We start from the raw sequence: 72,089 nt of genomic DNA on the forward strand, positions 1-72,089 counted from the left end.
CGTCAAATCTAGGAGAGACTCAGATTTTTTTCTTTTTTATTCAAATGAAGATAGAGTCCTAGTGGAGTACGCTTGGGAAAGGAGAGCCTCACGTTTATTATTCAAGGGAAAGAGAGAGAGAGTCCTTGTTTTTTTTGCGCTAAAGAGGTATATACGTGGGAGATTGGCCTTGGTTCTTTTTTCTCTAAAAAGAGGTAAACGTGGGATAGCAGCCCTGTTTTTTCTCTCTATATAAAAAGGAGGTATACACGTGGGATAGAAGCCAAGGACTCCTAAGGTACCTCATCCGACGGTTATAGATGATTAATTTGGAGATCGTACGGACATTTTATTTAGTTTTGAGGATTAACGTAGAGCCTCGTATGGTGCCTCCAATTAGTAAATATAAGATTCTTCATAGCATACATGTCATCACAATAATCATCATAGATAGCAACTTTGTTCACATAATCAATTGGAATCTCTTTCGAAATAGTGGATTCGTCACTAAATAAAGTCATGACCTCTCCAAATTCACTTTCATAATTACCACAATAAGATTAAACACCCTCCAAAATAGTGGGATCATTACTTCCTAAAGTTGACACTCTTCCAAACCCACCTTCATCAATATAATCATCATAAATAGGAGGCATGCTATCATCGTAATAAATTTGCTCATCAAAACTTGGGGGACAAAAAATATCATCTTCATCAAACATAGCATCCCTAAGATTGTGGCTTTGCATATCATTAGCGCCATGGATATTCAAATAATCCATACTAACAACATTGCAATCATGCTCATCATCCAAAGATTTAGTGCCAAATATTTTGATACATTCGTCTTCTAACACTTTGGCACAGTTATCAGAATCCTTATTTTCATGAAAGACATTAAAAAGATGAAGCGTAGGAGGTATCATTAATTCCATTTTTTGTAGTTTTCTTTTATAGACTAAACTAGTGATAAAACAAGAAACCAAAAGATTTGATTGCAAGATCTAAAGATATTCCTTCAAGCACTAACCTCCCCAGCATCGGCGCCAGAAAAGAGCTTGATGTCTACTACACAACCTTCTTCTTGTAGACGTTGTTGGGCCTCCAAGTGCAGAGGTTTGTAGGACGGTAGCAAATTTCCCTCAAGTGGATGACCTAAGGTTTATCAATCCGGGGGAGGCATGGGATGAAGATGGTCTCTCTCAAGCAACCCTGCAACCAAATAACAAAGAGTCTCTTGTGTCCCCAACACACCCAATACAATGGTAAATTGTATAGGTGCACTAGTTCGGTGAAGAGATGGTGATACAAGTGCAATATGGATGGTAGATATAGGTTTTTGTAATCTGAAAATATAAAAACAGAAAGGTAACTAATGATAAAAGTGAGCGAAAACGGTATTGCAATCCTAAGAAACAAGGCATAGGGTTCATACTTTCACTACTGTAAGTTCTCTCAACAATAATAACATAATTGGATCATATAACTATCCCTCAACATGCAACAAAGAGTCATTCCAAAGTCACTAATAGCAGAGAACAAACGAAGAGATTATTGTAGGGTACGAAACCACTTCAAAGTTATTCTTTCTGATCGATCTATTCAAGAGTCCGTAGTAAAATAACACGAAGCTATTCTTTCCGTTCAATCTATTCGTACTAGAATAGCACCTTAAGATACAAATCAACTAAAACCATAATGTCACCTAGATACTCCAATGTCACCTCAAGTATCCATGGGTATGATTATACGATATGCATCACACAATCTTAGATTCATCTATTCAACCAACACAAAGAACTTCAAAGAGTGCCCCAAAGTTTCTGCCGGAGAGTTAAGACGAAAACGTGTGCCAACCCCTATGCATAAGTTCACGAGGTCACGGAACTCGCAAGTTGATCACCAAAACATACATCAAGTGGATCACGTGATATCCCATTGTCACCATAGATAAGCACATGCAAGACATACATCAAGTGTTCTCAAATCCTTAAAGACTCAATCTGATAAGATATCTTCAAAGGGAAAACTCAATCCATTACAAGAGAGTAGAGGGGGAGAAACATCATAAGATCCAACTATAATAGCAAAGCTCGCGATACATCAAGATTGTGCCGAATCAAGAACACAAGAGAGAGAGAGAGAGAGATCAAACACATAACTACTGGTACATACTGAGGGAGTCCTAGATTAGGGGGTCCTCGGATTGCTGGACTATATAATTTGGCCGGACCGTTGGACTATGAAGATACAAGATTGAAGACTTCGTCCCGTGTCCAGGTGGGACTCTCCTTGGCATGGAAGGCAAGCTTGGCAATTCTGATATGTAGATCTCCTCCCTTGTAACCGACTCTATGTAACCCTAGCCCCCTCCGGTGTCTATATAAACCAGAGGGTTTAGTCCATTGGACAACAACAATCATAATCATAGGCTAGCTTCTAGGGTTTAGCCTCTATGATATCGTGCTAGATTAACTCGTGTAATACTTATATCATCAAGATCAAGCAAGAAGGAAGTAGGGTATTACCTCCATCGAGAGGGCCCGAACCTGGGTAAACATTGTGTCCCCTGCCTCCTGTTACCATCCGCCTTAGACGCACAGTTCGGGACCCCCTACCCGAGATCCGCCGGTTTTGACACCGACATTGGTGCTTTCATTGAGTGTTCCACTGTGTCGTCACCATAAGGTTTGATGGCTCCTTCGATCATCGGCAACGATGCGATCCAGGGTGAGGTTTTTCTCCCTGAATAGATCTTTGTATTCGGCGGCTTCGTACTGCGGGCCAACTCGCTTGGTCATGTGGAGCAGATCGAGAGCTACGCCCCTGGCCATCAGGTCAGGTTTGGAAGTTTGAACTATACTGCCGACATCCGCAGAGACTTGATATTCGACAGATTCGAGCCCATGTCAGGTGCGCCGCACAGTCACGACGAGCATGACTTAGCTCTGCCGCCGGACGGTGTTCGGGAGATCACACCTGTGGCTACTCCGGCCCTCAATCCAGAGCAGATCGTGCCGTCCAAGGACGGGTGGATGGACCCCGCCACGGAGGCCGCACCCTTCGCGGCGATAGAGCCAAATACTGGCTTCACCCCCTGTGAGACCTGTGTTGCAGGACCCTTGGATTCGTCCCCGGCCGCAGGCTCCGAACTGCCTGCGCCCGTGCCTATATAATCTGATTGGGCACCGATCATGGAGTTTACCTCCGCGGATATCTTTCAACACTCGCCCTTGGGCGACGTGCTAAATTCATTGAGGTGTCTCGCCTTGTCAAGAGACCCTTGGCCGAACTGTGTCCGGCTTGACTAGGAAGCGGCTGACGAAGAAATTTGTCCCCACCCACCACCCACTTAATAGCCACTGTCGATGACTTAACCGACATGCTTGATTTCGGCTCCGAAGACATCGATGGTATGGACGACGATGTAGGAGAAGAACAGGAACCACCGCCCACAGGGCGCTGGACTGCCACCTCATCATATGATATATACATGGTGGACACCCCCAAAGAAAGCCATGGCAATAAGGCAATAGAGGATAATGCCCCCGAGAAGCAATCTAAGCACCAGTGTCAACGACGCCACTCTAAGCCCCTCCATAGCAAAAATGGCGATATCGGCACAAGAGACAATAACGCTGCAGATAGCGCCGAAGACGAAGACAATCCCCTCCAGCCAGGCCTCGAGCAGGAGGATGGACAAGCTAGCCCTAAGGAACAGGCAGTAGACAGAGAATCAAAGGATGACAATAACATGCCTCTCTCCAAAGGCGAGATGAGCCTCGACGATGAAGAATTTATCGTGCCTGAGGATCCCGCCGAACAGAAGCGCTTCAAGCACCGACTTATAGCCACAGCAAAAAGCCTGAAGAAAAAGAAACAACAACTTCAAGCTGACCAAGATCTGCTAACGGATAGATGGACTGAGCTCCTGGCGGCCGAGGAATACAAACTCGAGCGCCCAACCAAAATTTACCCAAAACGCAGGTTGCTACCCCAACACGAGGAGGAAGCATTAAAGCCTACGCTCCCAGCGTATGATGCGGCTGACCGACCACCTCGTGGCCGAGACAAAGCGGCATATCAGGCCGAAGTCCAGCCCACACCCCATCGCCAGTCAAACAAAAATACCAAGGCCCAGGGCAACACGCAGGACCTGCGAGACGTATTGGAAAACAAAGCAGGACATACAAGATCGATCTACGGATCGCGGGGGCGTGCCCCAATGCGTGACGACGACCGTCGCGCCGGATATACTAAAAGCAAATCTGGCCGGGCCGAATACACCAGACAAGACTCGTATGAACTGCGTCATGACATAGCCCGACACAGAGGCGCCGCACACCCCCTATGCTTCACCGATGAAGTAATGGATCACGAATTCCCAGAAGGGTTTAAACCTGTGAACACCGAATCATATGATGGTACGACAGACCCCGCGGTATGGATTGAAGAGCCTCCTCCACATCCACATGACCCGCGGTGACGATCTACATGCCATCAAGTACCTCCCACTAAAACTCAAAGGGCCGGCTCGGCATTGGCTAAATAGCCTGCCGGAAAACTCCATTGGCAGTTGGGAGAACTTGGAAGACGCATTCCTTGATAACTTCTAGGGCACTTATGTGTGACCACCGGATGCTGATGACTTGAGTCACATAATCCAACATCCAGGGGAATCAGCCAGGAAATTTTGGACTCGGTTCCTAACTAAAAAGAACCAAATTGTCAACTGTCCGGATGCTGAGGCCTTAGCGGCATTTAAGCATAACATCCGCGACGAGTGGTTCGCCCGACACCTCGCCCAAGAAAAGCCGAAGTCCATGGTAGCCTTGATGACACTCATGACCCGCTTTTGTGCGGGCGAGGACAGCTGGCTAGCTCGCAGCAACAACACATCAAGAAATCCTGGCAATTCAGATGTCAAAGATAGCAACGGCAAGCCACGTCGTAACAGCCACAAGCGCCGCAACAACGGCGACAATACTGAAGACACGACAGTTAATGTCGGATTCAGTGGCTCTAAATCCGGTCAGCGGAAAAAGCCGTTCAAGAGAAGCAATCCGGGCCCGTCCAGCTTGGACTGCATACTTGATCGTTCGTGTCAAATTCATGGCACCCCCGATAAACTAGCCAACCACACCAACAGAGAATGCTGGGTGTTCAAACAGGCCGGCAAGTTGAATGCCGAAAACAAGGAAAAGGGGCTGCATAGCGACGACGAGGAGGAGCCCCGGCCGCCAAACACAGGAGGACAGAAGAAATTTCCTCCCCAAGTGAAAATGGTAAACATGATATACGCAACCCATATCCCCAAGCGGGAACGGAAGTGTGCACTGAGGGACGTCTACGTGATGGAGCCAGTCACCACAAAGTTCAATCCATGGTCTTCTTGTTCGATCACCTTCGTTTGCAGGGACCACCCCATCAGTATCCGTCATGGCAGTTCTGCCGCATTGGTCCTTGACCCATCATTGACGGATTTCACCTCACTCGAGTCCTTATGGACGGTGGCAGCAACCTGAACCTACTCTATCAAGATACAGTGCGCAAAATGGGGTATAGACCCCTCAAGGGTCAAACCCACCAAAACCACCTTTAAAGGTGTCATCCCAGGTGTAGAGGCCTGTTGTATGGGATCAATCACACTGGAAGTGGTTTTAGGATCTCCGGAAAACTTCCGAAGTGAGGAGCTAATCTTCGATATCGTCCCCTTCTGCAGTGGCTATCACGCACTGCTCGGACGAACCGCATTTGCCAGATTCAATGTGGTACCAAATTATGCATACCTCAAGCTCAAAATGCCAGGACCTCGCGGGGTCATAACAGTTAATGGAAACACAAAGCGCTCGCTCCGCACGGAGGAGCACACTGCGGCCCTCGCAGCAGAGGCGCAAAGCAGCCTTATGAGGCAAACCCCCAATTCGGCGAAAAAGACCCCGGACACCTTCAAGCGAATCCGGAGTACCCTGCAAGAGGATTGCCAGGCACATTTAGAGCTCGCCTAGAAATTCAGCCTCCGTCCTAGTCCCAGTCAAGCGGCGAAATTTGTGCCGCGCATACATAATTACGCACTCAAGATACCATGGGCATAGGCGGAGGCATGGCCATGGCACGGCCCACAATGCGGCTCAACCGCTTCAGGACCTGTATACCTTTAACATTTTCTTCCTTTCAGGACCTATTCTCTGAAGGCCCTCTCCAATCGTCTGATTATCGGACCTGTCATGGGAAGGAAACACCAAGGAAGCAAGAAGCTTTGACATACAAGGGAATCCCCAGGTGGTCTTTGATAACGATCGCTGAGGGAGTCCTGGATTAGGGGGTGTTCGGATGGCCGAACTATACCTTCAGCCGAACTCCTGGACTATGAAGATACAAGATTGAAGACTCCGTCTCGTGTCCGGAAGGGACTTTCCTTGGCGTGGAAGGCAAGCTTGAAGATACGGATGATCAGATCTCCTACCATTGTAACCGAGTCTATGTAACCCTAACCCTCTCCGGTGTCTATATAAACCGGAGGGTTTTAGTCCGTAGGACAACATACACATCAACAATCATATCATAGGCTAGCTTCTAGGGTTTAGCCTCTCTGATCTCGTGGTAGAGCAACTCTTGTAATACCCATACCATCAATAGTAATCAAGCAGGACGTAGGGTTTTACCTCCATCGAGAGGGCCCAAACCTGGGTAAAACTTCATGTCCCCTGCCTCCTGTTACCATCCGGCCTAGACGCACAGTTCAGGACCCCCTACCCGAGATCCACCGGTTTTGACACCGACATTGGTGCTTTCATTGAGAGTTCCTCTGTGTCGTCGCCATCAGGAAGGATGCCTCGCCCCATCTTTAAAGATGGCGCCGTTGCTAAAGGAGCTTTGGCTGTCGGCCAAACCCTCCGGCTAGGTGGTTTTCTTATGACCAACTATTCGGCTTCTACACCGACGATGACCTCTCGAGACATCGAAAACAATCTTCATGTCAACTCGGAACTTGCTGAGCAGTTAGATCCAATAGAGCTTTCCTCTATAAACGAGCTCTTGGATCGCTTCACCGCCTTGGGAGTCGCTACGGATTACGACCAGATTGGGCCTAAAACCGATCTGAGAGAGATTAACTCTCCCCAAGCCACCCACCACGTTGCCGTGGTAGAGGGACAGTGCGGCGACCCTTCATCTATCCTAAGGACTCGCTACGTCCGGATTCCCGATCCCTCCAAGCCGGATGTCCGTTGAGGGGAGGATATCACTCAAGACCTGAACCTAGAATCAGGCGACGGACTAGATTCATTGGACGACATCCAGGAATCCAAAATTTCGAGTTCGGAAATTCCTCGGCCTCTGAGCCTCAGAAGGGGTAAGGCTTCGGATTCAATTCCACCCACCCACCCAAACATTAGCGATCTATCCCAAATCAGGCAAGAGCCCAAAGAAACAGTACATCATTACTGGGCCAGATTCCTCCTGGTTATGCACAGGATAAAGGGCTGCCGCGAGGAAGACGCAATTCTATCCTTCTGCAATAATTGCACGGACAAGGGAATACTCAACGCCATAAGTCGCCATGATATTACACGCTTCGTTGACTTAGCATCCATAGTACATAAGTACTGTGCGATGGAAAGTGCCCGGAAAACTGAAACAAAATTTTGGGACAGTTCGGCCCTTAATGCAAGCCTAGTCCGAAATAAAAGGGTGCATCATCGCCAGACACCCGGGTCAAACACCAAAAGGCAAAAACCCTCTACAGGGCATGGAACCGTACTGGAAGGATGGCTTAACGGACCCTGTAAAATGCATAGTACAGAGGACGCCACACCAACTCACAGCCTTAGAGCATGTTGGATACTCCGGCAGGTGGCTAAAATTGGCGAAAACCTCCTAATCCCGGAAGCCACAGAAAGCCACCCCCAGAGACACCAATAAGGTATTAACAGTCTTCAAGACCTTCGCATCAAATAACATGCGAAAAAGGACACTCCGCAGCCTTGCCGAAGTATACCAAGTAGCAACAATAAACCCATGGAGTGACACGGCCATTACCTTCAACGCCAGTGATGAACCTAAATTCTGAACAGCCCGAGCACCAGCCGGATTGGTCCTCAGTCCAATAGTGGACGGCTTTCGTCTCACCAAGGTACTCATGGACGGCGGCAGCGGATTGAACCTCATTTATGAGGAAACCCTCCAAAAAATGGATATAGACTGGAACCGCATCACGCGAAGTAGCACAACCTTTAGAGGAATAATCCCTAGACGGGAAGCGCACTGTACAGGAAAAATCACACTAGATGTGGCGTTCGGCACGCCGGACAATTACAGGTCTGAAGAACTCATGTTCCACGTGGCCCCGTTCAGCAGTGGTTATCACGCTTTGCTAGGGTGGGAAGCATTCACTATCTTCCAAGCAATACCCCATTACGGGTACATGAAGCTCAAGATGCCCGGGCCTAACGGGATCATCACTCTCGCTAGTGATCCAGATATAGCACTCCGTGCCGAAAACAAGACACCCGCACTGGCCCTCGAGGCACTATCCGAAGCCCTAGCGGCCGAGGAACTGACTGCGCTGCGCTCTACCGTGAATAGGGACGACGTGGTACTCGACAAAAGATCCAAATCCACCTCCTTTAAACCAGCGGACGAAATAGACAAATTCCAAGTCCATCCAACGGACCCCAATAAAACAGCTTCCATCAGGGCACAGTTAAACCCTGATATCGACGCCGCATTGTGAGAGTTCCTACGAGAGAACTGGGACATTTTTGCCTGGCACCCTTCAGACATGCCAGGAATCCCACGCAGGCTGGCGGAGCACAGCTTAAATATCCAAACAGGATTCAAACCTGTCAAACAGGCTCTCCGGCGTTTTTCCGAACCTAAGAGATAGGCTATGGGAGAGGAGCTAGCAAAGCTATTAGAGGCCGGATTCATCAGAGATATAAAACATCCGGACTGGCTAGCAAACCTGGTGACGGTACCAAAGAAGGACAAATCCTGGCGCCTGTGTGTTGATTTTAAAGACCTTAACAAGGCTTGCCCAAAGGATCCCTTCCCCCTCCCCCGCATCGATCAAATTATTGATGCAACCGCAGGACACGATTCGTTGTGTTTCCTCGACGCATATTCTGGCTACCATCAAATCAAGATGGCAGAACCAGACCAAGCCGCAACGGCATTTATCACACCATACGGGCCATTCTGCTTCAACACGATGCCCTTCGGGCTCAAAAACACCGGCGCAACATATCAGCGCATGATTCAGACATGTTTGGCAAGCCAGATCGGTAAAACAGTGGAGGCATACGTAGATGATGTGGTCGTCAAAACAAGACATGTTGAATCTCTAGTAGAAGACTTGAGGCTCACATTTGATAATCTCCGAACATACGACATCAAGCTCAATCCGGAAAAATGCATTTTCGGCATTCCAGCCGGAAAGCTCTTGGGCTTCATTGTATCCAGCAGAGGAATTGAAGCAAATCCAGCCAAGATCCGAGCTCTGTGGCAACTAGATATCCCAAAGGACCTCAAACAAATACAAAATTTAACCGGATGCGTGGCGGCTCTAAGCCGCTTTATCTCCCGCTTGGGAGAAAAGGCCCCCCCTTTACCGTCTCCTTTGGCGCACCAAACACTTCAAATGGACGGACGCAGCCACGGCCGGACTCGACGAAATAAAAGCCATACTGGCAACAAACCCAGTCCTGGCCGCGCCAAACACCGGCGAACCACTGCTATTGTACATCGCAGCAACACATCAGGTTATAAGCGCAGTGCTCGTCATCAAACGAGAAGCGGACGGACACAAATTCCCCCTTCAAAGGCCGGTCTTTTACGTGTCCACTGTCCTCACTCCCTGCAAATCACGGTACCCGCATTATCAAAAGATTGCGTACGCGGTATTCATGGCATCCCGGAAGCTACGACACTACTTTCAAGAGTGTTCAATAACAGTAGCCTCGGAAGTACCACTTAACGACATTATAAACAACCTTGACACAACGGGCCGGATTGCGAAATGGGCCATCGAGCTCCTCCCGTTCGACATAACTTATAAGCCACGACGAGCCATCAAGTCACAAGTTTTGGCCGACTTCGTCGCAGAATGGATGGAGGCCGAACTCCCTAGAGAGTACAGCACATATTCAAATTGGATCATGCATTTCGACGGCTCCAAAATGTTGGCTGGACTGGGGGCTGGCGTCGTTTTGACGTCCCCCACAGGAGACACAGTTCAATACGCACTACAGATTCTGTACACGGACTCCAATAATGCAGCCGAATATGAGGCCCTTCTACATGGTCTCCGGATGGCAGTATCCATGGGCATCCAACGCCTAGAGGTGCGCGGGGACTCGAACCTCGCAATCTCCCAAATAAATGGAGACTTCTATGGCAAGGATCCAAAAATGGCAGCTTACCGAAACGTTGTCCTAAAAATGTCAGCTCGGTTCGAGGGACTTGAATTTCACCATATAGCCCGGGAAAATAATTAGGCGGCGGACGTCCTGGCACGCATCGGCGCAAAATGCGATATAGTCCCCCCCCCAACATCTTCTTGGAAAGGCTTTTCAAGCCATCCGTGGCATGGGAAGGGGAGCCAAACAATAACAGCCCGGACCCAACTGCACTGCCCGACACCGAACATTCTGACACAATCGGAGGCTCTGCCACTGAAATAACACCCTCAGCCCACGTAATAATGGCCATCATCGCCCCGTGGACAGAACCATTCCTTGCCTACCTTACTAGGCAGGAACTCCCCGAGGACCAAAATGAGGCACACTGCATAGTGCGGCGATCCAAAGCCTACAAAGTCCATGAAGGCGAGCTTTACAAGAAAAGCACTACCGGAGTCCTTCAAAGGTGCATCTTCGAAGAGGAAGGGCGGAACCTCCTGGCTGAAATTCATGCCGGACTCGGTGGTCATCACGCTGCAGCTCGGTCCCTAGTAAGAAAGGCCTTCCGTACAGGCTTTTATTGGCCGACGGCCCGGGCAGACGCCCAGGACTTAGTCCAAAAATGCACCGGTTGCCCTCTTTGCAAACCAAAGCCATATGCCACCTACTGCCCTCCAAACCATCCCCATCACTTGGCCTTTCGCGGGCTGGGGGCTTGACATGGTTGGACCCCTTAAAGGCGGAACCCACAAGCACAAATACTTACTGGTCATGGTGGATAAGTTCACCAAATGGATAGAAGCCAAGCCTGTTAAGATGGCCGAATCCGAACCTGTGATAGACTTTATATCCGGGGTTGTACACCGTTACGGCATCCCCCCACAGCATCATCACTGATAATGGCACGAACTTCACGGCCGACGAGGTAAAACTCTGGTGCAAAAACATGGGCATCAAGCTCGATTATGCTTCCGTCTATCATCCACAAACTAACGGCCAGGTCAAACGTGCAAATGGTCTTATCATGAGCGGCATTAAACCCAGATTAGTGCGGTCCCTCACGGAATCCAACACACACTGCGTAGAGGAGCTCGACTCGGGGCTGCAGACCACGCCGAACCGCACCACCGGATACACACCATTTTTTAAGGTGTACGGCGCAGAGGCAGTTTTGCCTTGCGACATAATTCATGACTCACCTCGGGTGCGCATGTACGAAGAAAGACAAGCCGAGCTCGATCGGCAGGACAGTTTGGACGCATTGGAGGAATAGTGTGACGTGGCAAAAGCCCGTTCCGCATTCTATCAACAGCAGGCTCGATGATACCAAAGCAGAGAAGTACGGGCCAAAAATTACAACGTTGGCGAATAGTTCTACGCCTGCCGGACAAGAAAAAGGACAAAACTCAAGCCCAAGTGGGAAGGTCCCTTCATAATTGACCAAGTTCTGACTGGTGGAGCGTACCGCCTGCGAAATGCATCGGATAACCGACTCGAGCCGAACCCATGGAACGCAGCCCGTCTCCAAAGATTTTATGCCTAGCGCCGGACTCAGTGTTCGTCTCCTTCCTCTGTCCATTTTTTATATATTTTCTGTCTTACATTCCTCTTCTTCTTTCTCAATCTCTTATAGCGTTGTAAAACGACGGCCAGTGAATTGTAATACGACTCACTATAGGGCGAATTCGAGCTCGGTACCCGGGGATCCTCTAGAGTCGACCTGCAGGCATGCAAGCTTATTTAAACGGGCTTCATGCCCCACACATGTGTCACACTTCAGCATGTACCTTTTATTCACCATTATATGCATCGATATGACTTAAGTTTTGGCCAAGATGGGTTGCCTGGCTCCTGTGCTTACCCCTACATTCCCGATTGTTCGGCTAGGTGGTAATGGGAGCACCTCTGCGATTGTTACTGCCAGGTCAGCCGGACATGTACCTCAGACTGGGTGAAGCCGAAAGCTAGCGTTCTTAAGGGAATATTCAGTCGGTGAACTAAAGATGATCTTTTTTATTTTTATGCCCCCAGATGTTTTTCCTATGTTTCTTTTCGCAGCATGGACATGCACTTTAGGGCATGCCTCCCAGGGAAAGGAACCCCTAACGGCACTATTCTCCCTGGAAGATGTTTCTTACAAACCATGTAATATAACATAACTAGTCGGGCACTTGTCTGTTAACGCCATAATGACCCCTACGCCTGGTCTCCACGGATTCCCCGGTTCCTATATAACCGCATGGGAATTCGGACACACTCTGGACCGTCAGGCCCCGAGGTTGAAGCGAAAAGGTCGGCCATGACAAATGATATACAATCCGGCTAGAAGGCATTATGAATGTCAATTCGATTACATAGTCATTTTGACTGACTGAACTCCTCTTCAATACCATCTAACAAGCTGTCCAATTTACAGTCCTGCTATGAATACTTTGCGGCCAACTCTACTTGGCCGTATACTAAGCTCACAGGGATCTCCTTCCCATCGGGCCCTACAGGTCCAACCTCGGCCATATGGTTGGGGTCGGCCTGTGAATACCGCGTCTTCACCATGGCCCAGGCCTCCCTAGCGCCTTGACGACAGGCTGATATCTTCCACAACTGGAAGCGCCATCGTGCTCCTCTCAGCTTCTCCGCAAGCTCTCCCAGACCTTCGGGCGTGGAGACGGATGGCCACAGGACCTGGGTGACGCCTCGCATCGTCTGCCGAACTCGATCGAGCAATTGCAAGAGCTCGGGAAGAAGGTCACCCGTAGAACTAGGCATCTCTTCTGCAGGACGACCTGTTAACATACCTACGGATATCGCTCTGTTAATCAATGGCACCGCCGAAGTTTGTTTTAAAAAAGTTCGTTCAAGCACTTACTAAATATGCCACGCCGAAGCCGCTGATTCTCCTTCACGGAGTCTGACAGCTGGGCACGAACATCTTTTAGCTCGACGCCCAGCCAGGTGTTGGCATCTTGGAGAACGTTCTTCTCCCCCATCACCTTTAACAGCACCCTCTCACCAGCCTTTAGTTGGCGCTCGAGTTGTTGCCTTTCCGGATTCAATCCGGCGCCATCTGCAATTTTATTTGTCAGATTCACACACAAACTGTGCTTCACCACATACTTATCTTTCGAAATATATATTACCGGAGGGGGTCTCCTTAGGCTCCCCTACCGCGGCTAGTGCGGCCTCCTGTTGGGCTTTGCACTCTTCCAGCTCCTGGGACAGTAGGGAATTCTTTTCTGTAAGTACCTGCATTTCAAATGATCCTTAAACCAGTTATTCTAACTGTTTTCAGTCTCGGGGGCTACTGCTACATATATACCAAAGTTTTCTTACCTGTATGTCTTTTACATATTCCTCCGTGGCTCTGGCTAGACCATTTTGAGCGGCACGGAGGTACGCATCTCCCGAATTGAAGGCATCTAACACCCCTTGGGAGAAACAAGCGTCGCGAAGAATTGTCCGACGGCGCCTGTGGTTCATGGCACTCTCCACCTCAGAGTTGGTGGCAGACAACCCGTCCGCTTCCTCCGTCGGAGGAGCGTCTGGCACGCGCCTTGCGTTCGCCTCTACCTCTGGACTAGGCTTTGGAGCCTGGCTGGTGGAGGCACGATTGACAGCATCTCCGGATATAGTCCGGCGAGGTCTCTTTGTCCTAAAGAAAGCAAGTGTCAGATGTGCCTTGCAGGTATAACACCTAGGATGGGGAGGCGCACCATACCTTTGCACTGATGCCTCGGTCCGGACCGCACTTCTTTTCTGCCCACGGGGCCCTGCATCCCCTCGTTGGCTTGTCACCGCAGGTTCGGCCTCCCGCCTCAAGAACCTCCCCTGCAAAGTTCGGTTGTAATCAGGAAACTGAAAACACGAGAGGGCGGACACCTATTCGGGGTACTGGGACTTTGATCTCAGTTACCTGGGAGGCTGGAATTAGCCCTGGGTAATCAGCCGTAATGGCCACCAAGGCGTTGTCCATACTCAATTGATGGAACACTCCATCAATTAGCTCCATAGATATGTTCGGATCCTCTTGAGAGGCCGGGTCGAGGGACCGTTCTGGGTCCTCGGGTTGTGGAGAAGGGCTGCTTATTTCCTTAACAGCTCGGTGCAGTTCCTGCGTTGAAGTAGTCAGACTGAATATTTAACAATGGGAATATGAAACGGGTGAGCAAGTAAAGGCAACCACTTACCCAGCTTGGGGGGCTGTGCATAGAGAATCCACCCTGTGGGTTGACGCGGAGAAATTCCTCCTCTTCTCCCTTGTACAAAGTGGACAAGATCTTTAGTAGAGCGGCAGCCGAATTCGGCCCCTTACGGCCGCAGCGCGTGGCGTCGTCCTCCCCGTTGATGTCCCACATGGGGTGGCTTCTATACTGAAGCGGTTGCACCCCCCGCATGATGCATTTGGCCATAACCCCGATCATGGTTAGTCCGGAATGGGCCAATAGTCTTATTCCGCCCATCAGGTAAATGATGTCCCTGCCACTTTCCCTCTGAGGGCTCCGCGGACGCCAGCTTAGGCGCTTCTTTAAGGGAGCACCGTTGAATTCAGGGAGGCCGACCCGGACAGGATCCGGCAGTGGGACATATTCTATATAGAACCATTCTGAGGGCCAGTCTTCGGACGCCTTCTTTGGGGTTCCGGACAGATATCCGGTCCTGGCGATGCGCCATACTTCGGCTCCGCCCACTTGATACATTGACCCCTCCTTAGAGCGGGGCACAAGGCAGAATAACCTTTTCCATAGCCCGAAATGAGCCTCCACACCCAAATACAGCTCGCAGAGGGCTACGAAGCCTGCGATATGCAATACGGAGGCCGGCATGAGATTGTGTAGTTGGAGACCATAGAACTCCAGCAGCCCCCGGAGAAATGGGTGGATTGGAAACCCGAGCCCCCTTATTAAATAAGGGGCAAGGCATACAAGCTCTTCTTTTGAGGGATTGGGGGCATCCTCCGCTTGCTTTCCGCCCTTATAGATGGCAAGACCGGCTCGAACAAGGACCATGTAGGCCGGGGGGAGATATCCCTTGGTCTGGAGCTTCACCAGCTCGCTATGCGGGATGGAGCATCTCTCCCAGTACCCGGGCTGAGGGCTGGAAGGGCGAGGGGAAGAGTTGTGATGACTGGCCATGGTGGAATGGACCTTCATCGGATGCGCTCTGATGAACACTTGCGAAGGAAGGAAGATGTGGTTTGGATCTAAATCCTCGTCCCCCTAAATAGGGTAGCTCATTTACATGGCTAGGGGTGTGAATGTAAAAGCGCTCAGACTTTTCATATTCATTTGGCACGTGGGAAGCGGCCATTATTGGGCGTAGAAGCCAAGGAGCGCAACATCTACAAGAAACGGGACTTTATTCAACAGGTACACGAAATTTGGGGGAGAACCCGCCTTGCAATGCCGAAGACACTCTGCGCGCCGGACTTATTGGAATTGAAGCCTGGTTCGGGGGCTACTGAGGGAGTCCTGGATTAGGGGTTGTTCGGATAGCCGAACTATACCTTCAGCCGAACTCCTGGACTATGAAGATACAAGATTGAAGACTCCGTCCTGTGTCCGGAAGGGACTTTCCTTGGCGTGGAAGGTAAGCTTGAAGATACGGATGATCAGATCTCCTACCATTGTAACCGACTCTATGTAACCCTAACCCTCTCCGATGTCTATATAAACCGGAGGGTTTTAGTCCGTAGGACAACATACACATCAACAATCATACCATAGGCTAGCTTCTAGGGTTTAGCCTATCTGATCTCGTGGTAGATCAACTCTTGTAATACCCATACCATCAATATTAATCAAGCAGGACGTAGGGTTTTACTCCATCGAGAGGGCCCGAACCTGGGTAAAACTTCGTTTCCCCTGCCTCCTGTTACCATTCGGCCTAGACGCACAGTTCGGGACCCCCTACCCGAGATCCGCCGGTTTTGACACCGACAATCGCTATACTTGTTTTACATACCCACACGCAGCTTGCCCTTTGATAGGACATGTCAAATAGTCCTATTTTTGCTTATTGCACTACTTGTATACATACGCTTTTGACGTATCACTTAAATAACAATGTACATCGTTAGCTTATTGTTGCATTTCTTCATCTTTTTCCCCTGTCTGCTTATTTACGACAAATTGCACCCATACATTCTGGTACGTCTAGTGCGCCAGGGGCTTCAGTGTACCCCATAACACGACATGAAAAGTCTGAACACTTTCGACAGTGCGGCACCCCGAACTTATAGCATTATATGCATCAGCTCTGAATCATGTCTTGGGTCAATAGTTGGGTTTTCCCGGCTCCCATGTTTTGGTACCTTACATTCCGTTATATCGGCTAAGGTAGCACTAGGAGAACTACTGCGATTGTGTCCCGGTTCTTCCGGACGAGCAACTCAGTAGAGAAAGCCGAAAATTGACTGTCATGATGCGGCGAGACTTGGTCGCTGTTCGAGAGGTCTCAAATCCTTAAAGTTTTTTTCTGCTTCGGGCGAGGAGTCGGCCTTGTCCGATTTAGGCGTACATAGCGCCCCAAGTTCGGCCTTCCGAATACTAGGGGCTTCGCCAAAATTTAAAATTGTAGACTTCTATGGCTAAGTGATAGTGATAAAGCTTTATAGTCTGATTGCCTGGTTCGTTGTGCTGAACACCTCCTTTGAAGGACCCAAAACTGGGATAAAGAGTGATCAGGTTTATCCCGAACACCTCAGTACTAGTTACATGGGAGCAGAAGCCAAAGACTGGCCAACTCTCAAATTTTATAAACGGCTGCACAGAAGGTAATATTTTAAATTAACAAACGTTACATAGAGCACATGAACTCGTTTCACATTACAGGATCACATGAGTACATTCATCCAAATATTAAATCCTTAGCACATTCCTCTGCCACAAGGCAAGTACCCTTCAGGACACTGTCATGATACTTTTCGGGGTGGCGATGCTCCTTGCCCTCCGGCGGCCCCTCCTTCACCAGCTTTTCGGCGTCCATCTTCGCCCAGTGCACTTTCACCCGGGCAAAAGCCCTGCGCGCACCCTCAATGCAGACGGACCGCTTTATGACTTCAAACCGGGGGCAGGCATTCAGAAACCGCCTTACCAGGATGAAATAGCTGCCAGGCAGGGGCTCGCCAGGCCACATCCGGACTATGAGGCTCTTCATGGCCAGTTCGGTCGTCTTGTGAAGCTCGACCAGTTGCTTCAACTGGTCGCTCAAGGGCATCGGATGTTCGGTCCCAGTATACTGATACTAGAACAACTCTTTCGTAGAGCTCCCTTCCTCGGCCCGGTAGAACTCCGCGGCATCCGACACACTGCTGGGTAGATCTGCGAACGCTCCTGGAGAACTCCGAATTCGGGTAAGTAAAAGGAAAGTTTCCTTCACATGCTTGCTTTGCATAAAGAATTCCTTACCCGCCGCTATCTTCTTGACCGCCTCAATTTCCTGGAGGGCCTTTTGGGCTTCGGCCTTGGCCTTTTGTGCATTCTCGAGGGCCTTCGCAAGCTCGGACCCTTGCATCTTAGAGTCACGCTCCAAGAACTCATAATTCTTGACAAACTCCTGGAGCTCTTGCTGAACCTCGCCGACTCAGGCCTCTTGCTTCTCACGCTCGGCGTTCTCCTTGGCCGCTTTGCCTTCGGCCTCGGACAGCGCCTTCTTCAGGGCCACCACTTCGGTCGTGGCCCCTAGCAAAATTCATGACGATCCTGTGATCTAACAACTAGTTTCCTTTTTCTTGATCAATAAACAGACAAGGTATTGCTTACCTTTGTTCTCTTTGAGCTGCCTCTTCTTCGGACCGCTCAAAGTCCCGCTTCAGTGCGGAGACCTCCGCCGTGTGAGCGGCAGCGGCTAGCAGTGAAGCATGCTTATTCACATAGACATATTTTGATTAGACTCATATGATTATTATTTGATCCTCTGTTCGGCCTTTCTTTGCGAACACCAAACAGAGCATCAGGGGCTACTGTCTATGTTGTAACATTTTCTCATAATTTGATTACTTACCTCAAAGCCTGTTAGGAGGCTGGCACAGGCTTCAGTCAGTCCGCTTTTGGCGAACCAAACCTTCTTGACCACCGCACTCATGATAGTGCGGTGCTCTTCGTCAATGGAAGCGCCTCAAAGCGCTTCCAGCAAATTGTCTGATGCCTCTGGATGGACAAAGGCCATCGGCACAGACGGCCTTCCCCCCTTGGCAAGGGATCGCTTGACAGAATCCAGAACCACTGGAGGTTCCGGCGCAGTATTCGGCTGGGGGCTAGACTTGCTGCCCCCGACATTAGAGCCCATGGGGGTCTTGCCCCTCGTGCGCCCAGCGTCCGTAATATCGCCTTGGGGCGCCTCCGGAACTGTCTCCCCTTGGTTCCGTACCCTTTGAGACAACACCTCGACATCGTCCGTAGGGCGGGGGGAGGAGGCGGTCGGGAGTGAATCGATGTTCATCTCCGACAGGCCCAAAGACTCCTCCGAAGAGGATATGTCGATATGGGCTTTGGATGGGCTGCATGATCATGTTCAACATGATAAGAAGCAATAAAATAAAACATACCAAGAACTATTATGGTATCCGGATACTTACAACTTCGCCAGGGGCTTGTCCCTGGGTAACCACTCCTCGTCGCTAAAAGCGGCCGCCATGGAGCAGTCCAGAAGGAGAGTCCTTCCCTTCTTGGACCCTTCGGCCTCCCCTGACGGGGCGGCCTTCCTTTTCTTGTCTCCCCTGACTGGGGGGTGAAGAACTTTCCTGTTCCTCCTCCTCGTTTTCGTGGGAGGAGGGCACCTCGGTGTTATCTGACGATGAGTCCGATATGACCTTGCGCCGGAGACCTTTCCTGGTCCCCGTGGCCTTCTTCTTGGCCTTCTTCTCCGGTGCCTCACAGGGCGCCGGAACCAGCATCTCCGTTAAGAGAGCCCTTGCTGGATCCTCGGGTAGTGGGGCCGGACAATCGATCCGCTCCGCTGTCGCGACCCACTCCTATTAAACGGCGTGGAGGTTTAGATCCCCCACATGATTATACTGGGTAAAGGAACGTCTTATGAGATATAAAAAGCTTACCAGATTGGCAGGGCGCTTTGCGCTGAGTCCGCGATCCTCGGTAAGGGGAGGAGGTACCTCGGCGGCCTTGAACAGCACCCTCTAGACGTCTTGGTGTGTCGTGTCGAAGAGCTCTCGTAGCGTCTGCTGGTTGGCCGGGTCGAACTCCCACATATTGAATGCCTGTCTTTGACACGGAAGGATCCGGCGAAAGAGCATGACCTGGACCACGTTGACGAGCTTGATTTTCTTACTTATCATATTTCTAACATAGTTCTGGACTCCGGTCAGCTCTATCGATGAACCCCATGATAGGCCCTTCTCTTTCCAGGAGGTGAGCCGCGTGGGGATGCTGGATCGAAATTCAGGGACTGCCGCCCAGTTGGTGTCGTGCGGCTTAGTGATGTAGAACCACCCCGATTGCCACCCCTTCACGGTCTCCACATAGGAGCCTTCGAGCCAGGTGACGTTGGGCATTTTGCCCACCATGGCGCCTCCGCACTCCGCTTGCTGGCCAACCACCACCTTTGGTTTCACATTGAAGGTCTTCATCCATAGGCCGAAGTGGGGCTTGATGCGGAGGAAGGCCTCACACACGACGATAAACGCCGAGATGTTGAGGATGAAATTGGGGGCCAGATCATGGAAGTCCAGCCCATAGTAGAACATGAGCCCGCGGATAAATGGGTGGAGAGGAAATCCCAGCCCACAGAATAAGTGGATGAGGAATACAACCCTTTCGTGGGGTTCGGGGGTATGGACGATCTGCCCCGCGTCTGGGAGCCGGTGCGCGATATCTGCGGCCAGGTATCCGGCTTCCCAGAGCTTCATAATGTTCTCCTCCATAACACAGGAGACCATCCACTTGCCTCCTGCTCCAGACATGTTTGGAGTGGTTTTGCGGAGGAAATGCGAACTTGGGCGCTGGAGCTCGAGTGCGCGAGAATGGATGGGCAGGGAAGAAGAAGGCGTGGGTAAAAAGGAGGAGTCCTTGTCCCTTTATAAGGGCGGAAGAAACTATGCGCCTCCCCACCTGCCTGGTAAACTCACTTGTTCCCCAAGCGCCGTGATTGATGGCATGGTTGGGTTACCCACACCCATATTGATGAGAATCCTATTATAAGGGGACACGATCTCTGCTTCGATAAGACGTGCCAAGAAAACCGCCTCGCAATATGTGCAGTAGCTGGTTGAGAAAAACAGTTCAAATAATGACTGGGTCATGGCGTGATGTCATGTCATGAAAAGTTGTCAGCGGATTAGATTTGTGGAAATATTATACTCTCTACGATGGTATGTGGAATTTGTTTTGCAAAGCCGGACACTATCCTTGTGTTCGAAATCTTCTATGGAGTATTCGATGGAGGAACCTGCCTTGCAATGCCAAATGCGCGCTGGACTCATCATCATTGAAGCTTGGTTCAGGGGCTACTGAGGGAGCCCTGGATTAGGGGGTCCTCGGACTGCCGGACTATATAATTTGGCCGGACTGTTGGACTATGAAGATAAAGATTGAAGACTTCGTCCCGTGTCCAGGTGGGACTCTCCTTGGCGTGGAAGGCAAGATTGGCAATTCAGATATGTAGATCTCCTCCCTTGTAACCGACTCTGTGTAACCCTAGCCCCCTCCGATGTCTATATAAACCGGAGGGTTTAGTCCGTAGGACAACAAGAATCATAATAATAGGCTAGCTTCTAGGGTTTAGCCTCTACGATCTCGTGGTAGATCAACTCTTGTAATACTTATATCATCAAGATCAATCAAGCAGGAAGTAGGGTATTACCTCCATCGAGAGGGCCCGAACCTAGGTAAGCATTTTGTCCCCCACCTCCTGTTACCATTTGCCTTAGACGCACAGTTCGGGACCCCCTACCCGAGATCCGCCGGTTTTGACACCGACACATACCCTCAGCCCCGAGGGTGAACTACTGCCTCCTTGTCATGGAGAGCGCCGGGATGATGAAGATGGCCACCGGTGATGGATCCCCCCCTCCGGCAGGGTGCCGGAATAGGGTCCCGATTGGTTTTTGGTGGCTACAGAGGCTTGCGTCGGCGGAACTCCTGATCTAGGTTTCTTTTTGGAAGTTTGGGTATATATAAGAGGTGTTGGAGTCGGGAACAAGTCAGCGGGGTCCCCGAGGCGTCCATGAGGTAGGGGGCACGCCCAGGGGGGTAGGGCGCGCCCCCCACCCTCGTGGGTGCCTCGAGACTCTTCTGGCCCATCTCCGATACTCCGTGGGCTTCTTCTGGTCAAAAAATAATCTCTGTGAAATTTCAGGTCAATTGGACTCCGTTTGGTTTTCCTTTTCTACGATACTCAAAAACAAGAAAAAACATAAACTGGCACTGGGCTCTAGGTTAATAGGTTAGTCCCAAAAATCATATAAAATAGCATATAAATGCATATGAAACATCCTAGATGGATAATATAATAGCATGGAACGATAAAAAAATATAGATATGTTGGAGACATATCAAAAAGTAGCTTTCATATATCTTCGTGCATTGTGCTGAAGAACCGCTGCAAGGTCCGGGGACTGGCCTGATCAAACTCCCACATATGGAGAGTCTGGTGCTGGCAGGGGAGAATCCGGCGAAAAAGCATCATCTGGATCATGTTGGCAAGGTTGGTGTTCTTCTCTCTCATGCTTTAAACCCGATTCTGCAGCGTCATCACCTCATCGGACGACGCCCAGTACAGGCCCTTTTTGATCCATTGGAGGGCCGGATTTGAATTCAAGGGTGGTGGCTCATGTGGTGTCACAGGGTTTCGTGATGTAGAACCACTCATGTTGTCATTCCTTCACGGTTTCTACGAAGGTCCCCTTGGGCCAGGTGACGTTAGGGAGCTTGCTCACCATGGCGCCGCCACACTCCGCGTGTTGACCCTCGACCACTTTTGGCTTCACATTGAAGACCTTGAGCCACATGCCGAAGTGAGGGGAATGCAGAGAAACGCCTCGCACACGACGATAAACGCTGAAATGTTGATGAATGAATCCGGGGCTAGATCGTGGAAATCTAGCCCATAGTAGAACATGAGCCCGCGGACGAAAGGGTGGAGTGGAAACCCTAGCCCGCGAAGAAAGTGGGGGATGAATACTACCCTCTCGTTGGGCTCCGGGGTGGGGATGATCTGCTTCTTGGCAGGGAGCCCATGGGCGATTTCTTTGGCCAAGTACCCCGCTTCCCGGAGTTCCTTGATGTTCTCCTCCGTGACGGAGGAGGCCATCCACTTGCCCTGCGCTCCAGAACCGGACATGGCTAGAGTGTCAGCTGGGGGTGGAAGGGGTTGAAGCTGTGGCGCTAGAGATCGAGGACAGATGGGATGAGGAGGAAGAAGGCGTGGGGTAAAAAGGTGGATCCTTATCTTCTTATAAAGGCAGTGAATATCAAACGTCCCCCATGAGCCTTAAAACTCGCCTATTCCCCAAGGGTCCTGCGAACGGCACGGTTGGATTACCCAAACCCGTATTGATGAGAATCCCACAATAAGGGGACATGATCTCCGCTTTGATGGGACGTGTCAATGAAGACCACGTCTTGAAACGCGAAGTGGGAGGCTGAAAAACAGTATGAAATAATAATATGGCCAGAACACAACGCCTCGACGAAAAAGTTGTTAGAAGACATGACCTATTTTTGTTTAAGTATTTTGCCCTTCTGGTTCAAGGTTGTAACTATTGTACAAGGCTGGATATAGTTCTTTTGATCAACTACTTTGGAGTGTTCGGAGGAGGAACCCACCTTACAATGCCGAAGACAATCTGCACGCCAGACACATCGTCATTGAAGCCTGGTTCAGGGGCTACTGAGGGAGTCCTGGATTAGGGGGTCCCCGGGAGTCCGGGCTGTGTGACGTGGGCCGGACTAGTGGGCCTTGAAAATACAAGATAGAAGGCTTCCCCCGTGTTCGGATGAGGCTCTCCTTTGCATGGATGGAAAGCTTGGCGTTCGGATATGAAGATTCCTTTCTCTGTAAACCGACTCTATATAACCCTAGGCCCCTCCGGTGTCTATATAAACCGGAGGATTTAGTCCTTAGAGACGATCACAATCATACAGGCTAGACATCTAGGGTTTAGCCAGTACGATCTCGAGGTAGATCAACTCTTGTAACCCCTATACTCATCAAAGTCAATCAGGCAGGAAGTAGGGTATTACCTTCATCAAGAGGGCCCGAACCCGGGTAAACATCGTTTCCCCCGCCTCCTGTTACCTTCGATCCTCAAATGCACAGTTCGGGACCCCCTACCCAAGATCGGCCGGTTCTGACACCGACAATGGCCTCGGAGCACGAGAGACCGAAAGGTCAAACATGAGTCGTATAGTAGATGTGATCAACATGGAGATGTTCACCATTGATGACTAGTCCGTCTCACGTGATGATCGGACACGGCCTAGTTGATTTGGATCATGTATCACTTAGATGACCAAAGGCATGTCTATCTGAGTCGGAGTTCGTTAAATAATTTGATTAGATGAACTTAATTATCATGAACTTAGTGTAAAATTGTCTTTACAATCTATCCTATAGATCCAATGGCCAACGCTAATGTTTCCCTCAACTTCAACGCGTTCCTAGAGAAAACCAAGCTGAAATACGATGGAAGCAACTATACAGACTGGGTCCATAACTTGAGGATCATCCTCATAGCTTCCAAGAAAGCATATGTCCTTGAAGCACCGATAGGTGACGCACCCATTTTCCCAGCAACTCAAGACGTTATGAACTCCTGGCAGCCCTGTAGTGATGATTACTTCCTAGTTCAGTGCGGCATGCTTTTGTAACAGCCTGATTTTTGGCTCTTTCTATTTCTTTTGATTTTTCTGAGGTTTCTTCCTGAGTTTTCTTTTTCTGTGGCTATGTGGTCTGGAAACTGAAGAAGATGAACTCTTCTTTGCTTCTAGAGTGGCTTGTCATACCCAAATACTTCCCTAGACCTTTCCATGTTCGTCCTAGCCCAAATCCCAATAGTCTTTTTATTGGGGTTATTCCTTTTCTATTAAAGGGATAACTCAGTTTGACCTAGGTTGTGAAGCAACCTATATTTCCATCACTACTAAAATTCCCAAATAATTCTCATAAATTGTTTGGGTCATATATTTCTCAAATATGGCAAAATATTTCATTGGCCATGTTTCCCATGATCCTCAAATAATTCTTTTCTTATTCTGTCCTAAATGGCAGATTGTGAAACAAGTGCCATTTATCATTGCCCAATTGACTCCAAACATCTTGGACATATTTTCATGTCCAAATAATTGCCTCGTGAAAATTTCAACTTAATTTGCCTAGTAAATATTCCCGAGAAATTTTTCAAAGTTCCTGTCTAAGGGAATTGGTTGTGAAGGAAGTACTAGCTAGATTAATCCAATTGAGTTAAATTCTTGCAAGGTCTTTCATATCATCAAATAAAGTCTCTCCACAAGATTTGAGCTCATTCCATGCCTCCATGAGGGCACAGCTTCAAATCTTTGTTTTTGTCCAAACTTTCAGTTAAGGAAGCAAGTATGTTTTATCTTGCTCCATTATGGCTGTAAATTCTCATAGGCCTTCTATTATCCATATAACCTATCTCCACCCAATTTGGGCACATTCCATCTAGCCAATTTTGCTCTAGAATTTTTGCAAGTTTCTGATCAGTAGAAATGCTTGTGAAGCAAGTGCCATTTTGGTTGATCCAATTGGTATGGAACCTTTTGCAGAATCTTCATATGACCAAATAACTCAGCCTTGCCCAAGTTGAGCTCAAGTGGATACCCCATGTGAGAGGATCATCATGATCAAGTTTCTGGACCTAATCTAAGGTTACAAAGCAACCATGTTGTTTTGTGATCCATTTCCCCTACAACTTAATAGGATCGTAGTCCTTCCTTATCTAAACACACCAGACAACACCATTTGCCCAATCAAGTTCTTGTTCATCAGCAATGCACGTCCAAGTTTGATGTAGCAAACTTGCAGCGATGCCACACTCCTCTCCTTTGCTCCTTTTGTCGATCCATCAACTCCCTCGGCCTCTATTTTGCAGGGACTAGTCACTTGACAACTCCTCGCAGCCTCCCTTGTCCTCTTTGTGCCAGTACTGGTGGTGACCACCGTTTTTGCATGCTATGGCCGCGTCCAGAGCATCGTTTTGCCTCGGCCCTGCTCATGCTCATCATCTTCGTGCGCGTGAACCTGTCTAGCGCCTTGTCCGTGATCGAATGCATCTCACTGAGCCTGTGCCCCCTCCGTCTTCTTCCCCGGTGATCCGTCCCCGTCGCTGAACAGTGAGCATCCACGGGATCGTTGTAGCCGACCGGCTCTGTCCGCACCTCGGCCACTTCCTCCCCATGCTCCCTTGGCCGCCTCACCCCGTGAGACTCTCCCATGTATCCCCCCGTCGTCTACCTTTGAGCTCATGCACATGCACACACGTCTGCGGTGCCGGACACGCGTCCGTGGCGACACACGCTCGGCCTCCTCCTCCCTCTGCCTATATAAGGCCACCCGAGCCTCGCCCGACCACTCCATAGCCCGCCCCCTCACTCCCAGAACCCCTCCCAGCCTCTCGCCTGAGCCCCGGAGCCACAACACCTCGCCCATGGCCGCCGTGTCCACCGTCGGGCCTTGCTCAAATTCGAGGAACCCCAAGCTCGTCAACTCCTCCTTCCAGCACCAGAGGACTCCACCACCCTTTCAGAGCCACACCAGTACCCCTCCCTCTCCTCCTATGGCCTCTGGTTGCGACGCCCAACGTCGCCCGACGTGCCCTGCTGCCACGGTCGATGCTTCTCTCATTCCAGCCCTCCCCGGTACCCTCAAGCAGCATGGACAGGTGCGGCTCCTTCCCCTCATCTTGCTGATGGCCGGAGCCTCGCCGGAGGTGGCCTGTGCCGCCGGGGATCGCCGGCGCACGCGCGGCCTTGCCCTCTATCTCCTCCCCGTCGCGAGCTAGAAGAAGGCAGGAGGGAGAGAGAAAGAGTCAATGCGGGCCCCGTCCGTGAGTGACCCAGGAGCCCGGCCCCGCCCCTCGCTGACGTGGATAAGTGGAAGCGCATTTGTGAGAATGTGTTTTCCCTTTCCGAAGGCGTATCTCCTAGCGGCTTAGGCGTGGAATGCGCTTTCCTCTTTGGAAAGCGTATTTTCTCAAAACCGCTTCTGTCTTATCCACTCAGGGACCCGGCTGTGAATATTATTTTTACAGAAAAGTCCCTGATCTTCTACACCTCATATCTCCGCAACCATAAGTCTGATTGAGGTGAATACAATTCCTAATTCTTCGTCTCGTCGAGCCCGAACTTTTGGTACCATTTTCACTATGGTTTGACATACTAAAAATGACCATTTTTGCCCTTGCCCCTAATCAGCCCCCTTTGAGAGAGAATCTTTTCCGGCGAATCTTTCCGCGACTTCACCGCACTTCTCCCCGGAGCCTTCTTCATCCCCAGGCAAGCCACAACCACCATTTCCATGATAGCCATGCAGAAGCATTGGTTTTCAACTTGAATCGTTAATAACTGTGTGCTTGTTTTGCTACTGCGGTCGGTATTTCGATTATGCTTATGGATCGGTGTTTACCGTCATGCTATGTTTCATGCACTCTGTTATTATGTTCTTCATGCTAGTATTACTTTAATATTTGCAATGTTTGGTAGTAGTACATGTTGGTGATGGTGTTCGGTGCCTCACTATCATCTGTTCCGAGTATGGTTGTTATGCGTGCTCCTTTGCATACAGTTGATTGAATACTTGCATTGTAGTTTCATCGTTAGGTTATTGCATGGTATTCATTGCTGATGCTAGTGGTCATGTTATGCTTTGAGTAGTTTTCTAGTTGTGATATCGATGCTCGTCAGTATGCCATGCTCATCTGGATAAATGGGTAAATGTTGTTGTTATGCTCGTTGATTGGGATGCACCCCCATGCTTATGTTAATATCATGTTCATGCATTGTAGTTGCATCATGTTATTTTTATCATGACTCAGCATATTGCATTCAAGTTTAACCGGATTAAATAGAACTTGAACACTTGTTGGCTGAGTCATGGTGCCACCATATCGAGCTAACCAATGCAACCATGCTTACCTTATGGGGGGGTCCTAACTGGGTCTATTGTCATGCCTCTCGTCAGGGCCTCCCGCGAGGGAAGGTTATGCGCGGGCGCTACCTTGGCCAGGTAGGACGGCATAATTCTTGTGTGCCTGTTGTTTTTGTAAGGATCCTTGTCCCTGATTGGGACCGTTTTGCCATGACGGTGGTCGTTGGTGCCTTTGGTAGGCACGGGGCCACCCAGGACTTAGCCCAGAGGGGAGTTGGTCGGAGTGGCCAGGAGAGTGTCATGGCAACATGACGGTTTTGTCGGAATGCCGTTGGTCCACCCGAATGGGAGTGCGAGGCCATGGGTTCCGTGGTGTGGGTACAGTGTGCTAACCTCTGTAGAGTGTGTGTGTTAAATCTATCGATAGCCGCGCATGTGGAAATGGGCCCAGTTCGTGTCGGTCACACTATGGGTCAACAATAATAATGATGATGTGCTTAATAACAACCCTGGTTCGATGATGAAAGAAGTTGGATGATATTTATGTGATCGAGAGAGGATCACTGTGGTATCGTGAGTACCAACTTGTTTGATATTTGGGAGGTTTTGTGAAAGTCATGGGTAAAGGTCAAGCTCCTTGTGGTCATAAATGATTACTATGGTATTGTTAATACCAAGCTTGATTGGATCATGAGATGATCGTGTGATGTCCGTGATGGTAAGTGATGCATGTGATGGTTACGAGGTAACCCGAGCAGAATAAGTTGGTGCATGAAAGTTTCATCATGTTGCGTGCTAGTCTCATCATGTTCATATTTTTATGCCATGCTCGTATTATTCTAGCTGTATTATGTTGTACATGCCATGTTGTTCTGATAGTATCGTGTTCATTATTGCTTAATAATCCGTAATTGCCATGCTATTGTTTTTCTTGATTGCTTTGGTTGCTGTGAGCTTGCAAGTACATTCAATGTACTGACCTGGCGTGTCATGCCAGTTTGCAGGTCATGCCAGATCTGATTACTTGTTTAACGTGGATTCCTTGTTTGCGAGCTAGGATAAGCGTTCCAGCCAGAGTCTCTGCAGAGTGGAGTTCACCACCACCGATGTTGTTCCGCCGCCAGGAGTTATTCCGCTGCATCGTGTTGTTCTGCTGCTTGCATGGAGCAACCATGGCAGGCATAGTGTCGCTGTGCCGATGTAATCCCCTTGTACCCATATAGATTGAAATAAAGAACTGAGTTGTTCTATGCTAAGCAGTGCCGTATTCCAGAAGACTTCTCCTCGATCTCTGGGCTGGAATATGAGGCGTTCCGATTTCTCTGAGCCGGGGTGCCACAGGCTTGGTATCAGAACAGGTATGGCTGTAGGATGCCCTAGCCCGCACGAACGTTAGAATGCGATAGTATAGAGCCCCATTGGTTTGTTGCACTTGATTGCTGCATTTGTTTGTTGCATAGCATGCATATAGATTATTATCTTATCACTAACAGTTAATCTTGAGAGTGTAGATGGCGTCGGTTTTGATCCACTACCTACACCCTCCATCTTTGCATGCGTGTTCTTCGGTATGGTGCGACCACATCATCATCCAGGCCCTCCATCTCATCCCTTTGGCAACCCTTACTGATCTTTGTTATCAGAAGAGGGCAATGCCAGCAAGCCTTGCTTTTCCTCCCCTAGTTTGCCATATCATCTCGTTCTTTGAACGTGTACGATTCCCTTTCGTATGTTTGATGATGAGGTAGTTGTGACCTCTGTGTCTTGCTACATGATCGCCAAGTCCGTCCTCGCCTCCATATCTATCCAGATCCAACCGGTGTTCAGCTAGCGCTTGGTGTAGCCTTGGTTACGCCAACTCTTTCCACCCACAGACTCACTTTCGTGCACATCGCCATAGCATATTAGACCGTAGTACCAGAGCTTCAGCAACAATTTTGTGCTTAGGTGTGCATGCATATTATTGTGTGAGTAGCTGTAATATGTGCTGATTGCTTGATATTATTAGTATGCTTGTGTGCTTTTGTTTTGATCGTTTCTTTTGTTTGTTTCTTTGGGCCTTCGGTGTTACATATTTTCCCCTTATTAAAGTTTCTCGTCAACCGACACCGGACCCGAAGAATCAACAAGGAGTTCAAATTTTTGGAAACTCAGCTAAACAGAATGGAATTATCAGCAGATTGCAGTTTGAATGCAAAAGAAATCCTGGATGGACTGTCAGTATCAAGTTTGCATCAGTATGGAATTCTCAGCCGACTGCATTGAGATCTGGGGATATTTGATCGTGATACGGATAATCAGGTTTGCCTCTGTGTGCACACTTCATACCAGAAATGATCAAGAAGATAAGCTATCTGCAAGATTGACAGTATATGTCAGTACATCTCAAGAATCAGATCTGCAACAGTTCAGTCAGAAAGAAGTCTGCCCCGGGAATCATATTTTCACATATAAGCGGTGAGCATACCACCAAGGTCTTGCAAGTCACTCGAAAGCATATTTGACAGGCACATGAGGATTGTTAAAAGAAGGAAGCTAGCTATACACCACAGTGTAACAAAGGAATGAGCTCATTACAAGTACCTGTGAACCTGGAAGATGATCCTGATGAGCCCTTGTCTTTTGTCTCCAGTAACGGCACCACGCTTGTGATCTGAGCCGTTTGTAGCTATCCGGGGTGGATGCCGATTTTTATTTCTCTCTTCAATGACTGTCATGAGTTCTGAGCTGCTTTTCGGCCGTCTCATACAGCTGTTGAGTTTCTTTTTGTGACAATAGCCCTATAGCTGCTTTTGGCTATTTTAGGGAGTTGCCACTTTCTTCTTATCAACCTGGTCTCATGTTATGAGCTGCTTTTCAGCCGTCCTGAGCCGTGGTTGAGTTATCGTAGTAATGTCCCAGATCTGAGTTGTAAAGACCGTTCTGGTGGTTACTGATTTATTTGCCAATTTCTTGCAAGGGTTTGGATGATCATTTTTCTACGGTCAGAACTTGAGAGGTGATGAACCGGCAATTTGAATAATGCTACCATGTCAGGAAATGCGGATAAGAGTACGCATGTCAGAATATTGCACCCGACAGAATCCATGGTCACACGAAGAAGCAATATGACCGAGCTCTTTCAGCCAAGGATCCAGACAAGAAAAACAGTAATGGAGTAGCAAGACCGGTGATGTAGTTATGAAAATGGTTGCAAGACCCACATGTGCAGATACCCGGACAGCCTGAGTGAGTATGGATCACCATGGATATTCACCTAAGGTGGGTCTGCTCAATGTTGGTAGGGCTTCATATCCAGATGACCTGCTCAGTTAACAGTATATGCTCAGATTTGTCAGTATCAAATATCTGAATCTGCGAAGTCATACCAAAGATCAAATCAACAGTGTGACTCCAGCAACTGTGGTAAAGCATCGCCCAACCTACTATCCCCATGGATATGCCGACATAATGAATAAACAGGATGTCGAGTAACAGTCTTGAGGCATGTGCCCTCACTTATGAGGGTTATCGAAGGATAGCCTGTCGTGAGCCATATTCTTCTGCGAAAAATATAGTCAGTCGAGGCTGTGGATATTATCATCGTACCCCTTCATGCTGGCCTCGGCAAGCGACAGTCGAATATTTGGAACGGATCTGATTCTCCAGAAGGTGGAGCCAGTTAAGATGATTCAGAAACTTCTGTGATGGGTTAGAATCGGTCAGGAAACGATTATGCCTCAACTCACAATTTGGAACCCAAAGGACCTGCATTTAGTGAAGAAACCCAATGCAAGAAGTCAGAGCTTGGGTGTTCACCAGGAAAATGTGGCCACAACTCCATGAAAGGTTGTCAGTGCTGGATGACGCACCCATCAAAAATCACTCTCGGATTTGTGAGATAGACACATATTTCAGTCATGGAATCTCAGCTAAGTCAGCGGATATGAAAAAAATTGGAGCCAGTATAAGCACGAACAAGCCAGGTAAGATCTGTCAGAATATGGATGCAGTGAATCAGACCACCCAGAGCCAGTCAGGTAAAAAATTTGGTTAGAACAACAATAAAGGAAAGAGGAGACCCGAGTTGGAAACGGTTTCCTTAAGACAGTATATTCATACTTGTTCCCTAAGCAACCAAATCTCGAGGACGAGATTTCTTTAAGGGGGTAAGATTTGTAATAGCCAAATTTTTGGCCCTTTCTTTTTCTTTTGATTTTCCTAAGGTTTTTCCCTGAGTTTTCTTTTTCCGTGGCTATGTGGTCTGGAAACTGAAGAAGATGAACTCTTCTTTGCTTCGAGAGTGGCTTTTCATACCCAAATCCTTCCCTAGACCTTTCCGTATTCATCCTATCCCAAATCCCAATAGTCTTTTTATTCGGGATATTCCTTTTCTATTAAAGGAATAACTCAATTTCCCTAGGTTGTGAAGCAACCTATATTTCCATCACTCCTAAAATTCCCAAATAATTCTCATAAATTTTTTGGGTCATATTTTTCTCAAATATGGCAAAATATTTCATTGGCCATGTTTCCCATCATCCTCAAATAATTATTTTCCTATTTTGTCCTGAATGGCAGATTGTGAAGCAAGTGCCATTTATCTTTGCCCAATTGACTCCAAACTTCTTGGACATCTTTTCATGTCCAAATAATTGCCTCATGCCAAATTTCAACTTAATGTGCCTAGTAAATATTCCTGAGAAATTTTTTAAAGTTCCTGTGTGAGGGAATTGGTTGTGAACGAAGTACTAGTTATGTTAACCCAATTGAGTTGAATTTTTGCATGGTATTTCATATAATCAAATAAAGGCTCTCCAAAAGATTTGAGCTCATGTCATGCCTCCATGAGGGCATAGCTTCAAATCTTTGTTTCTGTCAAAATTTTCAGTTAAGGAAGCAAGTATATTTTATCTTGCTCCATTATGGCTGTAAATTTTCCTAGGCCTTCTCTCATCCATATAACCTATCTCCACCCAATTTGGGCATATTCCATCTAGCCAATTTTCCTCTAGAATTTTTCCAAGTTTCTAGTCAGTAGAAATGCTTGTGAAGCAAGTGCCATTTTGGTTGATCCAATTTGTATGAAACCTTTTGCAGCATCTTCATATGACCAAATAACTCACCCTTGCCCAAGTTCAGCTCAAGTGGATACCCCATGTGAGAGCATCATCATGATCAAGTTTCTGGACCTAATCTGAGGTTAGAAAGCAACCTTGTTGATTTGTGATCCATTTCCCCTCACTTAACAGGATCGTAGTCCTTCCTTATCTAAACACCCCAGACAACACCATTTGACCCAATCAAGTTCCTGTTGATCAGCAGTGCACGTCCAAGTTTGATGCAGCAAACTTGAAGTGATGCCACACTCCTCTTCTTGGCTCCTTTTGTTGATCCGTCAACTCCCTCGACCTCTATTATGCAGGGACTAGTCACTTGACAACTCCTCGCGGCATCCCTTGTCCTCTTCGTGCCAGTACTAGTGGTGACCACCGTTTTGGCATGATATGGCCGTGTCCAGAGCATCGTTTTGCCTCGGCTCTGCTCGTGCTCGTCATCTTCGCGCACGTGAACCTGTCTAGCGCATTCCCCGTTATCGACTGTGTCTCCCTGAGCCCATGCCCCCTCCGTCTTCTTCCCCGGTGAGCCATGTTGTTGCCGTGGCTATGCCCTAGCTCTCCCTCTACCCTAGCTCTCTCTCTCTCTCTGTCACCTCGCCTTAGACCAAACCGAAGCAAGGAAGAAGAAGGCACAAGGAGAAGGGGGACATGGTGGAGTTCTGGCACACGAACGCCTTTGTTTTTCCCTCGAGCACGAACTCGAGCTCACTCCACGCCACTTACAAGCAGTACACCAGGAGTCTTTATATGACGTGCACATACAACGGCCGCATCCACTCCTGCCCACGCACCCGCATGCAGCGCCTGCACCAACGACTATACGCGCCTGGGATGGCTTGACTCCGCATGCAATTCTTGTGCCACGATCTGCATGCCTGGCCCGGCCGCGTGCTCGCAACAGGTTCCACGCCCGCCGCAACCCTGCTGCACACTTCGCCATGCCCCGTGCTCCATAGTTTCCGCGCCCGCCGCGCACGCACGCAACAGGATGCGACCAGGTCCAGCGCCCGGCGCGGCCACACCCTCGTGCAGCTGATTAAGCAACCTACACACGCTACACACACACCACGCTGCTGCGTCCCGCACGTCCCGTCTGTCCCGCGCGTCACCGACGCGCCCGACGAGCCCGACGGCACCAATGTGTCCCGCCCGTCCCGCGCGCATCCGTCACGCCCGACGAGCCCGACCACACACGCCGTGGCTTATTCCAACACACACCCCCTAAGCCACAACCTAGAGGAGTCCGTCGTCGTCGACATTGTAGCCGCCACCACCCTGATGTCGCTGCCAAGCCTGCCACCGTGCCGCCGTGCCCTTCGCGCGCAGTCCCCACGTCCCCGCGCTCCCGCTGCGCACGAATGCGATCTGTGCAACCAGGTCCAGCGCCTCGACGCGATCCACTCCCACGGTCCCGATGCACCCGACGCGTCCGGTGCGCACCCATAACACGCACCGGTCGCGCCCGGCTCGCCGCCGCGCTTATTGCCCTGCACCGCTGCGCCGTCAACCGCACCGCAGCCCCTCCACGGTCATCGCGCCGAGCCGCCGCGGCCTCTGTGACACCACGCAGGTCCTCCGCGACCTCCTCGTCTCCGCGACCGCCGCTGCTCGTCGCGCGCACGGCATCACGCCACACCGCCGTGGACTCATCGCGCGTTGCCGACGCCAAGCGCCTGGCATCACGCCACACCGCCGTGGACTCGCCGCGCATTGCCGACGCCACGCGCTCGCCGCGCGCCGTTGCCAAGACCTTCATGTCCGCCGCGCACCGCGGGCACCGCGGACGCCGCCGCGCGCCATGGCGGCCCCTCGAATCTGACTCTATATACCAATTGTTGTTGCCGTGGCTATGCCCTAGCTCTCCCTCTACCCTAGCTCTCTTTCTCTGTCACCTCGCCTTAGACCAAACCGAAGCAAGGAAGAAGAAGACACAAGGAGAAGGGGGACACGGTGGAGTTCCGGCATACGAATGCCTTTGTTTTTCCCTCGAGCATGAACTCGAGCTCACTCCATGCCACTTACAAGCAGTACACCAGGAGTCTTTATACGACGTGCACATACAACGGCCGCATCCACTCCTGCCCACGCACCCGCATGTAGCGCCTGCACCCATGACTATACGCGCCCGGGACGGCTTGACTCCGCATGCAATTCTTGTGCCACGATCTGCATGCCTGGCCCGGCCGCTTGCTCGCAACAGTTTCCACGCCCGCCGCAGCCCTGCTGCACACTTCGCCACGCCCCGCGCTCCATAGTTTCCGCGCCCGCCGCGCACGCACGCAACGGGACGCGACCAGGTCCAGCGCCCGGCGCGGCCACACCCTCGTGCAGCTGACTAGGCAACCTACACACGCTACACACACACACACCACGCTGCTGCGTCCCGCACGTCCCGTCTGTCCCGCGCGTCACCGACGAGCCCGACGAGCCCGACGGCACCAATGTGTCCCGCCCGTCCCGCGCGCATCCATCACGCCTGACGAGCCCGACCACACACGCCGTGGCTTATTCCAACACACACCCCCTAAGCCACAACCTAGAGGAGTCCGTCGTCGTCGACATTGTAGCCGCCACCGCCCTGATGTCGCTGCCAAGCCTGCCACCGTGCCGCCGTGCCCTTCGCGCGCAGTCCCCACGTCCCCGCGCTCCCGCCGCGCATGAACGCGATCTGCGCAACCAGGTCCAGCGCCTCGACGCGGTCCACTCCCGCGGTCCCGACGCGCCCGACGCGTCCGGTGCGCACCCATAACACGCACCGGTCGCGCCCGGCTCGCCGCCGCGCTTATTGCCCTGCACCGCTGCGCCGTCAACCGCAGCGCAGCCCCTCCACGGTCATCGCGCCGAGCCGCCGCGGCCTCTGTGACACCACGCAGGTCCTCCGCGACCTCCTCGTCTCCGCGACCGCCGCTGCTCGTCGCGCGCACGGCATCACGCCACACCATCGTGGACTCATCGCGCGTTGCCGACGCCACCCGCCCGGCATCACGCCACACCGCCGTGGACTCGCCGCGCGTTGCCGACGCCACGCGCTCGCTGCGCGCCGTTGCCAAGACCTTCATGTCCGCCGTGCACCGCAGGCACCGCGGACGCCGCCGCGCGCCATGGCGGCCCCTCGAATCTGGCTCTATATACCAATTGTTGTTGCCATGGCTATGCCCTAGCTCTCCCTCTACCCTAGCTCTCTCTCTCTCTGTCACCTCGCCTTAGACCAAACGGAAGCAAGGAAGAAGAAGACACAAGGAGAAGGGGGACACGGTGGAGTTCCGGCATACGAACGCCTTTGTTTTTCCCTCGAGCACGAACTCGAGCTCACTCCACGCCACTTACAAGTAGTACACCAGGAGTCTTTATACGATGTGCACATACAACGGCCGCATCCACTCTGCCCATGCACCCACATGCTGCGCCTGCACCCACGACTATACGTGCCCGGGACGGCTTGACTCCGCATGCAATTCTTGTGCCACGATCTGCATGCCTGGCCCGGCCGCGCGCTCGCAACAGTTTCCACGCCCGCCGCCGCCCTGTTGCACACTTCGCCACGCCCCGCGCTCCATAGTTTCCGCGCCCGCCGCGCACGCACGCAACAGGACGCGACCAGGTCCAGCGCCCGGCGCGGCCACACCCTCGTGCAGCTGACTAAGCAACCTACACACGCTACACACACACACCACAATGCTGCGTCCCGCACGTCCCGTCTGTCCCGCGCGTCACCGACGCGCCCGACGAGCCCGACGAGCCCGACGGCACCAATGTGTCCTGCCCGTCCCGCGCGCATCCGTCACACCTGACGAGCCCGACCACACACGCCGTGGCTTATTCCAACAAGCCATCCCCGTCGCCGAACAGTGAGCGCCCACGGGAGCGCTATAGCCGACCGGCTCTATCCGCGCCTCAGCCGCTTCCTCCCCATGCTCCCTTAGCCGCCTCCGCCCCGTGAGACTCTCCTCTGTATCCCCCCGTGATCTACCTTCGAGCTCATGCGCGTGCACATGTGTCCGCGGCGCCGGAAACGCGTCCTCGGCGACACACGCTCGGCCTCCTCCTCCCTCTGCCTATATAAGGCCACCCGAGCCTTGCCCGACCACTCCATCGCCTCCCCCTCACTCCCAGAACCCCTCCCAGCCTCTCGCCTGAGCCCCAGAGTCACCACACCTCGCCCATGGCCGGCGTGTGCACCCTCGGGCCTCGCTCAAATTCGAGCAACCCCGATCTCGTCCACTCCTCCTTCCACCACCAGAGGACTCCACCACCCCTTCAAAGCCACACCAGCAGCCCTCCCTCTCCTCCTATGGCCTCTGGCCACGATGCCCATCATCGCCCGACGTGCCCTGCGATCGCGGTCGATGCTTCTCTCATTCCAGCCCTCCCCGGTACCCCCAAGATGCATGGATGGGAGCGACTCCTTCCCCTCAGCTCGCCGGAGGTGGCCTGTGCCACCGGGGATCTCCGGCGCACGCGCGTCCTCGCCCTTTGTCTCCTCCCCGTCGCGAGCTAGAAGAAGGCATGAGGGAGAGAGAAAGAGACAACACGGGCCCCGTCCGTCAGTGACCCACGAGCCCGGCCCCTCCCCTCGCTGACGTGGATAAGTGGAAGCGCATTCACGCGAATGCGTTTTCCCTTTCCGAAGGCGTATTTCATTGCGGCTTAGGCGAGGAATGCGCTTTCCTTTCTGGAAAGCGTATTTTCTCAAAACCACTTCTGTCTTATCCACTCAGGGACCCAGATGTGAATATTATTTTACAGAAAAGTCCCTGATCTTTGTCTCGTCGAGCCGGAACTTTTGGTACCATTTTCACTATGGTTTGACATACTGGAAATGACCGTCTTGCCCTTGCCCCTAATCAGCCCCCTCCGAGAGAGAATCTTTTCCGGCGAATCTTTCCACGGCTTCACCGCACTTCTCCCCGGAGCCTTCTTCATCCCCAGGCAAGCCACAACCACCATTTGCATGATAGCCATGCAGAAGCATTGGTTTTCAACTTGAATCTTTAATAACTGCCTGCTTGTTTTGCTACTGCGGTCGGTATTTCGGTTATGCTTATGGATCGGTGTTTACCGCCGTCATGCTATGTTTTCATGCACTCTATTATTATGTTCTTCATGCTAGTATTACTTCAATATTTGCAATGTTTGGTAGTAGTACATGTTGGTGATGCTTGATACGTCTCCAACGTATCTATAATTGGACTCTGTTTGATTTTTGGGACTAACCTATTAACCTAGAGTCCAGTGCCAGTTTATGTTTTTCCTTATTTTTGAGTATCGCAGAAAAGGAAAACCAAACAGAGTCCAATTGACCTGAAACTTCACGGAACTTACGTTTGGACCAGAAGAAGGATACGGAGTAAAAGAGTTGGGCCAGAAGAGTCCTAGGCTGCCCACGAGGGTGGGGGCGTGCCCCCCTGCCTCGTGGACAGCCCGGAGACCCCCCCTGCCTTGTTCCCGACTCCAACACCTCATATATAACCCAAAACTTCCAGAAAGAAACCTAGATCGGGAGTTCCGCCGCCAGAAGCCTCCGTAGCCACCGAAAACCAATCTAGACCTGTTCCGGCACCCTGCCGAAGGGGGGAATCCCTCTCTGATGGCCATCTTCATCATCCCGGCGCTCTCCATGACGAGGAGGGAGTAGTTCACCCTTGGGTATGAGGGTATGTACCAGTAGCTATGTGTTTGATCTCTCTCTCTCTCTCGTGTTCTTGAGTCGGCACGATCTTGATGTATCGCGAGCTTTGCTATTATAGTTGGATCTTATGATGTTTCTCCCCCTCTACTATCTTGTGATGAATTGAGTTTTACCTTTGAAGTTATCTTATCGGATTGAGTCTTTAAGGATTTGAGAACACTTGATGTATGTCTTGAATGTGCTTATCTGTGGTGACAATGGGATATCACGTGATCCACTTAATGTATGTTTCGGTGATCAACTTGCGAGTTCCGTGACCTCAGGAACTTATGCATAGGGGTTGGCACACGTTTTCGTCTTGACTCTCCGGTAGAAACTTTGGGGCACTCTTTGAAGTTCTTTGTGTTGGTTGAATAGATGAATCTGAGATTGTGTGATGCTTATCGTATAATCATACCCATGGATACTTGAGGTGACATTGGAGTATCTAGGTGACATTAGGGTTTTGGTTGATTTGTGTCTTAAGGTGTTATTCTAGTACAAATTCTATGATAGATTGACCGGAAAGAATAGCTTCGTGTTATTTTACTACTGACTCTTGAATAGATCGATCAGAAAGGATAACTTTGAGGTGGTCTCATTCCCTACAATAATCTCTTTATTTGTTCTCCGCAATTAGTGACTTTGGAGTGACTCTTAGTTGCATGTTGAGGGATAGTTATATGATCCAATTATGTTTTATTGTTGAGAGAACTTGCACTAGTGAAAGTATGAACCCTAGGCCTTGTTTCAACACATTGCAATACCGTTTCTGCTCACTTTTATCACTTGCTACCTTGCTGTTTTTATATTTTCATATTACAAAAACATTTATCTACCATCCATATTGCACTTGTATCACCATCTCTTCGCCGAACTAGTGCACCTATGCAATTTACCATTATATTGGGTGTGTTGGGGACACAAGAGACTCTTTGTTATTTTGTTGCGGGGTTGTTTGAGAGAGACCATCTACATCCTACGCCTCCCACGGATTGATAAACCTTAGGTCATCCACTTGAGGGAAATTTGCTACTGTCCTACAAACCTCTGCACTTGGAGGCCCAACAACTTCTACAAGAAGAAGGTTGTGTAGTAGACATCAAGCTCTTTTCTGGTGCCGTTGCCGGGGAGGTTAGCGCTTGAAGGTATATCTTTATATCTTGCAATGAAATCTTTTAGTTTCTTGATTTATCATTAATTTAGTTTATAAAAGAAAATTACAAAAAATGGAATTGAGTTTGCCTCATACGCTTCATCTTTTTAATATTTTTCGTGAGAACGATTGTCGGTGTCAAAACTGGCGGATCTCGGGTAGGGGGTCCCGAATTGTGCGTCTAGGCCGGATGGTAACAGGAGACAAGGGACACGAAGTTTTACCCAGGTTCGGGCCCTCTCGATGGAGGTAAAACCCTACGTCCTGCTTGATTAATATTGATGATATGGGTAGTACAAGAGTAGATCTACCACAAGATCGAGGAGGCTAAACCCTAGAAGCTAGCCTATGGTATGATTGTTGATGTGTATGTTTTCCTACGGACTAAAACCCTCCGGTTTATATAGACACCGGATAGGGTTAGGGTTACATAGAGTCGGTTATAATGGTAGGAGATCTTCATATCCGTATCGCCAAGCTTACCTTCCACTCCAAGGAAAGTCCCTTCCGGACGCGGGACGGAGTCTTCAATCTTGTATCTTCATAATCATGGAGTCCGGTTGAAGGTATAGTCCGGCTATCGGAACACCCCCTAATCCAGGACTCCCTCAGTAGCCCCCGAACCAGGCTTCAATGACGATGAGTCCGGCGCGCAGATTGTCTTCGGCATTGCAAGGCGGGTTCTCCTCCAAATTCTGTGTACCTGTTTGAATAAAGTCCAGTTTCTTGTTGATGTTGCGCTCCTTGGCTTCTATGCCCAATAATGGCCGCTTCCCACGTGTCAAACGAATATGAAAAGTGTGAGTGTTTTTACATTCACACCCATAGCCGCGTAAATGAGCTGCCCTATTTAAGGGGACGAGGATTTAGATCCAATCCACACCTTCTCCCCTCCGCGAGTGTTCATCAGAGCGCATCCGACAAAGGTCCATTCCACCATGGCCAGCCGTCGCAACTCCTCCCCTCGCCCTTCCAACCCTAAGCCTGGACATTGGGGGAGATGTTCCACCCCACATAGCGAGCTAGTGATGCTCCAGACCAAGGGATTTCTCCCCCCGGCCTATATGGTCCCGGTTCGAGCCGGTCTTGCCGTCTACAACGGCGGAGAGCAAGCAGAGAATGCCCCTAATCCCTCCAAAGGAGAGCGGGTGTGCCTTGTCCCTTACTTAATAAGGGGGCTCGGATTTACAATCCACCCATTTCTCCGGGGGCTGCTGGAGTTCTACGGCCTTCAGCTACACCATCTCACGCCTGCCTCAGTATTGCATATCGCGGGCTTTGTAGCCCTCTACGAGCTGTTCTTGGGTGTTGAAGCTCACTTCGGACTGTGGAAGGAGCTATTTTGCCTCGTGCCCCATTCCAAGAAGGGGTCAATGTATCAAGTGGGCGGAGCCGAAGTGTGGCGCATCGTCGGGACCGGATATCTGTCCGGAACCCCAAAGGCGTCTGAAGACTGGCCCTCGGAATGGTTCTATATAGAAGACGTCCCGCTGCCGGATCCTGCCCGGATCGGCCTCCCTGAATTCAACGGTGCTCCCTTAAAGAAGCGCCTAAGGTGGCGCCCACGGAGCCCCCCGGAGGGAAATTGACAGGGACATCATTTACCTGATGGGCCGAATAAGATTGTTAGCCCATTCCGGACTAACCATTATCGGGGTTATGGCCGAATGCATTATGCGGTGGGTGCAGCGGCTTCAGTATAGAAGCCACACCATGTGGGACTTCAACGGGGAGGACGACGCCACTCGCTACGGTCGTAAGGGGCTGGATTCAGCTGCCGCTCTACTAAAGATCTTGTCCACTTTGTATAAGGGAGAAGAGGAGGAATTTCTCCGCGTCAACCCTCAGGGTGGATTCTCCATGCACAATCCCCCAAGCTGGGTAAGCGGCCGTATTTACTTGTCCATCCGTTTTGTATTCCCATTGTTAAATATTCAGTCTGACGACTTTAATGCAGGAACTGCGCCGGGCTATTAAGGAAATAAGCAGCCCTCCTCCACAACTCGAGGACCCAGGACGGTCCCTCGACCCGTCCTCTCAAGAGGATCCGGACATATCCGTGGAGCTGATTGATGGAGTGTTCCATCAATTGAGCAAGGACAATGCCTTGGTGGCCATTATGGCCGATTACCCATGGCTAATCCTAACGCACCAGGTACCTGAGATCGAAGTCCCAGTACCCCGAATAGGTGTCCGCCCACTCGTGTTCAGTTTCATGATTGCAACCGAACTTTGCAGGGGAGGTTTTTAAGCCGGAAGGCCGAACCTGCGGCGACAAGCCAACGAGGGGCCGTAGGGCCCCGTGGGCTAAAAAGAAGTGCAGTCTGGAGCGAGGCGTCAGCGCAAAGGTATGGCGCGCCCCCTTATCCCAGGTGTTATACCTTCGAGGCACATTGACACACGTGCCCTCCTCAGGACAAAGAGACCTCGCCAGACTATACCCAGAGAGGCTGCCAATCGAGCCTCCACCAGCCAGGCTCCAAGGCCTGGTCCGGAGGCAGAGGCGAATGCAAGGAGCGTGCCAGACGCTCCTCCGATGGAGGATGTGGACGGGTTGTCTGCCAGCAACTCTGAGGTGGAGAGTGCCATGAACCACAGGTGTCGCCGGACAATTCTTCGGGACGCTTGTTTCTCCCAAGGGGCGTTAGATGCCTTCAACTTGGGAGATGCGCACCTCTGTGCCGCTCAAAATGGTCTAGCCAGAGCCACGGAGCAATATGTAAAAGACATACGGGTAAGAAAATTTTGGTTATTATATATATAGCAGTAGCCCCCGAGACTTGAAACAGTTAGACTAACTGATTTAAGGAGCATTTGATATGCAGGTTCTTACAGAAAAGAATTCCCTACTGTCCAAGGAGCTGGAAGAGTGCAAAGCCCAACTGGAGGCTGCACTAGCCGCGACAGGGGAGCCTAAGGAGACCCCCTCTGGTAATATACACTTCGAAAGATAAGTATTTTGCGAAGCACGACTTTGGTGCGAATCTGACACATGAAATTGCAGATGGCGCCGGATTGAATCCAAAAAGGAAACACCTCCTACGCCAGCTAAGGGCTGGTGAGAGGGTGCTATTAAAGGTGATGGGGGAGAAGAACGATCTCCAAGATGCCAACACCAGGCTGGGTGTCGAGCTGAAAGATGTTCGTGCCCAGCTGTCAGACTCCGTGAAGGAGAATCAGCGGCTTCGGCGCGGCATATTTAGTAAGTGCTTGAACGAACCTTTTGAAATAAAGTTCGGCGGGGAAGTCGACTAACAGAGCAATGTCTGTAGGTGTGCTAACAGGTCGTCCTGCGGAAGAGATGCCCAGTTCTACGGGTGACCTTCTTCCCGAGTTCTTGCAACTGCTCGATCGAGTTCGGCAGGTGATGCGAGGCGTCGTCCAGGCCCTGTGGCCATCCGTCTCCATAGCCGAAGGTCTTGGAGAGCTTGCGGAAAAGCTAAAGGGAGCATAGCGGCGCTTTCAATTGTGGAAGATATCAGCCTGCCGTCAAGGCGCTAGGGAGGCCTGGGCCATGGTGAAGACGCGGTACGCAAAGGCCGACCCCAACCACATGGCCGAGGTCGGTCCTGTAGGGCCCAATGGGAAGGAGATCCCTGTAAGCTTAGTATACAGCCAAGTAGAGTTGGCCGCAAAATATTCCTAGCAGGACTATAAATTAGACAGCCTGGTAGATGGTATTGAAGAGGAATACAACAAGTCAAAATGACTATGTAATTTAATTGACATTTATAATGCCTTCTAGCCGGATTGTAGCTCATTTGTCATGGCCGACCTTTTCGCTTCAGCCTCGGGACCTGACGGTCCAGAGTGTGTTCGAATTCCCATGCGGTTATATAGGAACCGGGGAATGCATGGAGACCAGGCGTAGGGTTCATTAGGGCGTGAACAGACAAGTGCCCGACTAGGTATGTTATATTACATGGTTAGTAAGAAACATCTTCTAGGGAGAATAGTTTCGTTAGGGGTTCCTTTCCCTGGGAGTCATGCCCTAAGGTGCATGTCCATGCTGCGAAAAGAAACGCAGGAAAAACATCTGGGGGTGTATAGATAAAAATAAAAAAAGATCGTCTTTAGTTCACCGACCGAATATTCCCTTAAGAACGCTAGCTTTCGGCTTCAGCCAGTCTGAGGTACATGTCCGGCTGACCCGGCAGTAACAATCGCAGAGGTGCTCCCTTTACCACCTAGCCGAACAATCGGGAATGTAGGGGTAAGCACAGGAGCCAGGCAACCCAGCTTGGCCAAAACTTAAGTCATATCAATGCATATAATGGTGAATAAAAGGTACATGCGGAAGTGTGACACATGTGTTGGGCATGAAGCCCGTATGAATAAGCTTCTGTTTAAAGAAGCCCCCAGGTTTAATGAGCGCGGATGGCGCATCACTTTATAAGCCTTTAAAGGTTATAGGGGAGATAGAGAGAGAAGAAGAGAAATGTAAGATAGAAAATACATAAAAAATGGAAAGAGGAAGGAGACGAACACGGAGTCCGGTGCTAGTCATAGAATCTTTGTAGACGGGCTGCATTCCATGGGTTCGGCTCGAGTCGGTTATCCGATGCATCCCGCAGGTGGTACGCTCCACCAGTCAGGACTTTGTCAATTATGAAGGGACCTTCCCACTTGGGCTTGAGTTTGTCCTTTTTCTTGTCCGGTAGTTGTAGAACTAATTCGCCAACGTTGTAATTTTTGGCCCGTACTTCTCTGCTTTGGTATCTTCGAGCCTGCTGTTGATAGAATGCGGAACGGGCTTTTGCCACGTCACGCTCCTCCTCCAATGCGTCCAAACTGTCCTGCCGATCGAGCTCGGCTTCTCTTTCTTCGTACATGCGCACTCGAGATGAGTCATGAATTATGTCGCAAGGCAGAACTGCCTCTGCGCCGTACACCATAAAGAATGGTGTGTATCCGGTGGTGTGATTCGGCGTGGTCCGCAGCCCCCGGAGTACGGAGTCGAGCTCCTCTACCAAGTGCGTGTTAGATTCCTTGAGGGAACGCACTAATCTGGGTTTGATGCCGCTCATGATAAGACCATTTGCACGTTCGACCTGGCCGTTAGTTTGTGGGTGATAGACGGAAGCATAATCGAGCTTGATGCCCATGTTTTTGCACCAGAGTTTTACCTCGTCGGCCATGAAGTTCGTGCCGTTATCAGTGATGATGCTGTGGGGGACGCCGTAACGGTGTACAACCCCGGATATAAAGTCTATCACCGGTCCGGATTCGGCCGTCTTAACAGGCTTGGCTTCTATCCATTTGGTGAACTTATCCACCATGACCAGTAAGTATTTTTGCTTGTGGGTTCCGCCTTTAAGGGGTCCAACCATGTCAAGCCCCCAGACCACGAAGGGCCAAGTAATGGGGATAGTTTGGAGGGCGGTGGGTGGCATATGGCTTTGGTTTGCGAAGAGCTGGCAACCGGTGCATCGTTGGACTACGTCCTGAGCGTCTGCCCGGGCCGTCGGCCAGTAAAAGCCTGTACGAAAGGCCTTGCTTACAAGGGACCGGGCTGCCGCGTGATGACAGCCAAGTCCGGCATGAATTTCAGCCAGGAGGTTCCGCCCCTCCTCTTCGGAGATGCACCTCTGAAGGACTCCGGTAGTGCTTTTCTTATAAAGCTCTCCCTCGTGGACTCTGTAGGCTTTGGATCGCCGCACTATGCGGCGTGCTTCATTTTGGTCCTCGGGGAGTTCCTGCCTAGTAAGGTAGGCGAGGAATGGTTCTGTCCATGGGGCGATAACGGCCATTATTATGTGGGCTGAAGGTGTTGTTTCATTGGCAGAGCCTCCGATTGTGTCAGAATGTTCGGTGTCAGGCAGTGCGATTGGGTCCGGGCTGTTATTGTTCGGCTCCCCTTCCCATACTACGGATGGCTTGAACAACCTTTCCAAGAAGATGTTGGGGGGGGGGGACAACATCGCATTTTGCGCCTCTCACACCCTAGCTAGTTCAAGCATTAGAGTGTGCATCATGTTTAATTTCCTTTTAAGTTTGAAATGAGGATGACAGAACCCCCAACACCCCCTGGAAACAAATAGGGTTTACTAAAATTATTTTCAATGAACCTGAAATGCCCTTCTAAAAAAAGTTCACTCTCTTTGTCTTGGGTTGGAACCTTTGGCAAAATTGGTGCACAATTTTCTAGGTCAACAGAAGGTCATTGAATTAAATCATAAGTATTTGATTTTGGGCATTTAAATTCTACAAATAATTTAAATGCTCAAACAATTCTGGAAATAAATGTTTGTTGTTGGAAATATTCTAAACAGAGCCCACAATTATTTTCAGGATTTTTGGAAACGTTTTAGTATTTTTAATAAAGCCCAACAGTTGTAGAAAAAAAAATAGAAAACAGAAACAAATAAGAAAAAGAGAGAGAGGGAAACCCACCTGGGCCTCACCTGTGCTGGCCAGCCCACCTGGCTCGGCCCAGCCGACTGGCCTTGCCAGTCGTCCTCCTCCTCCCGCCAGGAGGATGAGGAGCGCGTAGCCGGCGCCCGCGGCCACACGCCGGCCACCTCCTGCTTCTGCCGACGCCCTGGTGGCGTCTAGGGGTGCCACGCCGACCCCCACGTCCCCCTCTCTCCCTCCCTCACTCTCCCCCTCGTCTCCCTCACCCTCTCCTGTGATGGCCGAGCGTGATTCTTGCCGCCGTTCGCCGTAGTCGTCACCAGAGCCACCCCCCTCACCTCTCCGACAAGCCCATTAGCTCCGCGCTGCCGTCCTCGACCTCCTCGTCCACTCACGCGACGCCGGACGCCTCCAAGCACCTCCCCGACATCTTCTTCTTCCTCGGTCCGCCGAGATCGCCGGCAACGCCCCGACGACGTCCGACCTCCCCCGAGCCCGCTGAGACGCGTTCCGCAACCGCTGTGAGCCCATCTTTCTTCCGCCCCTCTCCCCGCGCTCGTCCGTGTCCTCCAACCCCCACTACCATCGAGACCGAGAGCTCGGCTCCGCCGGCCATGTCGCCGCCGTGGCCACAGGCGCGTAAGCTCGAATCCGAGCACGCCTTCGTCTTCCACGCGCTCCTAGGAGCCCGTAGCACCATTCCACGCGCCTCGCCGTGCCCCGCAGCCTCGGTTTCGGCCTTGCCCGAACTCCGGCGGCCGCCAAGGTCGTCACCGGCGATGTTTCCGGCCACCCTAGCTCCACCCACTGCCACCACTCGATGCGGTTTGCTCCCAGCTATGCGTAGATGCTCTCCGCCGTTGTTTTGGTTGCCGGAGCACGAAACCCGCAGCCCTCCGCCGCGGCTGGCCTCGCCGGCGGCTAAACGCCGGCGAGTTTGACTCAGTTTGACCCCTGTGTGGGCCCAGGTAGACCCCCTGAGTCTATGACAGGTGGGGCCGGTCTGCTAATTAGTTTAGGATTAGTTTTAACTAAGTTTAATTAATTCAGTCACTGACATGTGGGCCCAGGCCCCACTGATAGCTAATTAGTGTTAGTCTAATTCTGTTAACTAGTTGTGACACTAACAGAGAGAGCCCACCAGTCAGGTTTTACCTGGCCGACCCAGTTAACCCGCTGACGTCACATCTATGTCATGCTGACGCATTAATTCAATTACTGGATTTGTTCTTTAATAGGAAATTCCAGAAAATAGTCAAAACTTCTAAAAATCATAGAAAATCAACCATAGCTCCAAATGCAAAGATTTATATATGAAAAATGATCAAAAAAATTCAACCTATCCATCTATAATGGTTTCATGCATGACAAAACAAGTTAACCTTGCTGTTTAAGTAGAATAAGGTGATTCTCTAATAAGGCCTTGTTTAATGAGCTAATATTTGAATCTTTGATTCAAATGAGTTCATCCCCTTCTGTTTTAGCTTGCATTAGGCCAAGACACTTTCATCTTGCCATGTCATAGCATGCATCTTATTATTGCATATTGCCATGTGTTGATTATGCTTCGGTGTGTCTTTCGTGGTAGGTTCTACCTCCGAGGATAACCCCGAGTATCCGTCTGAAGGGCAGTACCCTACTACCACTACAATAGGCAAGCAACCCATTGATCATTCCAATACAAACCCATGTTCTCGCTTCTGCTCTTGTTTACCGCATTAAGACAACGCGATTCAAACTGCTGTGTGCTATGGTAGTTGAACCCTTATCCTCTGCATGACCTGTCATTGCCACAGTAACTAGATGAAACCCACTAGCATGTGTAGGAGTTGATTGAGCCATGTATGTGATTCCTACCTTGCTATGCCTGCTATGCTTAGAGTCATGTCAGGTCTGGTTCATCTGGGTGATGGGCTAGAGTGATATGATTATGTCGGTAATATGAGGGATGTGTTGAACATGTTTTGGTAAAGGTATCGATGAGAGGCCATGTAGGAGTACATGGTGGGTTGTTTCATTGAGACCGTCCATAAGAACTGAGATCTGTATGTGTGATTTAAGATGCAGTTACTACAGTACATTGGGCCCGAAACCAATGGACCCTCTCGGCTTCTTAAATACCTTAGTACTCTGTCCAGGAGTTGCAAATAGTTTCTGGTGTTTGTAGGTTATGTGTTGGCGGCCGTGCGTAGCATTGACCCTAGGGGTGGGCTATGTTGCGGTAGACACACCGTGGCACGGTGTATCGAGTCACCCGTTTGGTGTCTCGGGAACCCTGTTCACATCGTTCGTGGCCGTATGTGGAAACCTCGGCTGGACTCCCTGCGGATGGAACCTGGATAAGCGATACACCTGGACAAGAGACTTAAGTGTTTAGGTAGGCCATGGCCGACACCCTCGTTGGGCTTCCGCTTGAAGGTTGCCGAGTACATGTCACGTAAACGGCGGTAAGTGGTGAAAGCGTGTACGAAGAAGTATACCCCTGCAGGGTTAACATCATCTATTTGAATAGCCGCGTCCGCAGTAAAGGACTACTTGGTTGCCTATACAGTTCATAGACAAGTTAATGGCTACTACTAAAAGACTCAAGATAAGTGTGAGTACGGAGGATGGCCCTCTCGTAGGATGACGAGAGAGGATCCCCGGTGGAGTATTGTGTTGGTGACTAGTGGACTCGTGTGCGAAAACTATTTTACTAGTGGAGTACCATAGGATAGCTTAGCCAAGAGTCAAAGCTGGCTTGCTGCAATAACCCCACCACCTTCTTGAGAATGAGCATGTATATTAGCTTCTGATGTAAGACTTGCTGAGTACCTTTGTACTCATGTTTGCTCAATTACTGTTTTTAGACGACAACACCGCCCCCTCCGATGGGTTCTACGTAGACCTTGACGTCGACGAGTGACTAGCCACCCAGGTGGTGATCCTAGCCATGGAGGGCCCCATGTAGATAGACAGGCTTCGAGAAGCCTTCTTTCTTTCTAGTGTCTGTACTCAGACTAGCTGCTTCCGCATGTGCTTGTATGATTGTATGACTTGAGTGTCGGGTCATGTGACCCCTATCTGTATGAACCTGTTATGTATGGCTCTCTGGAGCCTTTAAATAAAGTACTTAAGTTGTAGAGTTTTGTTGTGATGCCATGTTGTATGTACTCATATCAGGCATATTGTGTGTATGATTGAAATGCTTGGTATGAGTGGGATCCGACAATCTAGTTGTTTATCCTTGGCAGCATTTCTTATGGGGAAATGTAGTCTAGTGTTCCTCGAGCCATAGTAGTCCGCTACAGCCCGGTTCACCGGAGTCCTGCTAGCCCAGCACTACTGCTCAGGACACTTGACTGGCCGGCATGTGTTTCACATCGTTCCTATGTCTGTCCTTTCGAGGAAATGTCACGCGGTGACATCCGGAGTCCTGCCTAGCCTGCTATAGCCCGGGTTCCCCGGAGTCCTGTTAGCCCAGTGCTACAGCCCGGAATCACTCGCTGATTACCGACATGCTCGATGTGATTCATGTATGCCTGTCTCCATAGGTCTGTGCCGCTTTGGGTTCACGACTAGCCATGTTGGCCCGGGTTCTCTGTCATATGGATGCTAGCGACACTATCATATACATGAGCCAAAAGGCGCAAATGGTCTTGGGGCATGGTAAGGCGACACCCATGGGATACCGTGCGTGAGGCTGCAAAGTGATATGAGGTGTTACCGGCTAGATCGATGTGGCTTGGAATCGGGGTCCTGACAGCGTTGGCATCAGAGCCGGACTGCCTGTAGGTTCGTTGAGCCAAACTGGTCGATGTCGAGTCTAGAAATGCTTTAGTTATATGTAGGGGAATTGATTGTGGGAGGGAACGTAAGGCTCTTTTACTCCTTTACCTTATGCCCTCTGCTCTGAGTCATTCTCTTCTCATTCAACGTGGGTTAAGGACTAGGCTCTCTTCTTCTATCAGGTTCACGTGTTACTAATCCGTAGTAGCTTATAGGATTGTTGTTACAAGTCCCAGTTCAGTTTCTACTATTTTTAGTATGTTGCTAATTGGATCAGAACCTTGATATGATGTTGTTGAGTGGTATTGCAAACTGTTGTGGATGTCTCAAATATTTTTCTGAGCATTTACAGCTGTTATGCTGTCCAATTTTCCCTAGAAATTCTAATGTCTTTGCATTGTGGTTGTGCTTTTAGATGGCCAACCGTGCTCAAAACCAAGTGGTTCGCCTGACCCGGTGCCTCGACGTGCCCGGTCATACTGCTATGTTAGTCCGGGTAATGATTGAGACGGGTTACCGTTGGTATCCCGAATACACCGTCGAAGAGCAATTCCGAGACTTTAATCAAAGCCAATATTTCTGCACTGTGAGGATATTTCCTTCTTATCCTGGATCTACCGATCCCCTTCACTGTTCCTGTGGACTCGGGGTTACTGTTGAGATGGCTGTGCAGGATGCTGCCTATTCCATGATGACCATCATGCGAGTCCGGACTGGCCTGCTTCGGAACACCGACTTCCGTTACATGCCAGCTTCACTTCCGGGAGCGCAAGGGTATCTTCAGGCTATCTATGCTGACTCCACTCAGGAGGACTCATTAACTCGTACCACTGCCGAGATGCTCGAAGATAAGGACCAAGAGAATCGGGCCTTGAGGCTGGAGGTTTTCAATACCCGTGCTGATCATTGGGCCACATTGACTCGGTTTGCACCTGCGGTGCAAGCTGGATGTATGGATACAAGGGATTTGTATCCTGTGAGATCTGCTCTGCCAGACATGGTGGATTGGCGTGATGTGGGAGGCATCACCCCACCCCGTGGTCCCCGCAGGCCACCGTTTGTTGGTCCAAGACCTCATCCTAGCCCCTATGGTCCACAGTCTCCTCAGGACCGTCTGTTCCCGGATGATCACGTTGAACTTCCAGGCTATGGAGGTGACTTCTATGAGAACTACTACGGAGCTGTCTGAGTTAGTAGTAGTATCACTAGTATTGTAGTAGTTGTATCTCCACTGTCCTGCGTGACTTGTGGAATATGAATTTGTGTGTAGTCAATTCCGGAGGTGTAGACAAATAATGTATAGGAGCTTGGAATGCCTCCGATGAGATGTAACGTCTTTCATCATAGTTGTACTGTAGCCCGGGCTTGTACTAAACTCTGTATGATGTGTATGACCGCTGGTATATATATGGCAGTTTTATATTACCATGACATATGGATGAACATCTCTGCATTCCGTGTTATCCATTACATTCTGCACTTCCTTGCTAAGTTTGAGCCATCCTTATCTAAACCGTTGTCTTGTTATCTCCTAGGATGGTCAACACCCGCAGCAACCCTGCTGCCTCGGAGCAGGGGGAAGCCAGTGCAGCTAGGGGTGAAAATCTGCCTCACCCGCCTTCTCAGGCCGAAGTGATGCTGGAGGCGGAAAGAAACAAGCGTGAGACTAACCGCCTGCTAGAGCGGATTGAGCAGAACACTGCACACCATCAGCGAAATGACTTGGTGTCAATCAATGACTTTATCAAGCTGTACCCACCAAAGTTTAACCATTCCGTCGAGCCCCTCGACGCGGATGACTGGCTTCGCAGCATTACCCACAAGCTACATTCTGCCAACGTAGCCGAAGCCGACAAGGTTACTTATGCTGCCTATCACCTCGAAGGCCCTACTAGCCTCTGGTGGGAAAACTTCGAAGCTATGCGCCCGGTCGGCCAAATTACTACTTGGTCTGAATTTAGTGAAGCTTTCCGTGAACATCACATTCCGGAAGGTCTCATGGATCGCAAGAGGGAGGAGTTCTACAATTTCACCCAAGGAAGACTGACTGTGGATGCATATAGTCGTGAATTTGGGAATCTGGCACGTTATGCCCCTGAAGAGGTATCTACTGACGCTAAGAAGCAGGCAAGGTTCCGCAAGGGACTTAGCCCTGAGCTTCGCCGCGATCTTCGTCCGCATGAGTGGACCTCCTTTCAGAAGTTGGTCAACAAAGCCATCAGTGCTGAGACAGTCCAGACTGATTATGATGCTTCACGCAAGCACTCCCATGATTTTGGCTCTTCATCCGGCTCTGGAGCTCAGAAGCGTCGGGTGTGGATCCTAAGCACGACACTGCCACCCAGGTTCATCCTGAGGCCATCCTTTGAGGCGCCTCGTCCCAACCAGCAATTTGCACCGCCCAAGCCCTATGGTGGCCCCGCTGCTAATGCTGCTCCACGCCCCAATGTGGTGACATGCTTCAAGTGTGGAGAGCCAGGTCACTATAGTCGAGAGTGTCCCCAGAACAACCCTAATCAAACTAGAAAGTCCGTTGGCCGTGGTAAGCCCACGGGAAAGACATTCTACGCCAAGCCGGCCACCACTACCCGTGGCCATGTCAACTATGTTTCAGCCGAGGAGGCTCATGAGGATCCTAACATTGTCCTTGGTACGCTCCTTGTTAACTGCCATCCGACATCTGTTCTTTTCGATACTGGAGCATCTCATTCATTCATATCCGAGAACTATGCTCGAATGCATAACACGACATTCTGTGACATGCCCACTTCCATGGTAATTAAAACTCCGGGTTCCAAATGGCAAACTTCTAGAGTAAGCCATGGGAACGAAATTCTTGTCGATAGACTTGTCTTCCTTGCTTCCTTAATAGCTCTCAAGTCCTCGGACATAAACATCATTTTGGGTATGGACTGGATGTCAGCTCATTATGCTAAGATTGATTGTGCCACTAGAACCGTTCAACTTACTCACCCATCGGGCAAGACAGTCAATGTCTTAACTCGAGTGGCCAAGCGCCAGCTTTACTCCCTAAATGCCAACCCCCTTCCAGACCTTGAGGATGTTCCGGCAGTCCGAGACTTTCCGAATGTCTTTCCAGAAGAACTGCCAGGTGTTCCACCTGACAGGGATGTTGAGTTTGTGATAGACCTTGTTCCAGGAACCGTTCCAATTTCTAGAAGACCCTACAAGATGGCACCCTTAGAACTAGCCGAGCTTAAGAACCAACTCGATGAGTCCTTGAAAAAGGGTTTCATCCGTCCTAGTTCCTCTCCTTGGACATGCCCCGTCCTCTTCGTCAAGAAGAAGGATGGAACAGATCGAATGGTTGTAGATTACCGACCTGTCAACCTGGTCACCATCAAGAACAAGTATCCGCTTCCCAGGATCAACGATCTGTATGATCAGCTCGCAGGATCCTCAGTCTTTTCCAAGATGGATTTGAGGTTGGGCTACCATCAAATCAAAATCAGAAACGGGGACATTCCCAAAACGGCCTTTGTTACTCGTTATGGCCAATACGAGTACACCGTGATGTCCTTCGGTTTAACCAATGCCCCAGCTACCTTCTCCCGGTTAATGAACTCGGTCTTCATGGAGTATTTGGATAAATTTGTCGTAGTATACCTCGATGACATACTCATCTACTCCAAGAATGAAGAGGAACATGCCGAACATCTAAGGCTGGTATTGATGAAACTTCGAGAGCATCGCCTTTATGCCAAATTCTCCAAGTGTGAATTTTGGTTGCTAGAAGTGACCTATCTAGGCCATGTAATCTCTGGTAAGGGTATTGCTGTCAATCCCGAGCGAGTTCAAGCCGTCCTTGATTGGACTCCACCTAAGACGATCAAGCAAGTTCGGAGCTTCCTTGGCTTAGCGAGATATTGCCGCTGCTTCGTCGAGAATTTCTCCAAGGTTGCTAAACCTCTAACTGAACTCCTCAAGAAAGATAAAAAGTTCGAGTGGACTCTACAGTGCGAGTTCAGTTTTCAGGAACTGAAAAGACGCCTGACATTTGCTCCCGTACTGGTACCACCAGATTTCTCCAAGGACTTTATTATCTATTGCGACGCCTCGCGACAAGGACTAGGTTGCATACTCATGCAAGATCGTCAGGTAATTGCCTATGCTTCACGGCAATTACACCCACATGAGGAAAATTATCCCACACATGATCTTGAGCTTGCAGCTATAGTCCATGCACTCAAAACCTGGCGACATTACCTCCTCGGTAATCGTTGCGAGATATTCACCGATCACCAAAGTTTGAAATATATCTTCACCCAACCAGATTTGAATCTCAGGCAAAGACTTTGGGTCGAGTTGATCTCGGATTACGACTTAGGAATAACTTACACCCCGGGCAAAGCCAATGTCATGGCTGATGCACTAAGTCGTAAATCCTATTGTAACAACCTGATGTTACAACAAAGTCAACCACTTATCCATGAGGAATTTCGTAAGCTAAATCTTCACATTGTTCCTCAAGGATTCCTATCCACCCTGGTGGCAAAACCTACCCTTACGGATCAGATCATCAAGGCACAGAAGGTAGATCCGGGAATCTCCTGTATTAAGAGAAACATTAAGAAAGGAGTCGCGAATTGTTTCTCCATTGATGATCAAGGTGTCGTATACTTTGGAAATCGCCTAGTGGTTCCAAAGGCACGAAACCTGAGGCGACTGATCCTTAAGGAAGCTCATGAATCCCCTCTCACCATTCATCCCGGTAGTACTAAAATGTATCAAGACCTACGCCAGAGGTTTTGGTGGACTAGGATGAAGAGAGAAATCGCTCAATACATTGCTAATTGCGACGTTTGTCGTCGTGTTAAAGCAGAGCATCAACGGCCTGCTGGCACCCTTCAACCTTTGGCTATTCCCGAGTGGAAATGGGATAAAATCAGTATGGATTTCATCACTGGGTTTCCCAGGACCAAGAGAGGGAATAATGCCATCTTTGTCGTGATCGACCGTCTTTCCAAAGTAGCCCACTTTCTACCTGTTCGTGAGAGTATCACCGCTAGCCAGCTAGCCGATTTATACATCTCCCGAATAGTGTCTCTTCATGGTGTTCCATTGGAAATTAACTCAGATCGTGGGAGTCTCTTCACCTCTCGATTTTGGGAAAGTTTCCAAAATGCTATGGAAACTCATCTCTCCTTTAGCACCGCCTTCCATCCTTAGTCAAGTGGTCAAGTAGAACGAGTCAATCAAATTCTGGAAGATATGCTCCGAGCCTCTGTCATCTCATTTGGAATGGGCTGGGAGAATTGCCTTCCATTCGCGGAGTTTGCTTATAACAATAGTTATCAAGCCAGCTTGGGCAAGGCTCCTTTCGAAGTTCTCTATGGACAAAAATGTCGAACGCCTCTTAATTGGTCAGAAACCAGGGAAAGACAACTCTTTGGCCCGGATATGATTCAGGAAGCAGAAGAACAGGTTCGCGTTATTCGTGAGAAATTGAAAACAGCCCAATCTCGTCAAGAGAGTCAATATGATCGCAAACATAAGCCTATGACTTATGAAGTCGGCGAGAAGGCTTACCTTCGGGTTACTCCGTTAAAGGGAACCCATCGTTTCGATATCAAAGGCAAATTGGCTCCTCGTTACATTGGACCCTTTCGCATTCTTGCAAAACGGGGAGAAGTTGCCTACCAATTGGAACTACCTTCGCATCTTTCCAGAGTTCACGATGTCTTCCACGTTTCTCAACTCAGGCGTTGCTTCGCAGATCCTATCAGTGGAGTGGACTACGAAACGCTTGATCTACAAGATAACCTCTCATATCGGGAATATCCCGTTCGTATCCTTGATCAAGCCGAGCGTACCACTCGACGTCGTAATATCAAGTTTCTCAAGGTTCAATGGTCACACCATTCCGAGAAAGAAGCCACTTGGGAAAGGGAGGATCGTCTTCGACTCGAGTACCCCACCTTCTTTCCGGAGGATCCTAAATCTCGGGACGAGATTCTTTTGAGTGGGGGTGAGTTGTCACACCCTAGCTAGTTCAAGCATTAGAGTGTGCATCATGTTTAATTTCCTTTTAAGTTTGAAATGGGGATGACAGAACCCCCAACACCCCCTGGAAACAACTAGGGTTTACTAAAATTATTTTCAATGAACCTGAAATGCCCTTCTAAAAAAGTTCACTCTCTTTGTCTTGGGTTGGAACCTGTGGCAAAATTGGTGCACAATTTTCTAGGTCAACAGAAGGTCATTGAATTAAATCATAAGTATTTGATTTTGGGCATTTAAATGCTATAAATAATTTAAATGCTCAATCAATTCTGGAAATAAATGTTTGCTGTTGGAAATATTCTAAACAGAGCACACAATTACTTTCAGGATTTTTGGAAACATTTTAGTATTTTTAATAAAGCCCAACAGTTGCAGAAAAAAATAGAAAACAGAAACAAATAAGAAAAAGAGAGAGAGGGAAACCCACCTGGGCCTCACCTGTGCTGGCCAGCCACCTGGCTCAGCCCAACCGACTGGCCTTGCCAGTCGTCCTCCTCCTCCCGCCAGGAGGACAAGGAGCACGTGGCCGGCGCCCGCGGCCACACGCCGGCCACCTCCTACTTCTGCCGACGCCCTGGAGGCGTCTAGGGGTGCCACGCCGACCCCCACGTCCCCCTCTCTCCCTCCCTCACTCTCCCCCTCGTCTCCCTCACCCTCTCCCACGATGGCCGAGCGCGATCCTCATTGCCGTTCGCCGTAGTCGTCACCAGAGCCACCCCCTCGCCTCTCCGACAAGCCCATTAGCTCCGCGCTGCCGTCCTCGACCTCCTCGTCCACTCACGCGACGCCGGATGCCTCCAAGCACCTCCCCAATGTCTTCTTCTTCCTTGGTCCGCCGAGATCGCCGGCAACGCCCCGACGACGTCCGACCTCCCCCGAGCCCGCTGAGACGCGTTCCGCAACTGCTGTGAGCCCATCTTTCTTCCGCCCCTCTCCCCGCGCTCGTTCGCGTCCTCCAACCCCCTCTGCCATCGAGGCCGAGAGCTCGGCTCCGCCGGCCATGTCGATGCCTGGCCACAGGCGCGTAAGCTCGAATCCGAGCATGCCTTCGTCTTCCACGTGCTCCCAGGAGCCCGTAGCACCATTCCACACGCCTCACCGTGCCCCGCAGCCTCGGTTTCGGCCTCGCCCGAACTCCGGCGGCCGCCAAGGTCGTCGCCGACGATGTTTCCGGCCACCCTAGCTCCACCCATTGCCACCACTCGATGCAGTTTGCTCCCAGCTATGCGTAGATGCTCTCCACCGTTGTTTTGGTTGCCGGAGCATGAAACCCGCAGCCCTCCGCCGCGTCTGGCCTCGCTGGCGGCTAAACGCTGGCGAGTTTGACTCAGTTTGACCCCTGTGTGGGCCCAGGTAGACCCCCCTGAGTCTATGACAGGTGGGGCCGGTCTGCTAATTAGTTTAGGATTAGTTTTAACTAAGTTTAATTAATTCAGTCACTGACATGTGGGCCCAGGCCCCACTGATAGCTAATTAGTGTTAGTCTAATTCTGTTAACTAGTTGTGACACTAACAGAGAGAGCCCACCAGTCAGGTTTGACCTGGCCGACCCAGTTGACCCGCTGACGTCACATCTATGTCATGCTGACGCATTAATTCAATTACTGGATTTATTCTTTAATAGGAAATTCCAGAAAATAGTCAAAACTTCTAAAAATCATAGAAAATCAACCATAGCTCCAAATGCAAAGATTTATATACGAAAAATGATCTGAAAAATTAAATCTATCCATTTGTAACGGTTTCATGCATTACAAAACAAGTTAACCTTGCTGTTTAAGCAGAATAAGGTGATGCTCTAATAAGGCCATGTTTAATGAGCTAATATTTGAATCTTTGATTCAAATGAGTTCATCCCCTTCTGTTTTAGCTTGCATTAGGCCAAGACACTTTCATCTTGCCATGTCATAGCATGCATGTTATTGTTGCATATTGCCATGTGTTGATTATGCTTCAGTGTGTCTTTCGTGGTAGGTTCTGCCTCCGAGGATAACCCCGAGTATCCGTCTGAAGGGCAGTACCCTACTACCACTACAACAGGCAAGCAACCCATTGATCATTCCAATACAAACCCATGTTCTCGCTTCTGCTCTTGTTTACTGCATTAGGACAACGCGATTCAAACTGCTGTGTGCTACGGTAGTTGAACCCTTATCCTCTGCATGACCTGTCATTGCCACAGTAACTAGATGAAACCCACTAGCATGTGTAGGAGTTGATTGAGCCATGTATGTGATTCCTACCTTGCTATGCCTGCTATGCTTAGAGTTGTGTCAGGTCTGGTTCATCTGGGTGATGGGCTAGAGTGATATGATTATGTCGGTAATATGAGGGATGTGTTGAACATGTTTTGGTAAAGTTATCGATGAGAGGACATGTAGGAGTACAAGGTGGGTTGTTTCATTGAGACCATCCCTAAGAACTAAGATCTGTATGTGTAATTTAAGATGCAGTTACTATCGTACATTGGGCCCGAAACCAATGGACCCTCTCGGCTTCTTAAATACCTTAGTACTCTGTCCAGGAGTTGCAAATAGTTTCTGGTGTTTGTAGGTTATGTGTTGGCGGCCGTGCGTAGCGTTGACCCTAGGGGTGGGCTATGTTGCGGTAGACACACCGTGGCACGGTGTACCGAGTCACCCGTTTGGTGTCTCGGGAACCCTGTTCACATCGTTCGGGGCCGTATGTGGAAACCTCGGCCGGACTCCCTGCGGATGGAACCTGGATAGGCGATACACCTGGACCAGAGACTTAAGTGTTTAGGTAGGCCGTGGCCGACACCCTCGCTAGGCTTCCGCTTGAAGGTTGCCGAGTACATGTCGTGTAAACGGCGGTAAGTGGTGAAAGCGTGTATGAAGAAGTATACCCCTGCAGGGTTAACATCATCTATTCGAATAGCCGCGTCCGTGGTAAAGGACTACTTGGTTGCCTATACAGTTCATAGACAAGTTAATGGCTACTACTAAAAGACTCAAGATCAGTGTGAGTACCGAGGATGGCCCTCTCGTAGGATGATGAGAGAGGATCCCCGGTGGAGTATTGTGTTGGTGAGTAGTAGACTCGTGTGCGAAAACTATTTTACTAGTGGAGTACCATAGGATAGCTTAGCCAAGAGTCAAAGCTGGCTTGCTGCAATAACCCCACCACCTTCTTGAGAATGAGCATGTATATTAGGTTCTGATGTAAGACTTGCAGAGTACCTTTGTACTCATGTTTTCTCAATTACTGTTTTCAAACGACAACACCGCCCCCTCCGATGGGTTCTACGTAGACCTGGACGTCGACGAGTGACTAGCCACCCAGGTGGTGATCCTGGCCATGGAGGGCCCCATGTAGATAGACAGGCTTCGAGAAGCCTTCTTTCTTTCTAGTGTCTGTACTCAGACTAGTTGCTTCCGCATGTGCTTGTATGATTGTATGACTTGAGTGTCGGGTCATGTGACCCCTATCTGTATGACTTGTTATGTGTGGCTCTCTGGAGCCTTTAAATAAAGTACTTAAGTTGTAGAGTTTTGTTGTGATGCCATGTTGTGTGTACTCATATCGGGCATATTGTGTGTATGATTGAAATGCTTGGTATGAGTGGGATCCGACAATCTAGTTGTTTATCCTTGGCAGCCTTTCTTATGGGGAAATGTAGTCTAGAGTTCCTCGAGCCATAGTAGTCCGCTACAGCCCGGTTCACCGGAGTCCTGCTAGCCCAGCACTACTGCTCAGGACACTTGACTGGCCGGCATGTGTTTCACGTCGTTCCTATGTCTTTCCTTTCGGGGAAATGTCACGCGGTGACATCCGGAGTCCTGCCTAGCCTGCTACAGCCCGGGTTCCACGGAGTCCTGTTAGCCCAGTGCTACAGCCCGGAATCACTCGCTGATGACCGACATGCTCGATGTGATTCATGTATGCCTGTCTCCATAGGTCTGTGCCGCTTTGGGTTCACGACTAGCCATGCCGGCCCGAGTTCTCTGTCATATGGATGCTAGCGACACTATCATATACGTGAGCCAAAAGGCGCAAACAGTCCCAGGCCATGGTAAGGCGACACCCATGGGATACCGTGCGTGAGGCCGCAAAGTGATATGAGGTGTTACCGGCTAGATCGATGTGGCTTGGAATCGGGGTCCTGACAGCGCCGATGCGTGCCAGGACATCTGCCGCCTGATTATTTTCCCGGGCTATATGGTGAAATTAAAGCCCCTCGAACCGAGCTGACATCTTTAGGACGACATTGCGGTAAGCTGCCATTTTTGGATCCTTGACATCGAAGTCTCCATTTATTTGGGATATTGCGAGGTTCGAGTCCCCGCGCACCTCTAGGCGTTGGATGCCCATGGATACTGCCATCTGGAGACCATGTAAAAGGGCCTCATATTCGGCTGCGTTGTTGGAGTCCGTGTACATAATCTGTAGTACGTATTGAACCGTGTCTCCTGTGGGGGACGTCAAAACGACGCCAGCCCCCAGTCCGGCCAACATCTTGGAGCCGTCGAAATGCATGATCCAATTTGAATATGTGCCATACTCTTTAGGGAGTTCGGCCTCCGTCCATTCTGCGACAAATTCGGCCAAAACTTGTGACTTGATGGCTCATCGTGGCTTATAAGTTATGTCGAACGGGAGGAGCTCGATGGCCCATTTTGCAATCTGGCCCGTTGCGTCACGGTTGTTTATAATGTCGTTAAGTGGTACTTCCGAGGCTACTATTATTGAACACTCTTGAAAGTAGTGTCGTAGCTTCCGGGATGCCATGAATACCGCGTACGCAATCTTTTGATAATGCGGGTACCGTGATTTCCAGGGAGTGAGGACAGTGGACACATAATAGACCAGCTTTTGAAGGGGGAATTTGTGTCCGTCCGCTTCTCGTTCAACGACGAGCACTGCGCTTACAACCTGATGTGTTGCTGCAATGTATAATAGCATTGGTTCGCCAATGTTTGGCGCGGCCAGGACTGGGTTTGTTGCCAGTATGGTTTTATTTCGTCGAGTCCGGCCATGGCTGCGTCCGTCCATTTGAAGTGTTCGGTGCGCCGAAGGAGGCGGTAAAGGGGTAGGGCCTTTTCTCCCAAGCGGGAGATGAAGCGGCTTAGAGCCGCCACGCATCCGGTTAACTTTTGTATTTGTTTGAGGTCCTTTGGGATATCCAGTTGCGACAGAGCTAGGATCTTGGCTGGATTTGCTTCAATTCCTCTACCGGATACAATGAAGCCCAAGAGCTTTCCGGCTGGAACGCCGAAAATGCATTTTTCCGGGTTGAGCTTGATGTCGTATGTTCGGAGGTTATCAAATGTGAGCCTCAAGTCGTCTACTAGAGATTCAACGTGTCTTGTTTTAACGACCACATCATCTACATATGCCTGCACTGTTTTTTCGATCTGGCTTGCCAGACATGTCTGAATCATGCGCTGATATGTTGCGCCGGCATTTTTTAGCCCGAAGGGCTCGTGTTGAAGCAGAATGGCCCGTATGGTGTGATAAATGCCGTTGCGGCTTGGCCTGGTTCTGCCATCTTGATTTGATGGTAGCCAGAATATGCGTCGAGGAAACACAACGAATTGTGTCCTGCGGTAGCATCGATAATTTGATCGATGCGGGGGAGGGGGAAGGGATCCTTTGGGCAAGCCTTGTTAAGGTCTTTAAAATCAACACACAGGCGCCAGGATTTTTCCTTCTTTGGTACCATCACCAGGTTTGCTAGCCAGTCCGGATGTTTTATATCTCTGATGAATCCGGCCTCCAATAGCTTTGCTAGCTCATCTCCCATGGCCTGTCTCTTAGGTTCAGAAAAATGCCGAAGAGCCTGTTTGACAGGTTTGAATCCTGTTTGGATATTTAAGCTGTGCTCGGCCAGCCTGCGTGGGATTCCTGGCATGTCTGAAGGGTGCCAGGCGAAAATGTCCCAGTTCTCTCGTAGGAACTCTCGCAATGCGGTGTCGACATCAGGGTTTAACTGTGCCCCGATGGAAGCTGTTTTATTGGGGTCTGTTGGATGGACCTGGAATTTGACTATTTCGTCCGCCGGTTTAAAGGAGGTGGACTTGGATCTTTTGTCGAGTACCACATCGTCCCTATTCACCGCAGAGCGCAGCGCAGTCAGCTCCTCAGCCACTAGGGCTTCGGATAGTGCCTCGAGGGCCAGTGCGGCTGTCTTGTTTTCGGCGTGGAGTGCTATGTCCGGATCACTAGCGAGAGTGATGATCCCGTTAGGCCCGGGCATCTTGAGCTTCATGTACCCATAATGGGGTATTGCTTGGAAGATTGTAAACGCTTCTCGCCCTAGCAGAGCGTGATAACCGCTGCTGAACGGAGCCACCTGGAACGTGACCTCTTCGGACCTGTAATTATCCGGCATGCCGAACAACACATCTAGTGTGATTTTTCCTGTATAGCGCGCTTCCCGACTGGGGATTATTCCTCTAAAGGTTGTGCTGCTTCGCTCAATGCGGTTCCAGTCTATTTCCATTTTTTGAAGAGTCTCCTCGTAAATGAGGTTCAATCCGCTGCCGCCATCCATGAGTACCGTGGTAAGACGAAAGCCGTCCACTATTGGACTGAGGACCAATGCGGCTGGTGCTCGGGCTGTTCGGAATTTAGGTTCATCATTGGCATTAAAGGTAATAGCCGTGTCACTCCATGGGTTTATTGTTGCTACTTGGTAGACTTCGGCAAGGCTGCGGAGTGTCCTTTTTCGCATATTATTTGATGCGAAAGTCTCAAAGACTGTTAATACCGTATTGGTGTCTCTCGGGTGGCTTTCTGTGGCCTCCGGAATTAGGAGATTTTCACCAATTTTGGCCACCTGCCGGAGTATCCAACATGCTCTGAGGCTGTGAGTTGGTGTGGCGTCCTCTGTACTGTGAATTTTACAGGGTCCATTAAGCCACCCTTCCAGTATGGTTCCATGCCCTGTAGAGCGTTTTTGCTTTTTAGTGCTTGACCCGGGTGACTGGTGATGATGCGCCCTTTTATTTCGGACTGGGTTTGTATTCAGGGCCGGATTGTCCCAAAATTTTATTTCAGTTTTCCAGGCGCTTTCCATCGCATAGTACTTTCGTAAAATGGATGCCAAGTCAGCGAAGCGTGTAATATCACGGCGACTTATGGTGTTGAGTATTCCCTTGTCCGTGCAATTATTGCAGAAGATTGAGATTGCGTCTTCCTCGCGGCAGTCCCTTAGCCTGTTCTTAACCAGGAGGAATCTGGCCTAGTAATGATGTACTGTTTCATCGGGTTCTTGCCTGATTTTGGATAGATCGCTTATGTTGGGGTGGGTGGGTGGAATTCAATCCGAAGCCTCACCCCATCTAAGGCTCAGAGGCCGAGGAATTTCTGAACTCGAAAATTTGGATTCCTGGATGTTGTCTAATGAATCCAACCCGTCGCCTGACTCTAAGTTTAGGTGTTGAGTGATATCCTCCCCTCCGCGGGTATCTTCTTGGAGGGATCGGGAATCCGGACGTAGCGAGTCCTTAAGATAGATGAAGGGTCACCACACTGTCCCTCTACCACGGCAACATGATGGGTGACTTGGGGAGAGTTAATCTCTCTCAGATCGGTTTTAGGCCCAATCTGGTCGTAATCCGTAGCGACTCCTATGGCGGCGAAGCGATCCAAGAGCTCGTTTATGGAGTAAAGCTCCATTGGATCTAACTGCTCAGCGAGTTCCGAGCTGACATGAAGATTGCTTTCGATGGCTCGAGAGGTCATCATCGGCGCAGAAGCCGAACAGGTGGTCATGAGAAAGCCACCTAACCGGAGGGTTTGGCCGACAGCCAAAGCTCCCTTAGCAATGGTGCCGTCTTTAAAGACGGGGCGAGGCATCCTTCCTGATGGCGACGACACAGAGGAACTCTCAATGAAAGCACCAATGTCGGTGTCAAAACCGGCGGATCTCGGGTAGGTGGTCCCGAACTGTGCGTCTAGGTCGGATGGTAACAGGAGACAAGGGACACGAAGTTTTACCCAGGTTCGGGCCCTCTCGATGGAGGTAAAACCCTACGTCCTGCTTGATTAATATTGATGATATGGGTAGTACAAGAGTAGATCTACCACGAGATCGAGGAGGCTAAACCCTAGAAGCTAGTCTATGGTATGATTATTGATGTGTATGTTGTCCTACGGACTAAAACCCTCCAGTTTATATGGACACCAGATAGGGTTAGGGTTACATAGAGTCGGTTACAATGGTAGGAGATCTTCATATCCGTATCGCCAAGCTTGCCTTCCACACCAAGGAAAGTCCCTTCCGGACGCGGGACGGAGTCTTCAATCTTGTATCTTCATAATCCAGGAGTCCGGCTGAAGGTATAGTCCGGCTATCCGAACACCCCCTAATCCAGGACTCCCTCAATGATGGAAAGGAAAATTGTGCTCAAGTGCTAGAAGAAGAAGTCTATAAAATGTTTGGCACTAAACCTTTGAATGATGAGCATGATTGCAATGTTGTTAGCATGAACTCCTTGAATATCCATAGTACTAATGATGATTGCACTAGTCATGACGAAAATGTCTCTTATAAGCATGTGAAATTTTGTGGAATACATAGAGCTTGCAAGTACACACCAATTAGGGAAAATAGATTTTGCAAGAGGCATAAGTATTTGGAAACTAAATGGTTGCAAGAGAGGCGAGATGTTTGTGCTGAAAATTTAAAATTTCTTCGCCATACTTGTGAACTTTGCAATGAACATGGTCATTTAAATCTCCAATGCAAAATGTTTCATGATCGTATCGTGTCCAAAAATTGTGATGATTTGATTTCCCTTGCACATCATAATGAACTTAGTTTGCTTTTGGGTTATGAAGAAATGAAACGTATAACTAAGCATAATCCAGAATATAACCTTGAGAAATTCCTCGATATTGATCTAGAAGAAATTTTTATGTATTGTGCGGTGAATTGCATTGAAAACCCTTATATTGCCAATTACGTAAAGAAAAGAAAACAAATAGAGGATGAAGAGAATACTAATGAAAGGGAAGAGGCTTCCCAATATCCTCCTATTATTTCTTATGATGAATCGGGTAACGAGGAGGAGCCTTCTATTCAACCGATCTCATCAATAAGGAGCTCCAAAAAGAGGATTGAACCCACACATAATGTGAAGAAGAAAAATAAAATACATTGAAGTAAAGGTGAAAAGGTATTCCTCCCAAATGATGTTTCCCCTATTACTCATTGTGATGATGATAATTGTTATACTATTGGTGCTATCCATACTATTAATGATGAGAGTGATTATGCTTATGATAAGAAAAGGCCCAAGCTTGGGGATGCTATGTTTGATGAGAATGACATGTTTGAGAATGTATTTGCTGCAATTAATGTTTGTCCCAAGCTTGGGAATGCTATGTTTAATGAAGATGATATTTGTAGTCTCCCAAGTTTTGATATGCAAATTTATTATGATGATAGCATGGCTCCTACTTATGATGATTATATTGATGAAAGTGGGTTTGGAAGAGTGTCAACTTTAGGAAGTAATGTTAGGATGCGGGGTTCCGGCAAACCCTTAAGGTTCGAACACTGGGGTGCGCACGAGTCTTTCCCTCCAACCGATCTATGCTCTAGCTCACTAGGATCTTGCGGACGAACTCGACGAACTCACAGCACAGAAAGACACGGGGTTTATACTGGTTCGGGCCACCGTTGTGGTGTAATACCCTACTCCAGTGTAGTGGTGGTGGATTGCCTCTTGGGCTGATGAACAATACAAGGGAAGAACATCCTCCTAAGGTTGAGGCGTTCTTGAGCTCGGTGAGCTTGTGTGTGGGGGGTTGGTCTCTCTCACTCCCTCTTCTAAGGTGGTGGCTAGTCCTATTAATAGAGGCCCTGGTCCTCTTCCCAAATATTGAGCTGGAAGGGAGCCAACAATGGCGGGATAATTTGAAGGGGGACAACTAGTACAAGCTATCCTGACAAAAGTAGTCTTCGCCTGCACAAAGTTCTGGTGGTGATGCTGTTCTGGGCTCCACGATGACCTCCGTCTTGCAGTACGTGGTCTTGGTCTTGTTGCACCGAAATGGCAACCTTTTCCTGAGGCTTCGGTACTCCACGGCTGCGCTTGCCCCCTTTGCACCAAAGAGGAAACAAGGACGATGTGCGCGCTGGCGCCCGCCTGGCGCCCGCCTGGTGTCGATCGTCATGGCTCACATTGCGAGAGCCTCGTGAGGTTCGCCTCGCCTTGATATCTCCACTCCTTGTGAGCCTGCCTAGCTTGGCCACTCCAGAGGAGGTCTTGTTTCATCCGCCTCGCGAGGGTCTTAGGTGCTTTGTTGGTGCAGATGGGCCGTACGGCCTACTGGCTCAGCCACGCCGCGGCCCGCAGGCAGGCAAGTATGGGGACCCTCGTTCCCAGGACGCCGACAGTAGCCCCCGGGCCCAAGGTGCACTCGGGCTTGGCTTCGCGGCAAAGCCAAGGGTCAAGTTCGGAGCACCGCGGGACCCCAAAAGCATGCGGCCTCTGTTGATGCGTGGCGGTTGACTAGACGTGGGCGTCTCCTCTTCCCCACGTTGTTTCGGCAACTGCACGACTTGACAAGTCCTTGAGACATGCAAGGGAAACCATCATTACCTTCGATCATGGGAGACGCAGGTTGGCCTTCTCTTGCTATAAATGGGGAGGGGGGCGGAGCTCCCGTTGCCCATCTCTTCCTTGCTTGCTTCCTCATTCTTGCTCCACTGCTTGCTCCAGTGGCGCCCATCAGAAGGTTCTCCGCCGAGGAGAAGGGGAAAGCCCCCCGGGATGCCCTGGAGCCACTCCCGCCGAAGTAGAGGTTGATCCATCACCGTGATGAAGCGACGATGCAGATGGCGGCATGGCCTTTGTGCGAGCGGCCTCCACCGGGATACCCACTACCGTTGTACGCCCGAGCCGTAGGCTCGGGAGGACGAAGTGGTGAGCAGCGTCACCCACGCCACACCTGGGGTCGCCGCGCCACGGTGACGTGGGCCATCCACGCCGCGGACTCCTCGCGCGAGCTGGTGCTATGGGCGCCGACGCCTCCGAACTCCTGGATCCGCTTCCCACGGTTCTTCTTCGATGTGATGCCGCCGAGGGGGCCTCTCGAGCTCTGGCTGCAGCATGCCGATTGTGGCGCTCCGGCGATCAGAGCGAAGATCGAAGCGGTCCCCATCGGCAAGATCTTCATGACTTGCGGCTAGGGCGAGATTGTACGGATCTGTGGCGCGAGGGGCGGCCTCGTGATCTAATTAGAGTACGACGGCACCTCCACGCTTCTCTTCAAGGTCATCGACGCCGAGGGCCGCCGCCTGGAGTGCTGCTCTGGAGAGGAGCGCGAGGCTGATGTGCGCTCCGCCTGCGACTACTCTAGCAGCAGCAGCCCTTGGGAGTCCAGCAGCTCTCCCGAGCTCTACGAGACTCCGGAGACGAGCGACGACAGCTACGCGCCCCCTCCCCCGAGCTCTCGCCATGCTCGAAGCAGGGCTGCGGCGTCCAGCCGCCGCCGCCGCCGATCTGGATGGGGTTGGCGCCGGCCTCCCGTGGCCCACTGTTGATGATGGCATCCGCCACGGGAGGATGTAGATAGGATCCCCCTTAGCATTAGCTTTTGTTGCCTGCAAAGAATTATGAGTCACCCCGTGGGGGCATGTAAGGATCTACAATGCCTTTGTACTTACTTTCCTTGTTATGAAGATTTGATGAACGCGTGTCCCGTTAAGGCTCGGCCTCCCCTTTCTTTCCTCGCGATAGCTTGTTGCTCTACGCTGATGGGTCCCGGTCCCAAGGCGGCTACAACCGTCGCTGGTATGCCAGGTCACGATGCCGTGGTCCAGGCCAGGAGGTGCGCGGCCCGAGGTCCAGTAAGAGCCCCTGAGGCGCGATGCTCAGGAGGTCCCCCTTAGCACCCAAGCGGCCATGGTAAGGGAAGAAAGGAGGATGACTTGTCCGCAATGGGGTTGCGGCATGGTGAGAGCGACTATTAAGCCCAAATATTTAGCCAATCCGAGGGCGAGACTTTTCTTGATGACTTTGCGGTGACTCCTAATCTTGCGCTAGGGCTACGCGCCAACTTACGCGACATAGCTAGGCCGGTCTGTACGAGTTTTCCCTCTCCCGAGCTCTTCCTAATGCTCTACGTCCTCAGGTCCCGACCCTCGAGCGAGCTCAGCCACCGCTGGTATGCCAGGCCGCGATGCCATGGTCTAGGCCAGGGGGTGAGGGCTGGAGAGCCAGTAAGAGCTCCTGAGTCGCAATGCTTAGGAGCCCCCCTTTTAATGCGCAAGTGAATCGCACGAGAGGAAAGGAGGCTCACGGTGCCGCTTGTTGTCCTTCCCGCAAGGTTCCTGTGGACAGGCACAAGAAGAAACATGGTTTTTCGTCACTGCCGCCTGCCTGCCGCTGGTTGGTCCGTATGAATTGAAGGCATTGAGGGCCTGGTGAGGTGACGTGCGCGGCGCGTGCCGCGAGCCAGAGCTCGACCACTCAGATTTGTCGGTCGTGGCAGGGACGGACCCATGCACCAGCGTCGTGCCTGTGTTGAGGCCCCGAGGGAGGCGATGCTTGAGCAGGTGATAGCAGTTGGCAGGCTCAGCATGAAGAGCAGATCGACTGGGATAAATACAGGAAGATACATGCCACTGGGTTTGGCCCGAGCGGCGTGGGGATGATATAGCCCGAGGGGCGCCCCCAACAAGGTAAGCTAGAGACATAAGCAGATTGGATACCTGCCACAGGGATGGACCCATGTGGCCTGGGAATATTGCAGCCCGAGGGGCGCTCCCAGCTTAAATGAACTTGGAAGATGTCACCTGGTTCTGTAGACGAAGTAGAGCTAGTGCATCTGAAGCCACGTGTTGAAGGAATGAATCCTCACGAGCCACAGGGACCCTGAGCCTCGGGAGGCTTTGGGAGCTCAGGAGGTTTCCTGAAGACCGTCGCCATCTCCTCCTGAACGGCGTGGAACCTGGCCTCCTGAGCCGCCAGGACTTGCCGCACATTGTGCTGATGGGCCGACGCAACGCTCGGCAAGCTAAAGGGCATGCAAACGAAGTTGTGTGGTGGACCCTCACAGAGGCCCGCGCTTGATGGCCAGAGGCTTTCCTGATATGCGGCCCTGTTGAGCCCTGGGATGTCGACGCAGGCGCGCAGCTCAGCACCCTCGCCTGGGTGGTGAGCCACCCTCTGTGAGCGGCTGTCGCCATGCATGGCTCTTGCGTCTTGTAGCTCTTGGGTGGTCTTGGTGATGAACTCCTGGGTGGTGGGCATTCCTTGCCCCATGCTCTCCTGAGGAACACGTGCCGTGAAGCACGCTTCCAAGTGGTGCGCAAGCGCCTCCCTTGTGAGATTGGCAAGGTCTGAGGCCCTCTAGAAGAAAGCCCCGACCTTGCCTGAGGAGGGCGCCAGGCGCGCTTTCCTATGCGGTGGAGGGAGGCGCCCCTGGAGTGGGCGTTGATCCTGGCGAGGCTCCTGATGCAACGCCATCTTCTTGGGGTCCTGCACGACGCGGTAGCTTCCTCTTGGGGATGGTCTCCGGAGGGCCTTCACTTCTGCTGTCAGGGTTGTCGATTGCCGCGGCTTGGAAGGCGCGCTCAACGGAGCACACCGCATCCCTTTCTTCACATGGGACCGTGATGATCCCCCCGCTTCCTGGCATCTTGAGAACGTTGTAGCCATGGTGAGTGACTGCCATGAACTTGGCCAGGGCTGGATACCCGAGGATGGCATTGTACGGCAGGCGGATGTGTGCGACATCAAAGTCGATGAGCTCGGTGCGGTAATTCTTGCACTCCCCGAAGGTGACAGGCAGGCGAACTTGCCCTATTGGTGTGGTGGAACCGTCAGTCACTCCTGAGAAAGGCTTGGTTGGGTGGAGCTGCTCATAGGGCACTTGGAGGTTGTCGAACGTGTCGGCGGATAGGACGTTGAGCCCTGCGCCGCCGTCGATGAGAGTCTTGGTGACTTGCACATTGCTAATGACTGGGGAGCACAGCATAGGGAGTGTGCTACGGTGGCTGCGCACTTGAGCTGGTTGGCCGACCTGAAGGTGATGACGCATTGGGACCACCGGAGCGGGCCTGTGGCCTCGAGCTTTGGGAGCGCTGCGTTCACCTCGTGAGCGAACTGTTTGAAGATGCGCTGAGAGGCTGGGGCCTGAGCGCCACCCAAGATGCAAGCGACCGCGCGCGGCTCCTGGAAGCCCCCAGCCCCCTCATCCTGGTGGTGGTCGTCGTTCCTCCTTGGCGGCGGCAATGGGGGAAGACCAGCGTTGCCCTGGGGTCAATCCTCACGAGGCTTGGTGTCGGGCACTGTTGCGAGAACTACTACCTCTTTGCGCTTCACGTCCTTGGCCTTGGCCTTCTTTTCCTCCACTCCTGTAGCTGACAGCTTAAGGAGAGGGAGGTGCCCCTCCTTAGCTCTTGCGCACCTGGTCGCCTGGTTGAACAGCTCCTGAGATGTGCAAAGCTCCTCATGGATAGCCAACTCTTCCTTCATCTTGACGTCGCGGGCGCTGTTGGAAAATGCGGAGATGATGGCCTCGTCCATGACCTTGGGGATCTTCAGGCGGGTGCTGTTGAAACGTTGGATGTACTTCTGGAGGGTCTCTCCTGGCTGTTGCTTGATGCGGCGTAGGTGTCCCGCGACCGGTGGGTGGTCACGAGTGCCCTGGAAGTTGGCGACGAAGCGGTCGCGCATCTCGTCCCAGGAGGAGATCGAGCCGTGCTGCAGGTTCAGGAGCCAGGAGCGGGCCCCGTCCTTGAGAGACATGGGAAACCAGTTCACCATGAATTTTTCATCGCTGTTGGCTGCTTCGATGCTCAACTCATAGAGCTGCAGGAACTCCGTGGGGTCGGCGGTGCCGTCGTACCGAGGGGGCAGATCTGGCTTAAACTTGCCTGGCCAGGCAACGCTATGCAGCTCAGGGGTGAATGCGGGGCAGCCTGCCATGGTTGCCGGGGCCTGCTTCGGAGGCGGAGCTTGGTCTTGGTGAGGTCTGCGCTGTGCCACTGCAGGCGGCGTGCGGTCTTGACGAGGTGGCGCGGGGAGCGCTGGTGCAGCTTCTCGTGGTCGCGGGATTTCTTGGCAGCTCTTTTCTTCACACGCAGGCGTCGGGCGCGGCTGATCACGCCGCGGAGGCGTGCGCCTTGGCGCCAAGGCACCGTCTTGGGGTCGAGGCGGTGGAGGCACGCCATGAGCCCCGTTGCCCGCGGTCTGCTGAGGGGGAGGTAGAGAGTGGGATGGCGCCAGAGAGCCCCCCGCGGCACGGACGAGCTCGGTGACGCGGTCAAGCCACTCTTCATAGACGTCACCGACGGGGCGGTAACGCAGGAGCTCGTTCGCCGCAAGGAGCGCGGCCCATGCCTCCATGGGAGCGTGCTGCGCGTGAGACGAAGAACCAGCAGGGGTGAGTGATGGAGTAACGGTGCGGCCGTCCTACCACACCCAAGGATGTTGCGAGGACGCCTGCTGCTCATTTACCACCGGGCCGGTGGCAGCGTTGGCGGCGGGGGACGGATAACGACGAGGCGCCCTGTCGACGGGAGCCGTCTGAGCGACGCGGGCAGCGAGGGCGGCCCGACGCTCAGCTCGAGCGCGGCGAGTGTCCGACATGGAGATGACGAAGCGACAGAGCGACGAGCTGATGGAAGGGAAGCTACGGCGCACCCCTACCTGGCGCGCCAAATGTCGGGGTGTGGGGTTTCGGCAAACCCTTAAGGTTCGAACACTGGGGTGCGCGCGAAGTCTTTCCCTCCAACCGATCTACGCTCTAGCTCACTAGGATCTTGCAGACGAACTCGACGAACTCACAACACAGAAAGACATGGGGTTTATACTGGTTCGGGCCACTGTTGTGGTGTAATACCCTACTCAAGTGTCGTGGTGTGGATTGCCTCTTGGGCTGATGAACAATACAAGGGAAGAACAGCCTCCTGAGGTTGAGGCGTTCTTGAGCTCGGTGAGCTTGTGTGGGGGAGGGGGTTGGTCTCTCTCTCCCCCTCTTCTAAGGTGGTGTCTATTCCTATTTATAGAGGCCCTCGTCCTCTTCCCAAATATCGAGCGGGAAGGGAACCAACAATGGCGGGCTAATTCGAAGGGGGACAACTAGTACAAGCTATCCTGATAAAAGTAGTCTTCGTCTGCACAAAGTTCTGGTGGTGACGCTGTTCTAGGCTCCATGATGACCTCCGTCTTGCAGTCCGTGGTCTTGGTCTTGTTGCACCGAAATGGCAACCTTTGCCTGAGGCCTCGGTACTCCGCGGCTGTGCTTGCCCCCTTTGCACCAAAGAGGAAACAAGGACGATGCGCACGCTGGCGCCCGCCTGGTGTCGATCGTCATGGCTCACGTCATGAGAGCCTCATGAGGTTCGCCTCGGCTTGATATCTCCGCTCGTCATGAGCCTAGCTAGGCCACTCCAGAGGAGGTCTTGCATCGTCCGCCTCGTGAGGGTCTTGGGTGCTTTGTTGGTGAAGATGGGCCATACGGCCTGCTGGCTCAACCACGTCGCGGGCCGGAGGCACGCAAGTCTGGGGACCCCCGTTCCCAGGACGCCGACAAGTAATGATCCCACTATTTTGGAGGATGTTGAATCTTATTGTGATAATTATGAAAGTGGATTTGAA

Source organism: Triticum urartu, chromosome 7 (genome assembly GCF_003073215.2).
Source record: "Triticum urartu cultivar G1812 chromosome 7, Tu2.1, whole genome shotgun sequence".
Lineage (NCBI taxonomy): Eukaryota > Viridiplantae > Streptophyta > Magnoliopsida > Poales > Poaceae > Triticum > Triticum urartu.